This window comes from Pinus tabuliformis, chromosome 3_2, assembly GCF_031772625.1.
Source record: "Pinus tabuliformis cultivar Carrire ecotype Pingquan chromosome 3_2, CPIR1, whole genome shotgun sequence".
Classification (NCBI taxonomy): Eukaryota; Viridiplantae; Streptophyta; class Pinopsida; order Pinales; family Pinaceae; genus Pinus; species Pinus tabuliformis.
The window spans coordinates 1163393300-1163465388 of NC_142302.1; the positions used below are offsets into that span (position 1 = coordinate 1163393300).

Below are 72089 nucleotides of genomic sequence, written 5' to 3' on the forward strand. Positions count from 1 at the left end.
CTCAATGTACACCTCTTCCTCAATAACACCGTTGAGGAATATTTTCTTCACATCCATCTGATGTATCTTCCATCCCATTTGTGATGAAACTACTAGAGTAGATCTGATTGAAGATTACCTTGCTACTAGAGAAAATGTCTCCTCGTAATCAATTCCCTCCTCTTGAGAGAACCATATGGCCACAAATTTGGCCTTGTACTTCTCCACACTCTTGTTTGTTGCTTTCTTTACCTTATAAAGCTATCTGGAACTTGTTAGCACTCTATGAATCCTTTTAGGCTGAAGGAAAAGGGCCATAGAGGTAACCACATACCGCTTTTGGCTAGAAACTGGTCTTTTCTAGCCAGAGGGGGCTCCCTCACTCAAAAAAACCTAAAAATAGAGACTTTGAAAGCACATATAAGACAGAGACCAGATCTGAAGAGTGTTTTTAAATTTTAATTGGAAATTGGTGAAGGGTTCTGGAATAATTGATGCATGTGATCATAACATTACTGGCTCGTCATACCTATGCATTTACCAACCAATTACATGCACAAAGGCTTGTCTAGCACATACTTCGAATAGGAAAAACAGTTTGTAGTACAGTGGAACATGAACATAAAAACACTCATCCACAATAATAGAACAAATGAGACTTTTGTTACTGCATTTTCAATGAGTGAATATTAAGAGGGAAAGCAAAACATTTAAAGGCATAACACATTCCATTTGCAACTGAAACATTCGACACAACTAAACAAGAGCATACAAGATGAATTCTAATGTAGTTGTTCCATTATACCCTTAAAGAAGACTGAGAAGGAAAATAAATAAGATCACAAATACACTAGAGAAGAACAATTTCAAAGCATCATACTGCAAGTATCTCTGCAATGATAATTGGAATAACTTCAACATTAAGCATTATAATTAATAAAAGATCATAGCACAAATAGGTTTGAAATAATTCACAATGATATCCAACCCTTTCTAACTTCTATCATTTGGCATTATATAGCCTTACAACTTCAAAAAATATCATGCTTAGATACATCAAATGCATTCTCCATGAGATAGATCAAAAAGATCATAAAAGTAGAAAGGTTTCTATACATATCTTCAGATATTCTTAGTAGTAAAAAGACAAAAAACTAACTAAGCTCTTATTCTGCTATCTTATCAAGACCTCATTATAATCTTTGAGATTCTTGTCCTAGTCATAATACCATGCCTTTAGAAATAAAAATAAGAAACAACAAACCACTTCCAAATATGTATTGCACAACAGCTTTATAGTATGGCATGTTGGCATGATCTTTCACCTGGTTGATGATTAGGTGGTGAATAGGCTTGTGGCACAAAAAAACACTCTACCACTCCTCCAATTACACATTCATCTTAAAGAATCTACACAAAACTGTGCGTAGCATGTATACAACAGTTGTGCAACACTGCGTAGCACAACTTCAAATTTGTGCTTATATTTCCTTTTCCCACCTCAAAATTCAAAACACGACCTAGTTACATAATAAATGATTTCAGAATACCCATAACAACCTTCAGGATGAAAAAAATGACACCAACAACCTCTGCAAAAGCTGAAATAAATCTGTTGTGCAACACTGGCAATCTTTAACAATCATAAAATTTTTGGTACATTCAACAAAACATATTACCTCTTCTTTGTCTTGCTAGGTGAAGGTTTGCTGGAAGATGGCTTGAATTCAGTTCCTTTGGATGAAGCATTCTCTTCTTTTATCACTGATGGTTGAGGTCATTTTTATGTTGCTGCTTGTGGCTTGATCTTTGGTTTAGGTGTGTTTCCAGGTGCAGGCAACCCTCGTTGCTTCTTTATACCTCCTCACTAGCTTCCAAGATTTTTATAATTTATGTTTCATGATCCTCACCCTCCTCTTCAAAACCATGTTCCTTATGTAGTATTGTTTCACTTGCCTCCTCACAGGGAGAGCCCACTTGAGGAAATGTTTCTCTTTTAATTGCTTTACAATCTTGCAACACTTCCTTATCAACATCCATAATAAATTGACATACAACCTTCTTGAAATCATCATTATCTTGTGATATTTTCATCACCTGCATTTGGCATTCCTCAAGATCCTCTAAATACCTGTGATATTCCCTCCATTGATCAAAATCTGGTTTATCTAGAGATTGGGCTATTTGTTTCATTTGTTGCACCCACCCTTGCTTGAGTTTTGATGCTCTAGTCATAGGTCTTCTAGGCTTTACTTTGGGATCTTCTTCTAGCTCTACATCTATAACTTGTTTACTTTTATCCTGTGCAATAGGCTCAAGGGGTGGCTTTGACTCTTCTCTTACCAGGGCTTCTTGTGAAGCAATATGTTGAAACTCTTCATTTTTCCTCTTCAAAAAGGTCATCTTCAGTTGTACCTTTGCAAGAGCATCTTTCAGCCCGACAATTTTGTCATTCACTTCTTCCATTTGGACATCTGGCTCTTTATCTACATCTTGATCTCATTTATCTTCTGAAAAGTCATCCATTGGCTGAGAAGTTGGCATTTCTACTATATCTTCAACTAATTTCTTAATATCTTGTTTGGCTTTTGACCTAGTTCTAGGTCTCAACACAAACTAAGCAACTTCCTCTTCTTATTTTTCTTTTGGAGAAACTTCACTTGGTTGAGGAGTTGGCTCCTCAACAACCTGATTTTCCTTTGACTTGGTTCTAGGTCTCAAAATGAATTGTGCATCCTTAACTCTCTCCTTTGCTTTCAATTCTGTCAACTGGATCTTTGTTGCTAGACCTTCTGTTACCTAAACCTCTGAATTCTAAACCTTCATTTTCTCCTTTGTGCTTGACTTCTTTCTTGGTTTTTTGCTTTATCTCTCGCTCTAACTTGCTTCCTTTACTGTTGTCTCAGCTATTGATTCATCTTTATGCTATTCTTTATCTTTAGGAGTCCTTATGGGCGAAACATTTGTTTGAGGCAATAAACCAAGACTTGACAAAAAACATTTCCATGCAATCTTGTTTTTGTCAAGTTCATGCGTGACCAGAATCTTGATCAAAGAGAAATGAAATAAACTTGACTTATGATTTTATTTCTTAGCCTACACCTTTTCTTCCATTCTCACTAAACTTTTGGACAAATAATATGATAGGTTCATGGGCTTCTTTTTAGTGAAATGTATCAAAAGTCTGAGATGATACTGATAGATCTTACTAAACCTGCCCTCGCAAGTGAAATATCTCTGAATAACTTTAAGCAGTTGACCATGGTGATCCTGGAGGTATGTATTGGGAAAAGTGGTATCAAATTTATTTTTATACTGTGGTTTGACATATTCTTTGAAGAACGTAGCATCCAGGTCATCTCCCTTAAACCACTTCTCTCCATTGGTAGGTATGGATGTAGCATCAACAATCAACTTCTCATTGACAATCAGTTTGAGGTTCCCCAATTTCACCTTTCCCTCCTTAATACTTAAAGCAAATAAGCTAGCCAACTGTGTATAGCAACCTACATCTTGTATCTTTTCATGAAAAGGAATGCAACCCAAATTCTCAAAGGAAACCCTAATTACCGAACTAAAATTGACTATCGCTAAGGTTTCTGGCTCGACACGTACAATTTCACCTCCCTTTCTCACAATATAAGCCATTTTACTCTTATACACTAGGCAAAAAATAGACAAACTCCCTTATGACCCTCATGGCAGATGACGAAGATGACGACGATGAAGACTCCTGATATTTGGACAACAATGAACTTGACAAAAACAACCCTAAGCTCTGCGTATGACAAAAAAAACCATAGACTCTACAAATGACATGCTGTGCAAGGAAAAATGAAAGGTACTAATATTTAGGAAGACTATTGGAAAGTTTACAAAAACCCATGAACCTTTACTAAGTCGGCTCCACACATGCCAACTCTCCAAGCTTTAATTTTAATCATTGTCTGGTTGGTTGTTGATGGTGCTGGACCTGCCAACATTCAGGGGATCTCCCCGTTTTGAATTCCCAACTAGACCTCACACCATTTGGTGTAGGAGTCCCATATGGTTCGATGGCTCAGTTGCCATTATCTTAGAGATTTTCCTTAGCTCTTGCTATTCAACACATGAGAGTGTTATGCCTGTATCTTCAAAAAGCGAGGTGAGTATTCTTGGTGAGTGCATAATGTAACTTGTGTTCGGGTTCTCTTATTGTAAAGGGATTAAAGTAAGCCTATAGATGAGAGGTAATAGTACCACCCAGGGAGAGACACACGCGAACCAATAAGGGTATGTCCAGCGTCTAGCAGAGTAGTCCACAATGGATGCGGTAGTTGTTAAAACCAAAGTGTAAGGGAAAACACACACACCATCCAGTAGAGAAGTCCACATGGAGGTGATGATCGTTATAACCAATAAATAAGAATGATCTGTCTAATGTCAAGCGAAGTAGTCCACATAGACAAGACAACAATGATAAACAATACAACACATTTTCAACAATGTAAGTACTAAAATAACCAAAGTAGTTTAACTATATTAGTACAGGTTAAGAAAACATGCATTAGAAATGTTTAAAGAGTAGTCTTACAAAAATATACAAAACATGTGTGAAAACGTGTTGGCTCTAACAGTTTATGAATTAAGAAAAAGTCCCAAGACACATTTGTACACCATACATCACTAGCCCCAGGAGTGGGACATTGGAGCCTCTCCTTGCTCCTCAAAGAACAGACTACAGACTCTCAAAGCTATGTGCAAGGAGCCAAGGTGAAAAGTCCTTGCTCATACAATGGGAAGGGTATATATAGCCAAGGTTGATGCTTGGCCCTTGTGACTCTTTGACTACCCTCGTGACTGTTCAACTTCCAATGACTTTTCAATTGACATGACTCTTCAACTTCTTATGTGCATCCATTGGACTTCACTTTACATTACATTCAGTTACAACGGATATGGACCATAACACTGATGTGGCTGAGGAAACCCATGACACTGTGAAATGTGTTGGCTGACTGTGGTGTCCATGTCAAGTTGTTGTGTTGTTGAGTGATGGATGTACTCTTGGCATGCTTTGTCTTTTCATCTGCATGGCATAGTGTTATGGGGTCTTCAATGGCCTTGGTATTGCTTGATGCTTCAATTCATGTGTTCCTTTTGCTTGTTGCTTGATATGCTTGGTATGTCCGTCTAGCTACAAGCAAGTATTCTAGCATGTGCACTCCTTCTTCATCTCGTTCATCGTCTCAACATGATCTACCAATATACCTGTTCCTGCAATTCACTCATGATGGTATGACATAAAATCCAAAACCTCGTAGTCTAGCATGATGCATTGTTCTTGTGTTCCAGGTGACAGGGAGGGAGGACAACTCACTGAGATAGCACATAGCATAGCTCAGGCTGGAATGAGAAATTCCAGGAGGACAACCCGGCACTGTCAGGAAAAATTGCGCAATGACCACTCGGAGGAAAAATTGCGCAGTGAAAGTCACCAGTGTCATCTACAACATGGGACCTTGAGGGGGGCACCTCTGCGCAGTTTCTGGAGGGAAGACAGAGCGGGGCTGTAGAGGGACAATTGGACAGTTTAGCGCATTTTCCAGAGGGAAGATAGAGCGGGGCTACAGAGGGACAACTGGGTAGCTCTGCGTAGTTTCTAAGAGCAGTGCAAAATAGGGATGCAAGGGACATACTAAGGCATTATTGCGCAATTTCTCGGAACAATGTAAGACAGGCAATAGAGGGTCAGCTGGGCATATCTGCGTAGTTTTGGGGAATAGTGCAGAGCAAGGTAGTAGAGGACCAGCTAGGAAGTTCTGCGCAATTTCAGAGAACAGTGAAGACCTAGGTCTTAGAGAAGTGTAGGCTTCCAGCAGACAAGAAGGAGGCATGATGAATGTGCTTGAGAAATGCGCAGTTTAGTTTGGTCATTAAGGAACTCTCTGCACAATTTCGGGAGGAAAACATGCTTCTCACCTTTGGGATTGCATAGTGCAGCTGACCTAGAGGACAAACTCAAGTACTACGTAGTTTTGGACAACAGAGCAGGGTCACTAAGGGCTGAGATTATGCAGTGAAACTTAGTCGGGCTCCGGTGGAAGAGGGTTGTTTGGTCGGACAAATTTTCAGGAAAATGAATGTGTCAAAAGCAAGTGAACTTGACATTGTGATCATACACTTAGCATACTTGACGAAGAGACAACATAAACCACCATGAAAACAAGACAAAACATTCCCTCGGTGAGATTGTCTTAGAGCTGGGAGCAACAAGCACGAAACTTGTAATAGAACTATGGATGATCGTGATGACACTTGCGCGACAATGCTTACAAGTTTTTGTGTGAGTACGATGGGTGTTCACATAGCGAAGACAACCTAAACACACAAAGATAAACCTTCAAACTCTCCAGAATAAGAGCACAAGCATGAAAAAGCAATCAACATGCTGAAAGACGACCGCTGATCAAACATGCAAAATTTGAAAAAGACTTCACAAGAGCTCATGGGGTGAGCTCGATTGTTTGCAACCACCAAAGAAAAACCACTGAAGGCTTTGAAATTTGGACGCAAGCCAAAATTTTGGAGGGTGTTTTAGCCGCTACAACACTTGGTCACACATTGGTTGAATACCAGCTTCTCTGTTTTGGTTCATTTTCACCGCAGGGCCTTGGCCTTTCGGGCAGTATTGATTCATTGTGCAGATCACTTTGGCTTCCCCACTTACTCCATGGATATAAATGGTTCACCTTGTATCGACTCAATTGAACACAACACAAAATTTAGCGAGATCACAATGTTTCAAAGTAGGAAGGGTAATTTGGCTCGCGAGCTTAAGATTTTTAGAGTATAAGTTTTCATCTTTAGTGTTTCTCTACTGCCAGCAGGCATGGATAGTACCACGGTGAAGCCACACATGAACACAAACATTTTTCCACTACCAGTGAGCCTAGAAAGTACCCCGATGGAGTTTCTTTCTTCACCTCTCTGCGTAGGAACCCTTTCTCTTCTTTCGCCTTTGTTATTTTTTGAAAGAGGACTGTGCATAGGCACTTATTTATTTTTGGGGCAGAAGAGGGATCCTGACTTATTGAGAGAAAAAGAGGTTGTTCCTTCAAAGAAGCATGTAAGACCTCTGATTTAGGTTTGCTCGTTTAGATTTTCCCGTTCTCTGTTTCTACTAGTTGGATGATCTTAAACAGACAGAGTAGAAAACTGAGTATAGGCATGAGGTTTCCCAGACTGGACACGGGTTCATGGTTTGACCAAAACTTTCCTTACAAACAGATCATATTTTCCGTCAAGACTTCATCGGCCAAAAGTTACAACCAAGCACAAATAAGACATACACAAGACTGGCCAAGCGCTGTAGTGTCACAAGACTCTTTGAACTTTAGACACATGCACATTAGGAAGCCAGAACACAGTGCATGACATCACTTATTTACAAAAAAAAAAACTGAATAGAAAAGGAAAGCAAAGCAACAAAGCACAAAACAAAACGATAAATCAAAGAAAAATAGCAAAGCAAAGAACATAACAACAATGAAAGGATTATGTACACACTGCGGGTTGTGACCCCAAATCATTGAAAATAATATTTTTAAGTCTTCGCCATTGACAGGGAGAGTGTCGATCTTCCCGTCAAGTGATTGTAAACGATACGTGTGTTGTCCAAGCTTATCGTGAATGGTGAATGGGCCAATCCACAAAGATTGAAACTTCATGTGTTTGCCTTTGTCTTCATGGGTTTTATCCCACTCCAAGACTAAGTCACCTACAGTGAAGTTGGTACTCCCTGTAAACTTTATGTCAAACCATCTCTTGATATGGCTTTGGTGAAGTGTAAACTTTTCTTTTTCTTTCACCCTTTCTTCCTATAGCTTGTGTAATGTGTCCAATATACTATGCTAAAATAATAGACATAGCTTGCCTTGGGATTCTTGGGCCAACTGGAGAGCAGGAAAGTAGATATTCGGCAGGAGGATGGCTTCTTTTCTGTATACCAGGAAGTAGGGGGAGGTATTCAGAGAGGGTTTGGGTGTGACTCGGTCAACCCATAGAGCATTCACTAGAGTGGAGTGCCAGTTTCACTGTTCATAGTAAATGGTCCTTTTTATGATGTAGATAAGATTTTTGTTTGTGGACTTAGCAAGACCATTTCCCTGTAGGTAGTAGTTAGTAGAATGCTTTAACATAATACCATTTTTCAATGCAAAGTCATAAAGCTTTAACGGAGAAAAGTACTTTTCATTTAAAAAAAAGAAGTGATACAGGAATGCCAAACCTCGAGATGATGTTTTGCCTTTGGAAGTTGATGACTTCCTGGTCATTCACTTGTTTCAGCGGAACTGCTTATGTCCATCGCATAAAGTAATTTGTAGCAGTTAAGATGTAGCGGTGCTGCTTTGACGAATGTCGGAAAATATTCCTAATGATGTCTAAGCTCCACTATTGGAATGGTTCTTCCACTACAATAGGCTGCAACGGGGTAGTTGACCTTTGTTTTCTGCTGGGACATCTCTCACAGATCAGGAACTTGCGGGCATAGGCATGTGCATCTTTGAATAATGTAGGCCAGTAGAAACCAGCCCGCATGACCTTGTGCATTATTTTGTTTGCTGCAAAGTGACCCCCGACTGGTCCATCATGGAGATCATGTAACACCCTTTCTGAATCCTATGCCTCTAGGAATCTGAGAAAAACACCATTGTGATGTTTTTTGTAAAGCACTCCATGCACCAACTGGTAAGATAAATATTTCAGTCAGAGTGCCCTCTTCTGCCACATAGAGAAGTGAGAGGGCATGGTGCCATGCTCAAGGTACTGGTGCACGTTTGAGTATCAAGAGTTCCTGTGTGAGGTGGGGGGGGGGGGGTGCAGGCTCGCTCAACATTATACATTTCAATTTCTTACTCCCAACCAATTAGCTCTTCTTCTTCCTCTTGCACATGTACTACTTCCGTTGCTAGTCTACAAAGCCCGTGACCCTTAGTGGTGTGAACTATCTTGATGTCAAGGTCATACTCTTGCAATCATGTCATCCAGTTTTCCCTTCTCTCACCCAGCTCTTGCTGAACAAGTAGTGATCTGACTGTTGGGTGCAGCACAAAGACAATGCAATGATTATTCAAGAGGTAAGGTCTGAAGTGTTTAACTTCCTTTTATACTGTGTATGTATGTTTGTCCGTGACGAGATAGTTTAGTTTAGGTCCTTGCAATCTTGGGCTCATGAAAGAGATGGGTTGTTCATTATCCAACTCGTCTTTATGAGTGAGCACAAAAATGAGTGAAGTTTTGAAAGAAAATGTGTAGAGAAAGAAATATTTGTTGAAGTTTGGGTTATACAGTGTAGGGGCCTCTACTATAGATTTCTTAATCCAGGCAAACACTTCCTTTTCATTTTTTTCCCAACTGTACATTGCATCCTTGGTCATCTCTTGAATGGGTTTGACAATTTGCGCATAACTAGATATGCACTTTATGAGGAAGTCGTTCTTCCCCAGGAAGGACTACATAGCTTTCTTGTTCACAGGATAAGGAATTTGCGTCATGGTCCAAACTCTTATCGGATCTACCTTGATCCCACTCTTGGAAATGATGTGCCCAAGGAGGTTACCCTCAGACACTGTGAAGATGCTCTTCTTGGGATTCAAGGATATCTCGTACTTCCAACATCGCTTAAATATTTTCTTAAGATGGCATAAGTGGTCTGACCATTATCTAGATAAGGCTACCACGTTGTCAAGGTAGACCACTACGCTCTGTCCAATGAGCCCACATAAAGTGATTTCCATTGTGCTATAAAATGTAGCTCCTGCATTTACCAACCCAAACGACATTCTACAGTAAGCGAACATACCCCACTTGGTACGAAATGTTGTCTTCAGTTTGTCAGGCTCTGCTACCAGAACCTGATTGTATCCTGAGAAACTGTCTAGCAAAGAGAACATCTTTTCTCTAGATACTATCTACAATATGTGTTCCATAGATGACACTGGGTAGTTATCTTTGTTTGAGGCAAAGTTAAGATTTCGGAAATCGATGCACAGGCAGATCTCCCCGGACTTCTTTCTAACAGGGACTATATTTGAAACCCACGAGGAATGACGAACCTTGTAAATGATTCAAGCATCCAACAACTTAGCCAATTCTTTCTATATGAGGGGCTCAAGTGATGGATGTACTTTCCTTAGCTTTTGCTGAAATGGCTTGGCCCCTTCCTTGATTGGAATTACGTGATGGATTATTCGCATGTCATATGTTTTTAAGTCATCATACATCCATGTGAACACATCACGGTACTGTCTGAACAAGTGGTCAAAAGCTTGTTGCTCTTCTCGTGTGCAACATGTACTGAGATTCACAAACTTCAGATCTTTGTTTATTCCCAGATTGATCTGTTTGTACAACATTATGGAACTGTAGGTTTTGACATTCACGGGCCCTTGAAATTGGTTTTGCAGGTCATACAACTTTTCGAGTGATACCACACCCTTGGGATGAGGTTGCCTTTACTGTCATCAGATGGGCTCTGCAGAGACTACTTGTGCTTGTCTTCATCTATCGTTGTGTCCTTGAAGACGTTAGCATTAGCCATGAAATGTAGTATCTGTTGGTCATCATCAAAAACACATAAATTAGTGATTTTATTAGGGACAGATGGCTTATACAAAATTTCAACAGAAAATCTATCCCTCAATGATGTCATCCTAGTAGCTGCATTTTCCAAAGCATCTACAGCTGCGTTATGCATTCTTGGTACATAAATAATATTGAAAGCTTGGAAGTTAGAGATAAGTCACCATACCTCTTATTGATAACTCTTAAGATGGGGTGAAACATAGTGTATGGTGTTATGTACCTGACACACCACAATATCTGAGTCACCTACCACTTTTAGCACAACAACGTTGAGGTTGATGGCTTTCTATAAGCCCAAAATGAGTGCTTCATACTTGGCGATGTTGTTCGTTCACTCAAACTCCAAGCATCTAGAGACTAAATGTTTCCTTTGCAACGGGTTTGTCAAAATACAACTGGCTCAAGAGCCCTCCTGTTACTTGGATATGCCAAAGTATAAGGTCCACATATTATCTGTACAAGGATTGCTTTCTGCACTAGTACTACTATCTCTACTGCTATTACTGTTACAATCTACATTACAAGTTTCATTTTTGCCAATTGGGCAAGGAAGGAGACCCAACTTTGTGTCTGGTGGGGTGGGGGCTAGTTGTGCAAGATAACACCCCAGCTGTGTTTCTAGAAATCAATTGTTGAACATGAGTTCTACAAAAGCCAATGGTTCATTTTGACCATCTAAGGGAGTCACGTTGTGTTTCATGTATCTTTCTTACAACACCCGGATCTGGTTGTTTCTACCCTTGTTCAGAAGCCATAAGCGTGACCATTTCATAACAAAGTATCCTTGTAGATTGCTAGACCAATCTTTGCTGAGAAGTAAGTCATATGCTTCTAGGATGTCCACAATCACAATATTAATGCACCTATGAACTCGTCCATCAGACTATAATCAGATGATCACATCCCAGAGTTCACCAATGGCTGGCACACATGTTTTGTCAATTTGGATGATCTGCGCAGTTGTGCTACTCCATTTAGCATTGATCCGCTTAGCAATGGAGAGTGACATTACATTGACTGACGTGCTAGAGTCAACCAAACAGTTGTGAACATCGAAGTTGAATATTTCGAATGAAAACAAAAACGGTGGGTAGAGCGAGTTTGCTTCCTCCATACGGAGTGCATTGATCATGGATGTGAGTGAGTTGGGAGACTTGCTTGGTCCCTTGTTGGAAGAGGCAACACTGTTTGTGGAGGTTTTCCCCAATGCGCGCAAAAAGAATATCCCACTGACTTGTGATCTTGGTTAGCTCATACAGAGATATGTTCGCATGGGTTTTTCATGTCTTCAACAATGTTGTAGTCTAGAGTGGGAAGGCTCACCGAGATGTCTGGGGGTAGACTTGTGTTCGTGTTGTCCGGTGGGATGCTCTTGTCTTTGCTGCTCACAGATGTACCTATTTTGTAGCTTTCTTCTCGGACTTGCTTTGAGTTTTCTATGTTGAGTTGACTGGTAGATCAACTGCTCTGAGCAAATGTTGTCTTACTTTTTCTTTCGGTATCTCAAACACAGTGGGGCCCCCTGAACTTCTCAAGTTGTATTGATTGTTTTGCTTTGGGGCCAAAAGATCGCTTGGGGGCTCCTTCTCGGTGGTCATCTGCTGGGTAATGAGAGCGCATTGATACATGTTAATTACATGCCCAACACTTGGAGATTCATCAGATGAATAAGCTTCTTCTTCGTCTTCATCCTCAGGCCGAGCTTGCTCACTGGCCATGAATTGGTCGGTCAACTGTGTAGCCAAAGCACTCATTCCTTGGTTCCATCTTGGGAAAGTCTTCTCTGAATGTCATTCACTATGGAACTTGTAGTAATGATCTATCATGATCGCATCTAGGTTGAGCACAAGGTTAGAGCTCTATGTAGATTTGGCCGGGTGGTTACTGCTGCTGCCCGAAGTCATATTCTTCCTCTACGCAAACTTGGGAGGCCTACTGTTCACAGTTGTCTCGCTTATCTATTGTTTGAGTTTGGAAACTTCAGTTGTCAAGGATTTGACAAGATGAGTAAGGCTCTCAATTTCACTTGCTTCCTTTTCCTTTGCCTTACTCATAGTAGTCTAAGACCTCCTGCCCATGTATTTGGAGTCCTTAGCTGATTCGTCATCTACAATGACTCCAATAGAGCGTGTGTATTTCTCCACAACAATTGCCTCTTGGAAATTTTCCAATAGTGTTGGTTTTGCAGCTCGCTTGATGAACTGCACAATGTTGGTCGACAGTGCAGATGTGTAGTAGTCAATAGTGATGGAGTCATGAGGTTTGGTGTCTGTTGTGAACTTGTTCAAGATACGGTTAAACCTTTGGTTGAAATATTTGACTTTTTCTTTCTACTCCATCTTGAGACTACCCAACTCTTTTAGCAACATGGCGAGGGTTTTATCTTCAACAAAATTCTCAAGGAAAATTCTCTTAAACACCCCCTAGTTCTGAATGGAGTTCACAGGAAGGTTGTGGTACCATACAGCTGCTCTGCCATTCAAGGTACATGGAAACAGTCTACATGCAATGTCGTCATAACATACCTCTAGTGTTTGCAGATGTAGGTAGAACGTGTTCAAGTGGTATTCCGCCTTCATTGTCTTGTTAGGGTCATACTTTGTTAATAAATTCTTTGCATGACTTGGCATCTTGTGCAAGACACCTGGGAGTGCCAATGGGCCCTGGGTCATCCATTCCATATTTTGGTCAACCATGTTGTCCTCTTCTTTGTCCTCCTCCTCTTCTTCTGAATCTGACGATTCTACCTCTGAATCTATTGGTTCGTCTCCGCCTCTTCCTCCTTCGCTGCCTTCCCCTCCACCTCCTGTGCCGAAACCTGAGCCCAAGAGTAAGAGGTTGTCTTCTTCTCCCTCTTGAAATACTGGAGGTTCCTCTTCATTTTCAACATCTTCTTCCAGCTCTTCAAGAGTGGCGAGGATTGCTTCTTCCACATATGTGACTACCACTCCTGTGGGAGTAGTCTATTGCTTCTTTTGCAAATAGGGAAGACTTTGCACTCCTGGAACCAATCCAACAACTTTAGTAAATTGATAGGTGATGGGATAGATAGCGCGGATGTGATGATATGAAATTTCTTGTTTAGGTCTGGGAAGTGAGGAATAAACAACTTCAGAGTTGCGCGTAGGGGAGAGGGAGTGCGTGTTACTTCCTTGATCAAATGATAGATGAGTGGAGTTAGTAAGACATTCAACCATAAACTGTTGGTGGCCCTCCTTCTTGCACTAGAAATGTTGATGGTGTTGGACCTACCAACATTCAGGGGATCTCCCCTGTATGAAGTCCCAACTAGAACTCACACTCTTTGGTGTAAGAGTCCTATCCGGTATGATGGCCCGGTTTCCATTATCTTAGAGATTTTCCTTAGCTCTTGTTGTTTACCACATGAGAGTGTTATGTTTGTATCTTCAAAAATAAAGGTGAGTGTGCCTGGTGAGTGCGTAATGTAACTTGTGTTCAAGTTCTCTTACTATAAAGGGAGAGAGTAAAGTGAGCCTCTAGATGAGAGGTAATAGTACCACCCAGGGAGAGACACACGCAAACCAACAAGGTTCTGTCCAACATCCAACGGAGTAGTCCATAGTGGATGCAGCAGTCGTTAAAACCAAAGTGCAAAGGAAAACACATACACCATCCAGCAAAGTAATCCACACGGACGAGACAATAATGATAAACAATAAAACACATTTTCAACAATGTAAGTACTAAAATAACCAAAATAGTTCAACTATCTTAGTACATGTTAAGCAAACATGCATTACAAATGTTTAAAGAGTAGTCTTACAAACATCTACAAAACATGTGTGAAAACGTGCTGGCCTTAATAGGCTTTTGAATTAAGAAAAATTCCCAAGACACATCTGTACACCATACATCACTAGTCCCAGTAGTGGGACATTGGAGCCACTCCTCACTCCTCAAAGAACAAACTATAAACTCTCAAGGCTATGTGGGAGGAGCCAAGGTGAAAATTCCTTGCTCATACAATGGGAGGGGTATATATAGCCAAGGGTGATGCTTGACCCTTGTGACTCTTGGACTACCCTCATGATTGTTCAACTTCCCATGAATTTTCAATTGACATGACTCTTTGACTTCTTTTGTGTTCCCATTGGACTTCACTTTACATTACATTCAGTTACAATGGGTATGGACCATAATGGTGATGTTGGAGAGACATCTGATGACACAACTCAACATGACATTTCTGACATGTACTGGTTGACTGTGGTGTCCATGTCAAGCTGCTACGCTGCCGAGTGGTGGATGTACTCTTGGTGTGCTTTGTCTTTTTACTCCACATGGCATAGTGTTGCGGGGTCTTCGATGGTCTTGGGATTACTTGATGCTTCAATGCGTGTGTTCCTTTTGCTTGTTGCTTGATATTGTTGGTACGTCCATCCAACTGCAAGCAAGTCTTCTAGCATGCGTACTCCTTCTTCATCCTGTTCATCATCTCGCCATGATCTACCAGTATACCTGTTCTGAAATTCACTCATGACGAGATAATGTCAAATCCAAAACCTCCTAGTCTAGCATGATGCATTGTTATCATGTTTCGGGTGATGGAGGGAGGACAACTCATTGAGACAACGCAGGGTGCAGCTCAGGATGGAATGAGGAATTTCGGGAGGACACCCTGTACTGTTGAGAAAAAGTGCGCAGTGACCACTGGGAGGAAAAATTGTGTAGTGAAAGTTGCCAATGTCAGCTGCAAGGCGAGACCTTGAGGGGGAACACCTCTGCATAGTTTCCGGAGGGAAGACAGAGCAAGGATGCAGAGGGACAACTAGACAGTTCTACACAATTTCCAAAGTGAAGACAGAGTGGGGTTGCAGAGGGAAAACTCGATAGCTTTTCATAGTTTCTAAGAGCAGTGCATAACAGGGCTGCAAGGGACTTACTAAAACATGACTGCTCAATTTCTGGGAATGGTGCAGGACAAGCAACAGAGGGTCAGTTGGGCATGTTTGCGTAGTTTTGGGGAACAATGTAGAGCAAGGAAATAGAGGACCAACTGGGTAGTTATGCGCAATTTTGGAGAACAATACATACCCAGTTCTTAGAGAAGTGCAGGCCTCTGGTAGGTAAGAAGGAGGCATGGTGACTTTTCTTGATAAATGCGCAGTTTAGTTTGGTCATGGAGGCAATCTTTGTGCAACTCTGGGAGGCAGACAGGTTGTTCACCTCTGGGATTGTGCAGTGCAACTGACCCGGAGGAAAACCTCAAGCACTGCGCAGTTTCGGGTCGCAGAGCAGGGACACTGAGGGCTAAGACTGCGTAGTGCAGCTCAGTCGGGTTCCAATGGAAGAGGGTTGTTTAGTCGCACATATTTTCAGGAAAATGGCTAAGTTTCGAAAGAAAGTGAACTTGTGCGGACTTGACATTGTGATCATACACTTAGCATACTTGACGACGAGACAACATAAACCACCATGAAAATAAGACAAAACATGCCCTCGGTGAGAATGTCTTAGAACTAAGAGCGACAAGTGTGACACTTGTGATAAAACTTCAGATGACCATGACGATGCTTGCATGACAGTGCTTACAACTTTGTGTGTGAGGACAACAGGTGTTCACAAATTGAAGACAACCCAAACACATAAAGACAAACGTTTAAACTCGCCAGAATAAGATCACAAGCATGATAAAGAAATCAACATGCCGAAATATGACTGCTAGTCAAATAGGAAAAAGTTGAAAAAGACTTCACAAGAGCTCATGGGCTGAGCTCGAGTGTTTGCAAACACCAAAGGAAAAACCGAGGAAGGCTCCAAAATTTGGATTCGAGCCAAAATTTTGGAGGGTGTTGCAGCAGCTACAACACTAGAATAGTGTATACGCAACACTTGTGGAAAGAATAAATAGTCATGACTCTAATGACTTGGACTAAGGCTCATTAACATGAATTCAGGACAAAAATTAAGGCCTCCTACCTCAGAACCCGCAAAAAATGAAGAACCGAACTTGTTTGTGACTATGTAGCTCCCAGGAAATGTTGGGTAGCAATTGAGAAGTGTTATATGCATTGAACAATAAGCAATGTTTCCTGTGCAATGATGATTCCTAGTATGGTTGCAACTCTGTTATAGATGTCACTGTGCTCGCTGAAAACCGAACTTAGTCTATGCTTAGGTTCGATCAGTGAACTCCCAGTTTGATGATCTGCGCAACACGACCCATCATGAGAACACTTGATGAAAATTAGGTGGTCACTTGTCTAATTTTGGATTATCATTTAATTTAGCAGACAATTCCATGTAATAAGGCGCTCCAGTAGGGATGGCATGATGATTGGGGCATAAGAATCATTAGAACCTTAGGGAGTATATGTTGTTGGATAGTGGGGAAGGCATGGGTTGTTGGCGTGCATAGTGCGCAATTATGGTCTTTCAAGGGGATGGGTTTAGGATAGGATGGGGAAATGATTATTGAAAAGAGGATAGGGAAAGGGATTTATGAATGAGCAACAGGTAATTTGGGAGACATATGTTATTGGGATTTGGGAAGAAAGGGTAGATTAGAAAAAGAAAACGTCATAGGGTTTTCTGAAAAGTCCATCTTGTTTGAGTAGCAGAATTTCGACTGTGATGAACTTGAGAGAAATTTTCAAACAAAGACATAACTGACACATACCCCATGACTTGATTGTTTAAAACAATATGTAACTATGACTCCTAATGACTGAATGATGCTTCATAACTTTGACACTATCATTTGATGACTAGACTCATGGAGATGTCGGATGGTGATTGTCGAACTTATGACAACGACTGTGACTATAAGTTCAACTTATTCAAACTGAAAATTAATACTATTCGAAGACATTTGACACATAAAAAAACTGATGACCCTAAAATTGGCTCCATTGGGGATGGAAACCTCCCAGTGAGGTGCCAATAACAAAAATGCATACTAGTAGCCCTGTGCATTGGGAAACAGAGTCAAATGATAAACTGAAAATATAGCTATTAATAGACTGAAAAAAATGACTTCTGATTGACTGAACCTACTCAACTAACAAACTTATATATGGTATCATAAATGTTGCGTTCTTATGACCTTCACTTAGGGCTTCAAATCCCAACCTCGACTACCCACACTTGCAGTATTCAAAAGTAAAACGATATATACAATGAGATGATGAATCATCTGTAACATCAGACAAAAAAATGCTTTAACAGCTTGCCATTCACAAGCTCTGCTCCAACTTGATCATAAGACAAATCTTCAAGAAAATATGGATTTTCCCCCCGGAATGAAGCAATCTTAAAAGGCCCTTTCCACATATTTTTGAACTTTCCGTGCTTTCCATTCTCTTCATTTCTGGCATCCCACTTCAACACTAAATCTCCCATTTGAAAATCAACTGCTTTAGTCCTTCTATCATAAATTCTTTTAATTTAGTCTTGTATCAGTTGTGTGTTCTTGAACACCTCTTCTCTTGACTATTGAAGTTGGATCATTTGACTAATTCTTCGCTGCATATCATTAGGCTCTACCTCAGCTTCCTGCAATAATTTCATGACCGAAACTCCCAACGAGGAAGGAAAGATTGCATCTGCTCCATAAACTAACTGAAATGGAGACATGCCTATTGACTTTTTAGTACTCACCCGGTCTGCCCACAGTGCATGTACCAATTTCTTATGCCAACTTCTCTTTTTTCCTACAACATTTTCTTAATAATGTTGACCAAGCTCTTATTGGATGATTCAGCCAAACCATTACCTTGAGGATAATAGGCTATGGAGTGGCCTAAAATAATGTTGTACTTATGACATAAATCTATCATTTTCTTTGATCTAAAGGCAACGACATTATCTGTAATAATTTTTTGCGGACAACCAAATCTGGACAAAATATTTCCTTCCAAGAATTGAACAATCACTGTATCTATAGCTTGTCTAGTGGGAACTGCCTCAATCCACTTGGTGAAATAATCTGTCACCGTCAGTATCCATTTGTGTTGCCCAGATGAAGTGGGATGAATCTCATCGATAAAATCGAGTCCCCATTGTTGAAATGGTGACTCAATTGCTATAGGTTTCAGGGGCAGTGGGAGCAATTTCTTTCTTCCTTCAAATATTTGACATTCCCGACATGTAGCAACATTTTTATACACATCAGCAAACAAGGTCGGCCAATAAAATCCAGCCCTTAGAATTTTGTTTGTTGTGGTCTTCCAAAATAAGCGTTCACCACAATCCCCTTTGTGAAATTCCTCCATCATTCTTTGAGCTTCATCTTCCAACAGACAATTCAACAACATCCCGTCGGGATCCTTCCAGTACAAAAACTGATCTATAATGCAAAATTTTACTGCTTTCAACTTGAGAAAATGAGCTTTGGTTTTGGGCAACTCTAGAGGTGCTTGTAGATGTTGCAATACATACAGAATATCAACATACCACTCGGAGGCAACAAACTATTGCGGAACGGATTCAGAATATCAACATACCACTCGGAGGCAACAAACTATTGCGGAACGGATTAAGTTGAACTTGAGTCATCTTATTTTGCTAGGATAACCAAGAAATTAATTTGAAGTGATCGCAGATTTGATTCAGCCATCATTATAGCCAGTCCTTGTCCTTTAATCAGCCTTGCGGGTTTAATTTCGAGATCATATTCGAGTATGTATGCAATCCACTTACCCCTCCTCCCATATGGATCATTTTAAGTCAAAATATCTTTGACTACTGCACTTGGTACATAAGCAATAATATGTGAATGTAGAACATAAATTCGAAAATATTTCAGAGCTTTCACGAGAGCGAAGGCCTATTTTTCCATAATATCATATTTAAGAGAAACATCTCTAAGAGTTCTGCTAAAAAATGAAATTGGTTGTTCCACTCCTTGCTGATTTTTCTGCATTAAAACAACAACAACACTGTGCTCTAAAGCAAAAGAAAAGATGATAAACTCATGTGTGTAATCCAAACTGACAAGTGTAGGAGCACGAGACAATGCAGATTTAACTTCATCAAAATATTTTCTACTTTCTTCATTCCATTTCACTTTGTTTTCCTTCTTTAACATGTCTGTAATTTTCCTTAAAATTTCTGTTAGATTGGGAATAAACCTCCTTAAAATTTTTATCCTACCAATAAAAGATTGAATCTCCTTCTTACTTCTAGGAATATCCATTTTTTGAATGGCTGAAATTCTTCTTGGATCAATCTTGATTCCATCTCTCGAAATTATATGGCCTAACATATTACCTTCCTCCATCCCAAACAAAGTTTTTTGGGATTTATTGAAATGCCTTTTTTCTGCACTTTTCGAGAACTGCCCTCGAGTGCTGCAAATGGTCCTTATCTGAAAGTGAATAGATAGTGACATCATCAAGATATATTTCTAAAACTGTGTCCTTATCCTCCGCGAAATCTATGTCCATAGCTCACTGAAATGTTGCTCTCGCGTCCATCAAACCAAACAACATCTTGGCAAATTTGAAGGTCTTCCATGGTGTAGTAAATGTAGTCTTATCTTGGTCTTCCGAATGAACCAAAATCTGGTTATACCCTGAAAAACCATCCAGTAGTGACATTCTCCTTGCACCCACCACTTTGTGAAGGATGTGATCCATTTTTGGTAATGGATAGTTGTCCTTGAGTGATACCCTATTCAAGTTTCTAAAATCCATGCATAATCTGATTTCTCCTGTCTTTTTTCTGACTGGTACCAAGTTAGATAACCAATTAGAAAATCTGAGAGGTACTATAATTCCAACATCAAATCATTTTCTTACCTCCTTCTTGATCAAAGGCAACACAACAACTTTTTCCTTTGCAACTTCTCTTTATGGCCTTTGATTCTCTTTGATTGGTATTATGTGTTGGATGATGTCTTTATCATACACTTTCAGGTCCTCATATCCCCAAGCAAATACATCAGAAAATTCACTCAACAAGTCCAAATATTTCTGCTTCATCTCTGGACTCAAAGTCTTAGACAACTTAATCATCTTTGGGTTATCTGTTGTGCCTATGTTGCATTCTTCCACTCCATCCCCAGTAGGCACCAACTTTGGCCTCTTGGCCACATCATTTTGATCAAACAACTCTTCCAAAGGTACTAGCCCTCTTGGAATGACATTATCTTTTAGCTACAACACTTTCAATTCAGCCCCTTGCTTGTCCAATTCTTCTTTTATCTAATTTATAAAGCTCTCCTTATCAACATCTTCCCATCTGCAGTCCTTTTCCAACCTCATTTTAGAAAATTCCTCCTTCATTAACAAGAAATTTTCCAACTGCTTGTCATTTTCAAAGACTTGCCAATACTTCATGTTATCCGGGACAATGGGTCTGTATTTTACTTCCACTTTGTACTTGCCTCTCATACTGCTGGAAATATCAAAATCTGAGGCTAATGTAGCCAATGCATCTGCAACTGCATTCTCTCTTCTAGGAATAACTGAAAAATTATATTCATAAAAATTTTGCAAGTAATCTAGGATAGCATTCCGATAAGCACACATACAGGGATGTTTTGTTTGATACTCACCTTTAACTTGCTTAACGACTAACTCTGAATCCTCGTAGACAACTATCCTTCTGGTTCTTGATTTCTTCAAAACTTGCAGACCCAAAAGGAGAGCTTCATAGTCCACCACATTGTTGGTACAATAAAAACTAATTTGTATGAACAAAGCTTGGTCTTTCCAACTTCTGAGCTGATTATCCATACACCTAGTCCAACACCATCTCTGCTTGTTGCCCCATCAAAATGCATGGTCCAAATGTGCTACTTACTCTCATCTCTTTCACTTATTTCAACCTTCAAACTTTCAATTTTTTTCATGGACTATTTTGTTGTCCTATTCTTCAATTTGTTCGCTGATTTGTTTCACATTTTCCTCCTCTTTTATTCCTAAATCAGTCTCCTCTTCATCAAGATAGCCATAATTAAATAAAACAAAAGAATCTAAATCAGAATGAACAACATATACCAGATGATTTGCAGGTTGCTCTTTTTTTTCTGATCATGTATTGCATGAGTGGTTCTCTATACAGTTACCTTGTCTAACCACCAAAAATGAGACAATGATGTAAGACATATCAGTCTGCATCGCACTGTGTAGATTTTCCATCCACAATCTAGAAAGAAGTATGCCAAATTTGGGAGGTATGTCCGCTACAACAATGTCCATCAACATACATTTGGAAGGAATATGAGTTAATGATACCACTAAATCCTTGATCAATCTCAGGCACTTCACTTTGCTGGAATCAAATGAGTATAATTCCTTGTAAGGTCTGGTTATGTCGAGCCCTAGTCTCTCCATAATCACTTTCGGCATCAAATTGTGTGATGCCCTTGAATCCAACATAACATTGTGTAATATTTGATCATGCACATTCAAACTAACATAAAAAGGAGGCACATCCCCATCCTGCCCTTTATCATTGATTTTTGGCCCAAAAATAATAGTTGGATGATCATCAACTATATTAACAGTATCAAAAGTTTTTTCCACTCTCAGCGCCTTTAAAATTTGAGTTCTATATTGATCATTCTTGAGCAATTCACCAAGGGGAATGGAGATTTTCAACTTGGCAACTTCAGCCTCAAGATTAAAGGGACTTGGTGTTTTTTTTGTTTCCTTATGAACAACATCTTTCTTTTCTACAGTGTCCTTAGAAGGATCCTCTCTCCTTTGCAAAATGGTGACGGGAGTCTATTTCTTTTGGCCACTAGTACTTGGGATATCTTTCTTTACATTACTAGTTGCCACCTCTTTCTTTGCTTCTACCTCTTTCATTGCTACATTGTTGTTCAATACTTCCTTCTTTGCTGCATTGTTGTTCACTACTTCCTTATTTGTTGCATTGTTGTTCACTACTTCCCTCTTTGCTATCCAAATTTATGTTCCTTAGATTATACTATCTTTGAACTTGCATGATGGAATTTTGGTACCCTTTCCTGTACTCTTCAGATTCGATCATCAACATGTCATTTTGGGATTGAGAAAGAAACAATTCTTCCTCTTCTGATACAAAATTCTTGAACTGCTCTTGTTCTTGATCTTCTTTGGTCAAATACATTTTGTTGCCCATCACCAAAGAAAAGAATTTGATCCTCTGGTAATTTCTCATCCTCCTCATCTTGTTCTTGGGAATAATTTTGCTGAAAAGGTGGTCTTACTTGCTGTTGTGACTGCTCTGGACCCTTCTTCTCTCTTGGCTTGTTTGGCACTTGTGGTTGCCTTCAAAAATTTGGATTTCGAATTTGTGGACCCACCTGAGGTTCTCTAACACCAGCTCGATTAGTCAACACCATATTTTCCATCATATTTTCCATTGTCTTGACCAAAGTGTCCAACTTTGCATCATAGGAAGTGGCATACTCCTTTTTTATGGTGACTCTTCTCTCTATCTTCATTTTGGATTTCTTCACCAACAAATTGGCCTCCACATTGACTGCATTGTTTTGCATGTCTTTGAGTGTTGCTAGATTTCTTTCCCTATGTTGATAGGCCACCTTAGGGTCAAAACCATCGAGATAATGAAGTAAATAAAGTCCAGGAGAAGGATTTATTTTTGCAGTGATGGAATTATACACTTTATTAAATCTTACAGAAAAATCTTGGACAGATTCACCAGGATGCCTTTTGAGGCTATCACACTCATCAAGGATTTGTAAGGGATTGTTTTTCTCGCCCCATCTTGCAAGAAAATCATCCTCCAATTCTTGATAGTTGGCAAAATATCTGGGACGAGCACTCCTAAACCACTTCTTAACGTCACTGGAAAAACTTTGAGAAAACAGTCTAACTTTAACATCCTCATGGTCCACTTCCTCTAAATCCACAAAATCACTGACCTTATCCACATGTTGCTTAGCTGTAACCTCCCCTATACCATCGTATTGGGTGTTGGATTAAGGGGCTTGGACCCAGGTTCAAAGCGTACTGCACACCACAAAAACCCTCAACCACTGGCCCTTTCGGCAATGACCTACAAGTAGATCACGGTCTCACCCGAAGCAGTTATGGGAGGTTGCGGAACCAGGTTTCTGTAGCCAGAGGGATACTGTGTTGTGGCACCCGTGTGTTTTCTTATATTTTATATTGACATGCAATTTCGCATACATAAAATACTTCGCACTGATACTTTACTTCACATACTTTCACTTATTATATAAAAATATCAGAGAACAATATAACACATATTCTTTCACATAAATAAGTAAAAAGCAAGCATAATAGTACATATGAACACAGATTATGCATATAGATACAAAAGACTTGGCAAAAACTTCTTCTTCTTTATTAAGACATATATTTCAGTACATACAACTTCTCGACCTCTGCACCCAGTTGCATGTGGCCTACGCACTCAGCTGCAGAGCCTTCCCTTTAAGGCCCAAAATACAAATTAATGATAGAAAGTGTGATCAATTCATCTATGTCTCTCTATCCTTGACAAAGCATTACTTGTCCTTAAATACATTACATTGATACAAAAACCATGGTCCACATACCATGGAGTCAACAAAACAATGAACTAAAACCTTGATACCCGTTACAAAATGAGGGACTTTGACCCACCCTGAAGCCGCTAGATATTGCGCGGTGAATAGAACTTCATGGAATGCGCACACTCCACTCCTCAAAATGTGGAGTATTTAACCAAAACTAGACCAAGTTGGGCTGTGCCCAACAGTCCCCCAACACTCACATGTGACTCGTCCCGAGTCACTCAGCTACGGTGCCCTTGATTTTCGTTGCGATGCCATTGTAGATAAAATTGTACTACTAGACTATTTCTGCTACCTGATTTTCCTCTCAGCGCACTTCTTCCAGCAATGCCTCCGTGGTTGGTCCGACAATCTTATGCATCACTTCTTTCTCCCTTTGTCGTAGCTCCCCGAGCCTTTCATCTATTGCTTGTGAAAGCTAGAGGGCCTCATCTTTCCTTTGAAGATCTTCAATCTCTTTATGGAGATTCTTTCCTTTAGTGATGCTAGTGAGCCTTTGCGAGACTGGTAGCGTCTTCGCAGTTTCTAGGATCTCTTCCCATCGTTTCTGATTTTCCTGTAGCTCCTATTCAATCCTCTCAATGTTTGGATCCTCCTGTAGTGAGGTCCAAATCTGCATAGCCTCATCTGGTACCTTCCCACAATCCGCCACTATGTCAGAGATTCCTTTCAATGCAAATTTTGCATTTTATGTTAGACACACACATGGCAACAACAGAAGATGAAATATAAACATGAGAGTACATTTTTTATTAACAAATGATATACATTTATAGTACATGGTTTGACCGTTGGGTTCCACATCCCAAGGTCTCTTGGACTTCGTTTGTCTATTTGGCTTCCACACTAACCCATAGAGGATTAGGTGTCCAACATTCCCCCCTTAATCCGAAGGGTTATGTATGAGTCCAAGAAGATAGCTATAATAAAAAATCTACAAAAAATGCATTGCGGCACTAGGCTGAATGTGCTCTCTGAAATGTTGGTATAAAGGGTGGTGGTTTAAGGATGACCACCAACACTGGAACGCTTAGTGCAGTTCCCAGAACTCTTCCAAGTCTAGCATGAAGCTCAAGTCTTCTGCTAGAGGAAGTGCTCCTGATGTTTTGAAGAGGGAAACCTTCAACCATGAAAGGGAGGTTTCACCCCGCATAAAAGGGAGAACTTCAACCTGAAAAGGGAAGTCTCAACCTGTGATGGTTTAAGGATGACCAACAACTCTAGAATGCTTAATGCAATTCTTGGAACTCTTTCGAAACTGGAAAGAAGCTGAAGTCTTTTGCTAGAGGAAGTGTCCCCAATTTTGTTCCTGGAATTCTTCTGAAACTGGCAAGAAGCTAAAGTCTTCTACTAGAGGAAGTGTCCAAGATTCTTTGAAGAGGCATTACCAAATGAAGGCATGCTTAGGGGCATCTTTGTCTCTGGCTACAACTCTGAAACTGGTGTGGCAGGTTGTGGCTCAAGCTCGCTTGATGTGACTTTGAAGCTTGTAGATGACCATCATTTCCCCCCCTGTCAGATACAAGGTGAGATGATGGAGAAAACTCAACTGAAAGACTGTTCAATACTCTGGAACAAGTTCGGACATATGACTGAAATATCTTCTTGGTTGTTGATGCCCATTGCCAAGAAGCGATCCATCCAAGATGAATCTTTGTTCTTGTAGGAGGTTTGTTTCTGAAGCATCTGTTTGAAGAATGAGTGGTTTTATGACAGTGCTTACATGGATGAAGATCAAAACAATGATCTTTTAGATGGCCAACTCGGTCACAGTGTTGACATTTCACAATCTGTTGTTGTTGCTGTTGAAGAGGGGCAGAATTTGGAACCGTTGGAGGTGAAACGTCATGAAGGAATCTAGCACTCTGAAACTGAATGGGCTTTGAGTAGTCTGGAATATGAAAGGACAAGTCCTTGTCATATCCAAGACCAATTCTGTGCTTGTTGTGGACAAGTTCTTCCCAAGGTCTCATGACGGGCTTGGGAAGTGAAAGCTGAACTTCTGCATCTGCATGTAACCTTACTGCTTTATGGGAGTCTATTTCAATCTTCTAAATGGAAACAGGTTTAGAATGACTCCTCTGTTTTAATTCTTCTTGTTGTAGCGGAGATTCAAGCTACAAAAAATCAATTTTCTCTTGTGCATTTTGTAGACAGACCTGAATGTCTGTGAGAGAAACTTTGCTGACTTTTAATGTATCATGAGTAGTAGACAATATCAGAGTTTTGAGGAACTCTAATACTTCATTGATTCTGGCCATTTTCTCCAATGTTAAACTTACACTTTAAACCAACTATGAACCAATGTCACTACAAGGTATTCTCAAAATTTGTTCTCCCATAAAACTACAACAATCAAGTGATATTATTCCTTGAGGAATGAACCAAAAGAAAGATTTTAACTCTACAATTATTCTCCAAATCCACACACAACGATGGTTGGTTGCATTCATATACAAGGAAAGTATATTGTGCATTCCCAAACAACGAGACTCAAATGCTACAACAAATAAAATACTTGTTTCTCCATTATGAATACTCAAAAATATATATCAGCAAGGATGCAAGCTTTACACAGTCATCTATTCAAGAAATACAGTGCACAAATTGAAAAGGAACCTGACCTAGCCACTTGTATAACAAATTCAACTTCTAGAGAGTCTGCTATAGCCCTAGGATTGCCTGCTATGCCAAGGGAATGATAGTAAACTTCATAAAATTGTCCACTGTTAAGTCTGCACCAGAACTTGATAAATTTCGTCCCACTGATTTGAAGGTTTAATAATAGAAATCAGCAGCCCATTCATTTGAGAATTATCTTCATGAAGAATTGTCCCCGCATTAGAGTTGAACTCGCCCCCTTTTTTTTATATATATATAGGAGACAATCTGGGTGCAAGAGGAAGGAAGACCCTGCTATTCTTTTCACAGCCGCCAAAGTTCCAGCTCGAGGGGACTTTTCTGGAATCACAACTATGGCAACTTCTCTAGAATCACAACTTAAAGCTATTGCCTCCACCCATGTGCAAGTTGAGGATTTGAAAAAGAGGCCTTTCACGCGGCCATCAATTCTTTTCGATCCCACTGAAGCAACAAACGTTAGTTTGGAAAGCGTTTATGATATTTCTCTCAGAGGGTTTGATGAACTCTCCACGATTGAGAGATCCTTTGCTGCATTTAAGAAGAATTTGTTCAATTCAGAAGCCTACAGATAGACCGGGAGCTTCAGAATAGAGAATATAATGCAAAACTAGATAAATCTATTGCCACATTCTTGCATTTACTGTCTGGATATCTGCTTCTTGCACATTCTCACAAGATGCTGGAGTACTTGATTCGGCGATACAAGATATATGCATACAATGTAGATGATGTGATACTCTGTGCTCTTCCCTACCATGAAACAAGCTTATTTGTGCGAATTGTACAACTGCTAAACTCGGAAAAAAATCAGCGGCATTTTCTAGAGGGAGTGAAGAAGTCAGGTGCACCTCCACCAAAAGCAGTCCTGGTTAAACAATGCACCTGTGTAACAACAGTTTTGGAGACAATATGTGAATATAATATGCCAGTGATCAAAAGCCGAGCATGCCCCAAATCATCCTTCTGGCTTGGGGTGCGATAGCAGGAGTCAGGACAGATGCCCTTGCGTCCATTAAAATGGAGGTGAACATCATATCAACCATAGGCCATGGAGCGTATCAACCCGGATCAGCCATGAAATGAACACTAGTCCACTTAGGCGTGCATTTTCCCACTCAGTGTTCACCTTACAGAGGTCGTTCTCCTTCTTCCTGCTACTGGGATATGCAGTGATGGCGCTGTGTTTAATTGTTTACCACTATGGATAGAATAGGCAAAGTGGTATATCGTTCAACCAACCCAAAAAAGGACCAATGCACCAGGAGTTCAACGCATTCTTCAAGACTATTCAACACTGCTTCAATGCATTACTTAGAACAACAATCGACTTTCAAAGAAATAAGACACAATTTCTAGATTTTATAGGAGAAGTTTCATCACACAGAGATGAGTACGGGCCAACACACGCAGAACTCAAGGCGGTATGGCAATCGGTGGAGAGAGCTCAGACCAGGACGCATATACAAAAGGACAGAGAATCAATTAAACTGGAATTTATTGCACGAAAGCTAAAAATGGCTCTGGACAACAGCAGCATATCAATTTAATGGGCTGATGGTTCAATTCTCATACCGCAATGGCTTGTAACGCCTCGACCCAAATGGAGGTGGAGGACACGCGCTATGGAGATAGGACTTTTTTATGTGCTCTTGAATGTGAATGTGTTCATAACCAGAAGTTCAGTTTGAGGATAGATTGTTCACATTACAGATATGGGATCCCACCAGGTGTGCCAATGGTTATTCGGATCTGCTGAAGTAGGTATCAGAACGAATCTAATCTAGAATGGATCATATCCATCAATGACAACAAAAAGTGGCATTTTGATGAACCTTAAGAGATATTGTGGAAAGTAACACTGGCATTTTATATCATCACACATTGTAAGGATATGCGTTTAGAAAAAGCCATCATAATGCAATGTCAAATTAAAGAAACTTTTGAACTTCATAGTTACCAATACTACTGGCCAGGAAAGATTTCAGAGTCTTGGTGTTGCCTTATACCATGGTGCTGAATGCTGCGTTCTTGTTTACGATGTTAATGTCCTAAAATCATTTGATAACATAAATAATTGGCGCGATGAATTTCTAATTCAGGCAAGCCCTTCTAATCCGGAGAATTTTCATTTGTTGTGCTTGGAAATAAAATTGACGTGGATGGTGGGAACAACAACGTATTTTAAAACGCATAAGACAGAGGGTGAAAATTTTAAAATGCATATGATACTGTATGGAGCAGGCTTCAGACAACTGACACCAGTACATAGACTTTGACAGGCCGCAGGTAGGAATACATTGCCTACCAACACAACCGCTAATTTGGGACGTTGCAGGTCTAATGTGCTCAGCTTCAATGTTTCAGGTTGTCAGGCGTGTTAGGTAGTCAGGAAAGTTACAGGTAATGAAGACCAGGCCAGCGCTATTCAAGGCAGCTCAGACCAGCTGCGCAGGGAATAACAACATGTCATTTTTTTTAACCTAAGGGATAAACTGTGAGGAAGAAAACTACACAGGCCACACATCACGGCTTTGATACCATGTTAGACACACACATGGCAGCAATGGAAGATGAAAGATAAACATGAGAGTACATTTTTTATTAACAAATGATATAAATTTATAGTACATGGTTTGACCGTTGGGTTCCACATCCAAAGGTCTCTTGGACTTCGTTTGTCTATTCAGCTTCCAAACTAACCCATAGAGGATTAGGTGTCCAACATTTTAAATCCTTCTCCCTCTACTCACCTATTTCTGGTGGCGTGACTAGCTGCAGCCTCATTTTTAGCTCAGTAATCTTGACTTCATACTCAAACTTCATCTTCGTGAGCTTATTCTTTGAGTCCCTTATTGCGAGGGCAAGCTTCGTGGCCTTCTCTGCTAGTGATTCCTCTTCGTGGACCTTCACATCTAGAACTGTGCTACAAGTTTCTGCGATGACTTTTTCTAGATGTTGTTACTGCTGGCGTGATGTGTCCCTTTCCTTGATCAATTGATCAAGCTCCTTCTTTAGCGAAGCTCTCTCCTTTTCCACCTCAATGCTTAACAACAAAGTGCATTGTTCTCACTCCATTAGTTCATCTATAATACTTTGATGGAACTCGAGTAATACCTGAATCGACAGTGCGGAAATGTAAATCTTAACATTGTCCCAGGATTTTTCTCATTCTCTATCCTCTGATGGTTCAAACTGCAATGCTCCAGCTGGTACCTTCAAAATCCTTACTTCGAACATTGTTTCAATTCATTTCTTTGGCTGTTATAGTTGACCTATCTATGGTGGTTGTCTAGCTATCTGCGCCAGTACCTTTAACTCCGTAATGCCTTGCTGCACATATGTTAAGATCATTTTGTAGCAATTATCGACCTTGTTCCAAGTCTTTGTTGGTACTTCCTGGACCTTTTCTCCAGTCTCTTCGATGTCCCCCTTAGTGAGGGCAAGCTGTATTGTGCCCTCAGATTTGCTTGCGATCTGTTTCTTTCTTGCACCCGACATAGTTACTGTAGGTACCCTATTTTTGATGATGAATGGTGATTCCTCTGTTATATCTACATCGCTGAGAGGGTGTTGGATATCGTGTTCTATCTCTGGTTCTGTCTTTGGCTCTAGTTCCTTTGCTTCTTTTTCTTTATCTATCCCACTTAGACCCGCATGTTGTGCAGTGCCCCCCACTGCTTCAGTGTCGTCTATGATTGGGGTCATCCATTCAACTGACCATTGTTGTATTATTGTGAGCAAGTCATCTTCAGTGACCAAATATGGAAGAGGGTGTCATGTCTCCATTGGATCCTTCCGAGACTTGATGTATACTCTGTGAAAATCTGCCTTGAATGTTGTGATGTTGCAATGCTGCTCATACAAAATAGGTGATAACCTGGGATACTGGTTCACCACCATATGCAAATCCATGCTCAATAGCACAAAACAAATTATATTCTCCTGCACATGCAACAACTCCTTAATATGCCACAGTGAGGCATACCACGTGGCTTCACATACATCTGTTTCAACAGGAGGAAATTGTGAGTCCTCTAGCTCCTTCCATGTGATCAACACGATGATCAAGATCAACCATGCGTAATGAAATTTTTTCCCTTCCTCCTGTGCTTCTCAAAAATCCTCCAAAAACTCCTTGCATAAGTACCCAGCCCAGTTGAATTGAACCCCATAACTGAATTGTGCAGCCAAAGAAACCACAACTGTGGGGACTTCATTCACTATGCATTTCCTCATTATTTCCCCTGCTAACATGTGTGCGGCGAAGCACACCCCTTGATCACTGTTAGAGTTGATATCGTAACTGTGTGACTTCTTGATAATCCCGAACTTATCCTTCATGGTCTATGCCATTGCTTTGTCTTGATTCTTACTGAAAAATTCTTTGGCAGGGTCCTTTCCTTGGTGAGGCAGTCCTATAATCCTCTGTATTAACATTTCATCGATCAGGATCCTCATCCCCAACCAGAGGTTTCCGTCATGCACCAATGCTAGTAACTGTCGCACACAGGCTGTGTTGGATGTGCTTCTACCGAAGTGTGGCACATATAGCATGTTTAACAAGCGCGATCTCTGCAATCCTACAACCCACCGGTGTGGCTCCAACCTTGTAACTCTGCTTTCTGGATAATAGACCTAGTGTAGGTACTTGCTTGGCTTGAACTGCGAATATTTACTTCTGTCATTAAAGTCCCAATCCTCCATTTCTAATTGCAGGATTTTCCCCAACACTTCGCCTTCAAATGACACTTTCTCTGGTAGAAACGATGTGAAAGTGCCAAACTTCGCATCTTTCAGATCTTTGACCGACTTGGTGTGAAAATTCTATTGCTGCAGCAATTGATTTATTTTTCCTACTTATTCTTCAATAATTTATTTACAAAATCGCTTTAGTAAATATTAAAATAAACTCTACTGCATATATCACACCATAGAACAGAGACAAATACATGCACAAAAACCGAACACATCAACAAATTTATTTTTGGAAAAATGTCCCTGTAAAAACCCAATGCGGGAAAACTAGTGCAACAGAGGAGGATTTTATTAACCAACTATTATTGAGTACAACTAGGTGCCAAACTGGCTTACCCAACAGAGATAATTTCTCTAGCACCTCCTCGAAAATCAGCGTAAAAATTGATGGCCTCTATGTAACTCCCAGACCCTCCGCGTCTGCTCCTGCCTCTCTGTGTCAGCACTGGGCCTCTCTGCATCACCCACGTAGGCCCTCCAGTGACTATGCAGTCCTGCTGCCTTTGCGCCTACCTCTCTGATCTCTGCGCTGATCTTCTGGTACCGTTCCTTCTTCTTTGTTCCATACTCGCTACCTCTTGCTACAATCCATACCTCTAGTTTGAATTTCTCAGCAAACCCCGCTCTAGAAATCGAACTGACTGGTCTCCCTCATTATATCTCCAACTGACCCTCAAGCATTCTCTTATATTTTTACTGTTGATGAATCAACAACCAAGATTATGTCCCTAATCAACAACTAATATTAAAATAGACTTGATCTTCATCTCCTAGAAGCTTCTCATCCTTATATTTATTAATACCCATTAATTTTTTTATTTTCCTAAGTTTAGACTTAGGACCTCATTAAAAATATTATTATTTTAATAACTTTTCATCTGGATAGAATTTTCCAAAACGATTTCTGGGTCTTGGAGATCTCATGCTCTTTAGTCTCTCTGCCTATTTTCATGGCTAGAGAACATCCGATGCCTTCCCAAATCAACACTCCCTATTAGCAAGGAATGTGCTCTTGTAATACTCCACTTTGAGCATCACTCTAATTATATGGCACTGGTACCTGTGCAGATGCTAGGCCTCCCTGCCCAACATCCTCTGCACTGCTACATCCTGTACTGCTGCCCATGGCTCTATCACTGTCACTGCTACATTTGTACTGCAGCTCGCTCTGCATCCGTGCTGCTATTGGTCCTTCTTCCCAACACTGCATCTGCACTACAACTCCCTCTGCATCTGTGCTGCTGCTGGTCCTTCTTCCCAACACTGCATCTGCACTACAATGGATTCTTTATCATCCCCATATTCTTCTTGAAATAATCAAACTTGGTTCTTCCAGGGGTCTTGGTAAGGATGTCTACCACCTGTTCTCCTGTAGGAGTGTAGCTCAATTGTTCAGCTCCTCGTTGGACACAGTCTCTAACAAAGTGACACCGAATATGAATGTGCTTTGACCGATTGTGAAATACTTGATTCTCAGAGAGGTTGATGCAACTCTAATTATCACACATGATCCTGGTCACCTCCATCTTTCTTCTGAATAGGTTCACAAGCAGTTTTCTAAGCCATATGGCTTCGCATGAAGCTGTGCTTGTAGTTATATTCTGCTTTAGCTGAGCTCAGAGCTATGGATTTATGTTTCCTACTGCACAATGAGGTCATTCCCGATCCAATGGTTAAATAGTACCCAAAGGTACTTTTCTGATCCACTGAACTTCCAGCCCAATTTGCATCGGTAAATCCACTCAATATGATATCCTTACTCCTAGTGTACAAGAGTCCATAATCGACTGTTCTCTGTATATATTTGAGAACATGTTTGGCTGCTTCCCAGTATGCCCTCTTTGGTTCCACCATGAATTGACTGAGGGTGTTGACAGCATAACAAATTTCTGGCCTGGTATTGACTAGATACATCAGGGACCCTATGAGCTGCTTGTATAAGGTGGGATCAACATCCTTGTCTTCTGATGCATCAATTTTCTTCCAGTTGGTGATCATTGAAGTAGCCATGGGTCTACAATCCTGCATCCTGAATCTCTTCAGAATTTTTGTAGCATATCTCCCTTGTCCAAGGAAGATCTCCCCATTTTTCTTCCAAACCTCCAACCCCAGGAAATAGTGCATCTGTCCCAAATCCTTCATGTCAAATTCTATGGCTAGATTCTTCTTGTAGTCCCCAATGAGCTTGGATGATCCTGTCAGGAAGAGATCATCCACATATAATACTAGGATTAGAGGCTCATTCTCTACAACCAGATAATGGAGATTTGGATCTGCGTCACTCTTGACAAACCCCATCTTCTGCAAGTAGCCATCAATTCGACCATACCATGCTCTAGGTGCCTATTTCAGCCCATACAAGGCTTTCTTCAATTTGCATACATGAGGCTTCTTCTTATGTGTCTCAAAGCCTTTTGGTTGTTCAATGTATACCTCCTCTTCTATCACCATGTTTAGGAATGTTGTTTTGACATCCATATGATGAATATCCCATCCCATCTGTGTTGCAAGAGATATCACGGTTCTAAAAGATGTATACCTGGATACTAGGGCGAAGGTATCTTTGTAGTCAATTCCTTCCTTCTGAGCATACCCCTTAGCCATAAACATTTTTTATTTTTCCACACTGCCATCTGCAGTGTATTTAATCTTGTAGATCCATCTCGAACCTACCATTGATCTGTCTTGAGGTATCGACACTACCTCCCAGACATCGTTCACCATTATAGAGTTGTATTCCTCTACCATCACATCCAACCAAACTTGATGTTGAGCAGCCTCCTTCAAACTGGCAGGCTCCTCATCTTGAGCTACTAATGCTTGATATCTATCTAACTATTTTCACTCCCTTTTATTGTTTCTTGGTGCACCAATGAAATCCTCTGCATCTCGCAGAATCTATCAAAGTTCCCTGCTCGTTCTTCCTCTGGTAGTAGGTGCTTCTGTTAGCTCCTCCTCCTCCTGTGATTCTTCCTGATTCGGGGAAGAATTCTTGACTTCCGTTGGTTGAAGTGGTTTGGTCAACGACTCATCTTTTGACTGTTCCTTGGAAGGCATTTCTCGATATTTTCTGAAGGTCCTATCCTCCATGAACTTCACATTTCGTCAAACTACTACCTTCCTGCTCCCTGAAAGATAGATTTTGTATGCCTTAGCGTTCTCGCTATATCCCACTAGATATCCTTTCTCTATAGTTTGATCTAGCTTCTTCCTCTTTTCCTTGGGTATGTGGCAATATGCTAAGCTCCCAAATATCCTAAAATGGCTGACTTCAGGTGTCTTCCCTATGAATACTTTCTCTGGAGTAATCTTGCCCAATGCTCGAAGAGGATTTCTATTTTGAACATAGACTGTCGTGTTACATGCTTCTGCCCACAGGAAATTTGGCATATCTTGATCATACATCATGGTCTTGGCTGCTTCCACGATAATTTGGTTCTTCCTTTCTGCTACTCCATTCTACTCCGGCTTGTATGGAGTTGTCCACTCTCTTCTGATGCCCTCCCTAGCGCAAAATTCTATGAAGTCCTCGTCGACATATTCTCCACCATTATCTGAGCGCAAAACTTTTATTTTCTTTCTAGTCAGATTCTCCACCAGAGCCTTGAACTCTTTGAATCGACAGAAAACATCATCATTAGTTTTCAAAAAATAAATCCAAGTTTTCCTGGAGTGGTAATCGATGAAGGTGACGAAGTATTTGGCACCACTAAGATATTTAGTGAACATTGGTCTGCAAATGTCTGAGTGTATCAATCCTAGTACACTCTTGGCCTTGTTTTTACTTCTAGGATATGTTTCTTTGGCATACTTGCCCAGAGCACATCCTCTGCATACATCATCTCTTTCTGTACTAAGATCTGGAACTCCTATTATAGTTTTCTTGAGGATTCTCAGAGCCCCATGGTGCAAATTTCCCATTCATCTATGCCATAGTTCATTCAAATCCTTGTCCCCATGACTACCTATCAGTGCCATTGGTGATTCTAGCTGTAACCTATACAACCTGTTACTCTTGATTCCGATATGCACTTTCTTTTTCCAGCTTGGGTGTTTGATGTACACTTTCTCCTTGATGAAGAAAATGTCATAGCCCTTGCTTTGAAGTTGTGATACAGATAGTAAGTTCATCCCCAGTCCTGGCACATGCAACACATTGGTGGCTCGGAACCACTCTCCCGTTTCTGTTTGAAACACTATGGTCCCCTTTCCTACTGGAGTACACTTTGCCTTATTCCCCATGGTGATCTGAAAATTCATCCTTTCCTCTTGATACTCAGAGAAACATTCCCGGATTCCTGTCATATGCTAGGAGTCTCCACTGTCTATATATCATACCTCAGATGATGCCAAGCTTGTCACACAAGCAACTTCTTCTTCCAATCTGGAATCCAACATAGAGAAATAAAGATTTCTATCCCCTGTGCAATTTTCTAAAAATCTGCATGAGTCTCCTGATGTTGATGCTTCTGCATCATGTTCTCGACCCATAATTGATTTTCCCTTCATGTATCTGATTCTTTCCTTTGATACCATGTGAAAATTATATTATTGTAGCAACTGATTTATTTTTCCTACTTATTCTTCAATAAGTTATTTATGAAATCGCTTCAGTAAATATTAAAATAAACTCTACTACAAATATCACACCATAGAACAGAGACAAGTACATGCACAAAACCAAACACATCAACATAGTTATTTTTTGACAAATGTCCCTGGAAAAACCCAATGCGGGAAAACAGGTGCAATAGAGGAGGATTTTATTAATCAACTATTCTTGAGTACAACTAGGTGCCAAACTGGCTTACCCAATAGAGATAAATTCTCCAACACCTCCCCTAGACTCAGCGTCAGACTTGTCGGCCTCTGCACAACTCCCAGACCCTCCACATCATCTCCTACCTCTCTGCGTCAGCACTAGGCCTCTCTGCATCACCCACGTAGGCCCTCTAGTGACTGTGCAGTCCTGCTGCCTCTGCATCTACCTCTCTCATCTCTGCGATGATCTTTTGGAATTTTTCCTACCGCTCTGTTCCATACTCACTACCTCTTGCTGCAATCCAGACCTCTAGTTCAAATTTCTCAGCAAACCCCACTCCAAAAGTTGAACTGACTGGTCTCCCTTAGTATATCTCCAACTGACCCTCAATCCTTCTCTTATACTTTTGTTGTTGATGGATCAATGACTGAGATTAAGTCCCTAACCAATGGCTAAGATTAAAATAGACTTGATCTTCGTCTCTTAGAAGTTTCTCATCCTTATCTTTATTAGTACCCATTAATATTTTTATTTTCCTAAGTTTAGACTTAGGACCTCATTAAAAATATTAATTTTTTTAATAACTTTCCATTTGGATGGAATTTTCCAAAACTATTTCTCAGTCTTGGAGATCTCATGCTCTTTAGTCCCTCCACCAATTTTTATTGCTAGAGCACATCTGATGCTACCCCAAATCAACACTTGTTATCCGGTTTCCTCGATGGAAAATATGGTGGCAACACAGAGGAAATTTTGGGGCCCTTTGTCTCCATCTGAGGCATCTCGACTTCCTCCTCACTGTCATTGATTTCCTCTAGTTCTTCCTATTGTACTGTCTTCTTCGCCTTCTCCTTAGGTTTCTTATCTTTCTCGGGCTTCGTCTGCTGCTCTTTTGTTGTCTTCTTCCTTTGGGATGTTCTTAGCTCTACTCCAGAGGCTTCAGCAGGCCTCTGTTCAAGTCTTTTCTTAGGTTTTTCTTCTGTAACTACTTGTTTCCACAGTGACCTTGTGTGCCTTGGGGGCAGGAGTGCATTCGGTGCTTCAGATTGACCAATTCGGGCTTCCATGACTCCTGCTAACCCTTTCTTTGCAAATGCTATAGAAATTTCCTCAAAGCTTCTCTCAGACATACAATGACTCACTTCTCTCACACTTAGTTGCAATTTCACAAACGAAATTCTCTAGACAACAAAGTGTAAAATGTGGCATGGGACATGGCCTTTATAGCAAATTTGAATTTCGAACCTCATGATTAGCTTAGGTCTTGTTCATTGAATGCAGGTATGGCGCTAGATTCAGTCAGTTGTCCTTCGTAAATGCATTTCTCTTGCGCCTTTTAATGGAAACTTTATTTTAACAGTAGCTTTTTCCTTCCCAGAGTCATATTTTTCTTGTTATCTTCGACAATCGCGCAGTAATCTACCTTCCATCACGGTTCTTTTGAACTTAGACATACTTCTGAATGTCACGCAGTTCTTTCTGACTTAAGGGGCTTGGACCCAGGTTCAAAGTGTATTGCGCACCAACAAAACCCTCAACCACTAGCCCTTTTGGCAACGACCTACAAGTAGATCGTAGTCTCACCCTAAGTGGTTATGGGAGGTTGCAGAACTAGGTTTCTAGAACCATAGGGATACTGCGTTGTGGCACCCATGTGTTTTCTTATGTTTTATACTTATCTACAACTTTGCATACATAAAAAACTTCACGCTGATGCTTTACGTCGCAGATTTGCACTTATTAAATAAACATATCAGAGAATAATATAACACATATTCTTTCGCATAAATAAGTAAATCAAGCATAACAGTACATATGAACACAAATTATGAATATAGATACAAAAGACTTCGCCAAAACTTCTTCCTCTTCATTAAGATAGATATTTTAGTACATACAACTCCTCGACTTGCGTACACAACTACAGGTGGTCTGTGCACTCAGCTGCAGACTCTTCCCAGGCCTCTGCGCACTTAGTTGTGAAGCCTTTCCTTAAGAACAAAAGACTCAATCACTTGTTCTCTCTATAGATGATATAATGGTTCTATGTATGATCTTTGACATACCCCTGAATATCGTGCAATAGACTTCTTCAGTGAAGTCCCCTTCTATAGAGTGGTTTATAGTCCAGTGCCCACTTTCAACTGTAAGTAGCACTAAGGCTCTTCTCCTTTCGTTTTTCAGTGTGAATATCCAGGGACAAATTTGTCCCATATACCTTCAATCTACTACCATTTACTCATCCTGGAATGAGCTGACCGTTTAACTTCGCAAGCTAAACTGCACCACCATCAGAGCCATGTTTGATGATATATTGTCCTAGCCAATGTGTCTTAAATTTTCTTGGGAACTTCACGAATTTTCTATCATATAAGAGTACAATATCTCCTTCCCGGAATATCTTTTGCTTGATGTGCTTTTCATGCCAGGATTTCTCCCTTGCTTTCTGTACTTGTTGATGAAAACCTGATATAAACTTGTCTTCTTCCAATGCAAGCAATTGCGCCATCCTCTCCTCCATAACGTCAGAGTCTGCCATATTTGTGATAGCTGCATTTCTCAAACTTGGCACAATGTACTCCATATGCATGGCTTCTTCTTGTCCATATACCAACCTAAAAGGTGTATGTCCTATCATTTTATTGCATGTTGTCCTATATGCCCACAACACCACTGGAATTCTTAGATCCCAGTCATTCATGTTCACATTACACACCTTTGTGAGTGCATTCTCTATAATTTTGTTGAAAGCTTCGATTGTCCCATTTGCTTGAGGGTGATATGGGGTACTTTTCTGATGGTGTACTTGAAACTCTTCAGTCAGTGCCTCAATAGTCTGATTCAAGAAATGTGAGCCTTGGTCACTCATTAATATCTTCGGACACCCAAATTAGGACAGAATGTATTAAAAAATGAACTTCACGGCAATATGTGTGTTGCATTCCTTCACCAATTGTGCCTTGACCCACCCCGTCAAATAATCAATTGTAATAATTATGTATCTTGTGTTGGCCTTCTTTCCTGGTGGGTTAATAGGTCCAACAAAGTCAATAGCCCACTTGTCAAATGCTTGCAACGTCACCTGTGGATTTAATGGCATTTCGTCTCTTCTAGATGGCCTTCCTGTTCTTTGACATATATCACATGCACGACAAAATTCTTTTGCATCCTTATGTATTGTGGGCCACCATAACCTAGCTCTCAAGATTTTCTGTGTAGTGGCCTTTCCCACATAATGTCCTCTTGCAACTCCTCCATGAGCTTCTGCTAGAATAACCTGTCTTTCAGGTTTAGGGATGTATCTGTGTAGTATTTCATCCGGTCCCATTTTGTACAAGTGCCCTGCAATCAATGTGAAATTAGTTTCTTTTATCACCAACTCCTTCTGTTGTGTATTGTACTCCGTGGGTGCCATTCCTGTGGCCAAAAACTGAATAATATCCACGAAGTGATCATCCACGACCTTGATTGCAAATAACTACGCATCAGGTAGGTTATCTTCGATACTGGTGGGTTCTTCTCCTGTCTCCACTCTCGATATATGATCGGAACAGACATTCAATCTTCCCAGCTTGACTACAACCTCAAAATCATACTCTTGGAACAACAATAACCATTGACATATTTTTCCTCCAGGCTTATTCACCAAATATTTTAGCGTGGAGTGATCAGTGAACATCTTGAAATGTGCTCCCAACAAGTAGTGCCTGAACTTTTGTAACACATAAACCATAGCTAACCCTTCTCTTTCTATTGTAGTATAGTTCTTTTCCGCCTTGGACAATTTTCTACTTGCAAAATCTATGGGGTGATCAATTTCACCTGCTCCTGCTTGTACTGACACTATACCCAATGCTATGCAAGATGCATTGAAATGTACATGAAATTCCTTATTCCAGTCTGGAAATACTAAGGTCGGCGCAATTACCATCTTCTCCTTTAGTATATCTAGACTCTTTTGACATTCTTCGTCCCATTTAAAAGTGACATCTTTCTTCAATAATTTCTCCATTGGCGCAGCTATTTGCGCATACCCCTTTATAAACTTTCTATAATAGCAGTGTGTCCAAGTGTCATGCGCAGTTGTCTCACTGTTTTCGATGCTGGAAAATTTACTATGATTGCTAGCTTTTCGGGATCCACCAACAAACCCTGTTTGCACACAATATGCCCTAAGAGTATGCCACAAAATATACACTTATTCAAGTTAAGTGAAATATGATGTTTCCTACATGTATCTAGCATAGGCCTTAAGTCCCCAATATGCTTCTTTAATAACCCAAAGATTGTCCAACCATGTAAACTTCCAAGAATTTGTGTATGTACTCCTTAAATGTTGCGACTACAACTCTAGAAAATATGGCAGGCACATTCTTCAAGCCAAAAGGCATCACCGTGTACTAAAATGAGCCCCACTCTGTTGCAAAAGTTGTCTTATGTCTATCTTCTGGCGCAATTCTAATATGATGGTAACCCAAAAAGCCATCTATGAAAGAATAGGCCTCGTGACCTCCTACATTGTCCAATACTTCGTTTGTAAATGGTGTAGGGAAAGGGTCATGCACACATGCATCATTTAGTTTCCTCAAGTCAACACAAATTTTGATCTCTCCTTTAGTCTTCTTTTCCTAAACTATCATGAGACTTATCCATTTAGACTCTTCGATAGGTTCGATGATCCTTGTTGCTAGCATTTTTTCTAGTTCTTCCTTCACTTTTTCCTTGTATTTCAGATTCAACCTATAAGGTCTTTTCTTCACAGGCTTCGCATCAGGTTTCAGAGGGATCCTCATAACTCCTAGGTCCCCTAATATGCCCTTCATTTCTGAAAACTTCGTAGGGAATAGCTCCTAGTATTCATGTAGTAGCTCTGTGATTTTACTAAATGTATATGTGTCCCAATAGTCTCCAATCATCGCAAACTTCGGGTCTTCCTTTGTACCAATGTTCACTTTCTATGTTTTTACTAGCTGCGTTATATCCAATAGTTTTGGTTCTAGTCCAACAACTTCGCGATGCCCTTCCGATTCTAGTACATCAATATTGTGTGGATCTTCATCTTCTTCGGCAGTGATATTATAACATTCTAATTCATTTTGTAACTGCGCAACCCAATCATGCTTCCAAGTTAATGGATCTTCATTCTCAAAAAAATTTGCTCCAATTTCCTAAAGATCCGAATCTATACACGAGCAATCATCTTCAAAATTGAATCTTAGCATGAACCGTTCAACCATATATGTCCAGGTCACAGTTCCATGTCGTAGTTTTGTTTCAAGATACCAATTCATAGGAATCGTTTCTAGTGTGTGGATAAACCCATGTACCCACTCTTGTTCTGGAATTTCTTTCCAAACCGAAGTGCAGCGATGAATATGGTCTCAGAGATCAACCTTACCATCATACTTTACTTCTATTTCCATGTCGACTGAGCCAAATCTGATCCACATTAAACTTTGACACTACTGCTAATCTGCTATATTTCTTTTATGAGTACCCCACCATCTAGCAGGTATTTACCTTAGGGCTACATCCAAATCTTGCAACCTCTGTTCTTATGGTATTTCTCTTTCATATTCATAAAGAAATAGGCTTACATCTCTGATCCCATCATAATAAGGTAGATCACATACCTCAGAAGTTATGCAGTGAAGTGATTTTGTGGTAGAAACTTCATATAACCTATTCTGTCAATTTTCTAGTTCTTCCTCGAAATATGAAGTACAAGAACTGTCATGTTCCCAGCCCAATTTTCCATTTGCAATAGGATTAATACAATATTCCTCCTTCGATGTTATCTGATAAATGTTGTCAACATCTGCATCATAGTACTCATCCCAAACAGGCTTTGTATAACACACTCCTTCTGAGGGGTCTAGACAGAAAATGACCCTCATATCGTCTTTTTCAAACACCATTTGTATCTTCTTCAAATTGATTATCATGAAATTATTGAAATCCCATTCCAATCCAACCAGCGCTGGATAGGGGTTGCTATCATCTACAATTTCAATCACTTCAAAGTTTGCAATGGTTCAGACTCCTTCGATGTCTACTATGATGCTGGGTAACCTTCCCATAGGGACGATCTTTTGTTGGTTAACCATCCTCAACTGTATTGGCAACCATTGCAACTTTAGTCTTCCCATTGACTCCCAAGTTTTCTTAGGTAACATGTTGGCATTAGATCCTAAATCTAAGATTACTTGATCCATATCATATTCCCCGATTTGCGCAGTTAATCTCATTTCCTTCCCCAATCTCTTCTTGTGTTGATGTAATTTTTTCGAAGCGCACAGATTGCTTCACGGTATCTCTTTATTAGCATAGGAGTCTATCAACTCCTGGAGTCCTTCGACAACCCTCTGATTCCTTAATAACTTCATGCAAGTATGTAAAAATGACTTCAAAATTCTTGGATCTAATTCTTGCGTTAGAGTAGACACTTTGTCATAGTCCTTCTTTGGAATTAACTTCAGTTGCACACTAGATGTTGAAGCCCCAACATCCATGAAGCTTCGCTTCACTCCCATGAACGTTTCTTTTTCCTTTTGGATACTAAACCCAGGGGCCTTTTCTATGGTCTTTCTTACCCATGTCTCTTCTACTTTCTTCTTACCTTTATCATCTCCCATCGCAGATCCACTCCTTGTTACAATTTGATGCGTGATTCATATTCCCTTGGCTCAGTGGTCATCATTTGAATATTTGATGCGGGTTGTTAGTTCCTTTTCTCCTGCATATTCATCATAAGGGCAAGACATTCCTCTATTACGTGATCAAAATATTTGCAGTAGCTGCAGGTTGTAGTAGGGTTCTGACAGTCTCTTGTTAAGTGTCTTGCCTGTCCACAGTTATAATAGATAATCTAGCTACGTCGTCGACCAACTCCTCATCGTCGTCCTTAGAAGTCTCCTCAACTAGCATGTTGGCCTGGCTCCTCATGTGTATGTCAGTCGACTTGTAGTCTATAAGCATCAACAGTGTGCTCCATCATCAAGTCATAACTTCGACAATTTCTCTCATCATGGCCCTTCTGATTTACAAAAGTTGAAAAATAGTTGCTTTGGGGTCTTCACATACTTATGCAATAAATAGCAATCTTCAAAGCGATGTTGGCCTCTCATTATAAAAATCTCTCACCACAAACTTGAGCCCGTGTTTACTGGATTAGGTGCTCCACTTGCCAACTAATCTTTGAACATAGGGAATTGATCCTTATAATGTCCCTCCACTTTGCATTTTGTACACCATACTTCTGATCTGGTTTCTTTACCTTTCTTGAGATCTTGCAATTCCAAGGTCAAATTTGCTAGCTGACTCTGAATTTGTTGTACTCTTGCATGAGTATCTCTGATCGATGAGGCTTCCAACTTCATTGCAATATCCAATGATTCGGCTTGAGTTGCTATCTTTTGATGTGTTAAGGGTAACCTTATATGTGGCAACAACCCAACTATAAACCATTCTTTATGATGTTATGGGGGTATGTTAAAGCTTACTTGTCCCATTAATACCTTAAATCGTCGATCCAATTCCCACACAGACTTAGTAACATCCTGCTTGATTTCCTTAAGCTCCATAATGTAATGTGATTCTGATTTCAGCTTCTTGAATTATGATACCAACGCTTTCTTAATATCAGCCAACGAAGAAGCCTGATTAGTCGCAGAAAACTTCATGTACCATGTTAGTGCTCTTTCTCGTAGTGTCATGATGGGTTGTGACTTCTTTACATCTTCGTAAGTGATCTATTTTTCTTTCCATACTACATCAGCTACAAACCAAAACTACTCAGTATCCTCTGATCTAATTTCTCTAAATATAGGCAGCTTAATGTCGTCACCTATTTTTCTTCTCGGGGGGTTAGGGGGAGGGGGAAGGGGGCTAAGGGGAGTATATGGATGGGGAATCCCAAATATGCCCTAATTTTTCTCAACCCCTAACTTCGATGCACCTTTAGGATAGGAGGGGGAATATCGTGGGGTTGGCGGGTTACTTCCTTCTTCTTCACTCTCAGACCCACCTAACAAGGGGCTATAGTTAGTCTCAATAAAGTTCTTTGGTTCGCTATCTACTCTATATCGCTTTCCACTTTGTGTAGACCCCGGTCCTAGGTCAGACTTATTCCCTCTTCATCCAAACATTAATCTGACTGCATTCATAGTATGCCATTTTCACACAACAACATTTTAATCCAAAACTTCAAATAAATTAGGTACTTACCTTGCCGACCCTTGAAAAATCTCGCTCAGCTTCGCTGTAAGATACAATCGTGTCTATTGCGAAATCAATAATAAATCCTGCCAGGATACTATCAATCCAAAAATCTACTGCTCTTGAGATCCTATTGTTAGTATTCTTGAGTCGTTGTATCAATTCAGGGCTCCAAGCAGTAGGCTCGTCATTTTTTAAACAAGTCATATGCTCGGTCAACTTTGATACCCCTTCATATTGTTCATTAGCAAATGTCATGAAGAAGATCTCATTCTATTCTATAAAGAGATACTTCTGCAACCTAGCTTCAGTCGACAATAACGAATTTCTGTTTTCCTAAACTACGAATTCTCGCTCTTTTTGTTCAACCCACTCCTGGATTTCCTTCTTCGACGGATGCCAAAACATATTTCTCAAACAAATCTCGATCCTGGCAACAAAAGAATTTGTTGGCTCAAGGGGCTTGGACCCAGGTTCAAAGCATACTACGCACCAACAATGTTGATCAATGGTTGTCATTGATGTCAACCCAAGCAGCACCAGGGGCTACCCTGATCTTGCATGGGAATTTTGACTTGACAACTCATCCTTTTCTAAGTCAAGGATCTTCTAGATGGATTCTACTCGTCGAGATGTTTCCATTTATATATTGTACGCATCCTAGTTCTTCACGGTTTACAAGTTATTTGCGTTTGAATTCGGAAACCCCATTAGTGGGCTAAAACCCCAGGGGTAGAGACATGACACCTTATTCACCAACGGTTGTCAATATATGACATGAATTCTCACTGTAATCTCACCTCATATAAGTTGAGTAACTTGAAAATCCAAAGACAATAAATCAATCATTGACTTAATACACTCATGTGTCACCTACAAAACACACCAAAAAGGGTTAGTGTACAAATTCCTTAGAGCTTAAACAATCAATTTATCAATAACTATTAAATTAAATTAATTTTATTAAAAAAAATAGAAAAATAGATTGTGTCCTCTCCAACATTCACTTAATGAAACCATCTCCAAAACACTATAACACATTCTAAATACAGTCAACATGTAATTCGTTTGCTTAAGGCTTAAGGTGATATATTATTTAATTAAATAAATAATTTATTTTTTTTAACTCCAACGTAAAAATTAAAACATCAAGTTCATTTGTCCTCCAACGGTCATTATTGAAAGCCTGCTCTATTCATAGAGATTATTTATAAAAGGAAACTTTGATATATCCTAATGTATGGAAGGTAACAAATGATCTTGTGAAAAGGGCTCTCAAAATCTTCATCCAACCCTTCGGTGGTCAACGCAAAAAATTCAGAGGGTTAGGGATCAATTTTATTTGTGTTTGGTGATTTTTTGGGCAAGCGTATCACTGTTCTTTTGCAGCATATGACTTATATTACAGCGTGAAAAATTCTGGGAATATAAAGCATTGGTAGCATGATATTTATGGCAGTGTGAGGGTTTCCTAGGCCCTGTGGCAATGTATTGTTTCTGAGGCCCCCCGAGGCCTAGTTTGTGGCAAAACGTGGAGTTAAAACGAGCGAGTGAAGAGTTATCTAGAGCTGATTTTATAGAGATTGTTTGGGGTCCAAATTTAGCCGTGTCTTAGGGCACTATTATTGGGCAGGAGTGCAAGGTCAAGACGACAAAATAGTACTATGTTTGAAGGCTATTTGGGTTGATTTGAGGGAGGCCAAGAGCTGGAGTTGTTTCCATGACAACACTAAGGTAACATTGCAATATCTTAGGCTTATTTCATTTAAGATTCAGATTTGTATTTATACCTTGTGTTCATAACTGGTTAGGGCTCGTTTCAGATTAGTGGATAAGGCATATCATCAAGGTAAGTAGTAAGGCTTGCAATAGTTTTTAGGGCACAACTTGTAGGCTTTTAAGAGCCAGTTTTAGGACTGTATAATATCTAGCTCATGTCAGGGATAGTGTCATCAAAGGGGTCAAGTGTAGGTTTGTCTAGTGTCTAGCAAAAGTTTTAGGATCACCCAAGAAGAGTGAAGTCTGAGCATCATTAAGATTTCAGTGCCATCAAGAAAAGAGACATGTATGTATTGTTATATTTCTTTTGTTGCATTTCTATTTCTGCTAACATAAATTTTAGTATGTTTATTACTATTGTACTAATTTTCTTTGTAGGCAGAGGTAAGTTTTGTTAAAGGGGTGTTGTGTTTATTTGTTTTTCTTTGGGACTGGGTTTCGTTTGGAAATTTACGTGCAACCTGCAGGTAGAAGATGACTCAATGGCAACATCAAGCGAGCATTCAAGAGATGAAGTATCAAATCAAAGGAAGCATTGTAGCGGGACATCCTTTGAAGACATGACAACCATCCATATATTATGAAGAAGTGTTAAGGCCAAGAGTCATCATTTTAAAGTTGTAAAAGAGTCATTTGTAAAAGTGACATCATTGGAAGAGTCATTATTGTAAAAGAGTCAATCTGCCTAGAGTCAAAAAGGCATTATTGGGAGGTATAGGAGTATTTGTTGGGATGATGTCATGGTTGGGTTGCAGGTCATAGTGTGATTTGGTGTTCGGTCAAAATCATTGTAAATCATATTGCATCGTGGATTGTTGTCCCTGGTATGGGAATCCACACTCTTGTCTCATTTCAGTCATTATAGGGTGGCAGGGAGGTGCATGAAGTCGCCTATAGGTTGGATCTTGTGAACACTTTAGGGTGGTAGGTTGGTCTAGGGTGTTGGGGCATCCATTTAGTTGACTACTAAAGAAACCAAGGTGTTGGGGCATCCTTCTAGTGGGAGCTGGAGAAGAATGCTTTTCTAGAATTCTAGGAAGTTGTTGCTTTCATTTCAGTTGGGGCTGAAGATTAAAGAATTTATTAGAAAAGCGTTCGGTGGTTTTTGACCCGGAGGGGGTTTTCCACCTAAATTTTTTGTGCCTACTGTGTTCTTTTATTTACTGTTATTACTACATAAACATTAATAATAATTGAAGATTAACTAATGCTCTGAAAATATTTAAAAGTGTTAATTGCTAAGAAATACTGATTCACCCCCCCCTCAGTATTTTCCAACAATTGGTTTCAGAGATTGGTTCCTTCAATAGTAGTCTAACAACTGGAAGGAGATCATGGAGTATACTAAGAATAGAGTTCCTTTGTTCAATGGAAATAACTATGCACTTTGGAGTGGAAGAATGCAGGTTCATTTGTTGGCGCAAGGATATGAAGTATGGGAAATCATTGACAAAGGCTTCACATCGACCCAGGATGAACAAGGTAAGAAAAATATGGTATATGATGCAAAGGCTAAAGATCTTATTATCAGTGGGCTTATCAAATCTGTTTATCTTAAGGTATTGAGTTGAAAAACTGCTAAAGAGGTATGGGGCAAGCTTGAAAATATATATGCAGGTGACTCAAAGGTGAAAGAAGCAAAGCTTCAAAATTTCAGGTCAAAATTTGAGCAACTCAAAGTGAGGGAAGATGAATATATTGTTGCATACTTTCAACGTGTTGACGAAACAAAAAATACATTGGAAGGTTTGGGAGAACCTGTTGAAACAAAAGTTGTTGTCCGAAATATCCTTAGAACCTTTCCAGCAAGATTTAACCTTAAGGTATTTGTATTGGAAGATAGATCGAATCTGACCAATCTCAACATAGATGAATTTCATGGAATTCTTACGGCATATGAAACGATAATTGAAGAAGAGGATGACACATCTCACTTAGAAACATCATTTGCCGCATCGAAGAAGAATAGTAAGGACAAGCAGACTTTGAAAGAAAAAACTTGCAATTGTAAGGATGATGAAAAGGAAGAGGATGAAGAAAAATTCTCAAATAAATAGTTGTCCTACTTCACGCGGAAAATGAGAACAAGTACAGGAAAATTCAAAGGTAAAATTCCATTAATATGTTTTGATTGTGGTGAGGTTGGGCATTTTGCAGCCAATTTTCCTCACAAAAATGAGGTCGTTATGAAAGGAAATAAAAGTCCTAGGAAGTTCAACAAGCAAGGAAAGAAGAAATGGTTTAAGAAAATTTTCTTCTCCAAAGAAGATAGCTCCTCATCTGAAGAAGAAAATGATAATGAAGAAGAATTCAACGGAAGAGTATTGTTTATGGCCAAGCACAATAAGCAAGAGGCACCTCACAAAGAAGGAGACGAAGAAGAAGAAATGACTAAGGTTGAGTTTCAAAATGAAGTAATCAGGGTTATCAAAGAGCTCAAGGACGAGAAGAAGCATGTCAAAACTCTTGAAGACGAATTAAAGACAGAAAGGGAATAGGTTCTAAATCTTAAAATCAAGGTTGAAGAATACAAACGAATTGAAGAATCACTCATGAAAGAATTAAAGGAAAGCAACAAGGAAAGAGAAGCATTGGAAGCTGAAATCGTTTCTTTACGAAAGGAAGTAAAAAATGGAAAAACTCTTTAAAACTACGCCAACGACTCGAAGACTTGGATGAACTCATCAGCAACCAGTGATCATGTAGCGACAAGATTGGTCTTGGTTACAAGGAAAATTCGAAAAGGAGTCGAGTCCTTCTATGACAACTAAAGAAGATGGATATGCAAAATCTACTAAGCAGGTAGATCTCCCAACTAGATCAAGAGATCAAGACTCGCAGGAATAACCTTGGAAGACAATTCCTCGAAAAATATTTCCTCCCAGGTATCAACCTATCTTTTATGGTCATTGTTATTCATGTGGAAAGTTTGGACATAGAGCTGCAAAATGTCGCATGTATGTTTGGAATGAATATAATTCCAGGAGATCTCTCAGAAATGGATATTCCAGAACTCAGTAGAATATCAACAGATTTGATCATTTGAGAGATGATGTCGAATGTTACAAATGTAAAAATTTTGGACACCTGGCCAAAGATTGCAGACTTGGAAGCTCTTCAAAGGAATTCTCGCAAAATCAGAATGAACAAGTATGGAAAAGGAAGACTGAAAGGTGTGCTCTCGCTCTCAAGGCTCAAAGCAACATAAACGTATGGTATGTTGACAAGTGGTTGCTCAACGCATATGACTGGAGATAGAAATAAGTTCATATCCTTGAAAGGAAAGAAGGATGGAACAATGTCTTTTGGAAATGATGGGTTTTCGATTGCCATAGGAGCAGGTACGATCACTCTTGGAAGCAAGGATGCATTAGCAAAGGATGTGTTGCTGGTTGAAAATATGAATCACAATTTGCTCAGTGTTGGACAGATGTGCGATCAAGGACACACAATGTTATTCAACTCGAAGAAATGTGAAATTAGGAAAGGCAAGTTTGGTAAAATTGTGGCTACAACAAGCAGAGCTCCAAACAACATATATATTTTGGATGAGACACCTAAAGGGTGTTTCTTGGAAAAAGAAGACAAGAGCTGGTTATGGCACAAACGAATGGGACATATAAATTTCGACAATTTGGTCAAGATCAACAAAAAGGAAGCAGTTAGAGAAATGCCAAAAATATCAAAACCTACCAATGGCAGAGAATTCATGTCCAAAGCATTTCAGCAATACTGTGACGAACATGGGATAAAAAGGCAATTCTCAATAGCCAGAACACCACAGCAGAATGGAGTAGTTGAAAGAAAAAGCATAACCATACAGGAAATGGCTAGAACCATGTTAAAAGACTCAAACTTAGACGATAAATTATGGGTTCAAGAAATTGATATTGTCGTATTCATTATAAACAGAGGCATGCTCAGGAACAATTGTAACATGACTTTGTACGAACTATGGAAAGGAAGACCAGCCAATGTCAAATACTTCAAAATATTTGGAAGTAAATGATACATCAAAAGAGAAGACCAAAAATTAGGCAAGTTCTATTCCCATGTTGATGAAGGTATTTTTGTTGGTTATTCACCAAAATAAAGGCTTATAGATGCTACAATCTGAGGCAAAAACAAATAGTTGAAACTATAAATATTACTTTTGATGAAGACTATGTTCTAAAGGATAACAATGAGATCGTCTCTTCAAGAAAATCTGAGGGGCTTGAGGTAGAATCTGTGAAGGATGAAGAAGAAGTTCGAGAACAAGACCAATCAAATAAGGAAACATTAGACAACCAAGAAGAAATAAGAAATGATCAGCAGGATGTACAAGAAGTTTCTCCAAAAGGTTGAAAATAATGGTATCAAAAGAATCATCCTTCAAATCAGATCATTCAAATAAGATCATCGGCAACATAAATGAAGGAATTTGAACCAGAAGAAGTCGACAACTTCATTCATCACATCAAGCCCATCTTGCCCTTTTAGCGACTTTTGAGCCTAGAAATTTTGAGGAAGCTAGTCAAAATGAACACTGGGTAGCAGTTATGAATGAAGAACTAGATCAAATTGAGAAGAACGATGCTTGGGAATTAGTTCCACAACCAAAGGATAAAAATGTTATTGGAACTAAATGGGTCTTCAGAAACAAATTGAATGAGGATGGACAGGTTACCAGGAATAAAGCAAGATTAGTCTACAAAGGATATGCACAAGTTGAGGGAATCGATTTTGAAGAAACATTTTCTCCCGTTGCCGAATGGAAGTTATCAGGATGTTTCTTGCTTATGCATGCTGGAGAAAAACCAAGGTCTACCAAATGGATGTTAAGTCAGCCTTTCTAAATGGTGAATTGGAAGAAGAAGTTTACATTGAACAACCCGGAGGTTTTCTGCTCACTGACAAAGAAAACTATGTTTTCAGATTAAAGAAGGCACTATATGGTCTCAAGCAAGCTCCTAGGGCTTGGTATGATCGTCTTGATAGGTATCTACATCAACAAGAAATCAAGAAAGGAAGCGCCGATAACAATCTCTATGTGAAAGTGGATCAAGATAACCTAACGATTATCAAGCTATATGTGGATGATATAATCTTTGGAAGCAATGATGACAGATTAAGTAAAGACTTTGCCACAAAAATCAAAGTGAGTTTGAAATGTCTATGCTTGGCGAGCTGACATACTTTTTGGGGCTTCAAATTTCTCAGTAGGATAAAGGAATATTCATATATCAAACCAAGTACATCAAGGAAATGCTCAAAAAATTTCAGATGGAAGATTTCATGCCAGTCCTTACCCCCATGATAACAGGTTGCAAGTTAAGCTTAGAAGATTCATCAAAGGATGTGGACCAAAGGTTGTATAGATCCATGATTGGTAGTCTCCTATATGTGACAGCCTCTCGGCCTGATGTGATGCAGGTAGTTGGACAAGTAGCAAGATTCCAAGCAGCACCAAAAGAATCTCTTATTATTGCAGTCAAAAGAATTCTTCGATATCTTAAGGGCACATCGGAATATGGTCTATGGTATCCCAAAGGAAATGATCTGGTAATCCAAGCTTATACAGATGCATATTGGGTAGGAAGTGTTGATGATCGTAAGAGTACCAGTGGAGCAACATTCTATCTAGGTGTTTGTCTTGTTTCATGGTTAAGTAAAAAGAAGTCTTCAATCTTGTTATCCATAGTAGAAGCAGAATATGTCACGACAACAGCATGTTGTACTCAAGTTCTCTAGATGAAGCAAACTTTGCAAGATCTTCAGGTCAAGTTTGATGAGCCTATTTCCATATTTTGCGATAACACTAGCGCCATCAGTATCTCCAAGAATCCTGTGATGCATTCCAAAACGAAGCACATTCTGATTAAATATCATTTCATTAGAGAGTGGGTCGCCAAAAAGGAAATCAAGCTTGAATATGTTGGCACAAAGGAACAAATCGCTGACATATTTACCAAACCATTAACTCGTGAAGCATTTGAGTATCTTTTCCAAAAGCTTGGGATTATCCCAAATTTTCATTAGATTATTTCTCTTATCTACTTGAGTAGAAAGGGGGAGTGGAGGTGTGTAGAGGTCTGGAGGATGACTGTTTTTCAGGGGGAGTTACCCTTTTCCATTGATGACAAAGGGGGAGAGAAGGTAGTAGGAAGAGGTGTCATGATCGCAGGGGAAGTACCTGTGTTGCCATCAATGCCAAGGGGGAGACTATTGATCAGTGGTTGTCATTGATGTCAACCCAAGCAACACTAGGGGCTACCTTGATCTTGCATGGGCATTTTTACTTGAAAAATCATCCTGTTCTAAGTCAAGGGTCTTCTAGATGGATTCTACTCGTCGATATGTTTCCATTGATATATGGTACGCCTCCTAGTTCTTCACGGTTTAAGAGTTATTTGTGTTTGAAGTCGGAAACCCCATTAGTGGGCTAAAACCCCAAGGGTAGAGACATGACACCTTATTCACCAACGGTTGTCAATATATGATAAGGATTCTCACTGTAATCTCACCTCATATAAGTTGAATAACTTGAAAATCCAAAGACAATAAATCAATCATTGACTTAATACACTCATGTGTCACCTACAAAACACACCAAAGAGGGTTAGTGTACAAATTCCTTAGAGCTTAAACAAACAATTTATCAATAACTATTAAATTAAATTAATTTTATTAAAAAAATAGAAAATTAAAATGTGTCCTCTCCAACATTCACTTAATGAAGCCATCTCCAAAACACTATAACACATTCTAAATATCGTCAACACGTAATTCGTTTACTTAAGGCTTAAGGTGATATATTATTATTATTATTATTTTTTTAACTCCAATGTAAAAATTAAAACATCAAGTTCATTTGTCCTCCAATGGTCATTATTGAAAGCCCCCTCTATTCATAGAAATTATTTATAAAAGGAAACTTTGATATATCCTAATGTATGGAATGTAACAAATGATATTGTGAAAAGGGCTCTCAAAATCTTCATACAATCCTTCAGTGGTCAACGAAGAAAATTCAGAGGGTTAGGGATCAATTTTATTTGTGTTTGTTGATTCGTTGGGCAAGCATATGGTTGTTCTTTTGCAGCATATGACTTATATTACAGCGTGAAAAATTCTGGGCATATAAAGCACTGGTAGCATGAGATTTATGGCAGTGTGAGGGTTTCCTAGACGCTATGGTAGCATATTATTTCTAAGGCCTAGTTTGTGGAAAAACGTGGAGTTAAAATGATCCAGCAAAGAGTTATCTAGAGCTGAGTTTACAGAGACTATTTTGTGTCCAAAGTTAGCTTTGTCTTAGGCCAATATTATTGGGCGGGAGTCCAAGGTCAAGATGACAAAATAGGACTTTGTTTGAAGGCTGTTTGGGTTGATTTGAGGGGGGCCGAGAGCTGGAGTTGTTTCCATGGCAGCACTAAGGTAACATTGCAATATCTTAGGCTTATTTCATTTAAGATTCAGATCTGTATTTATACCTTGTGTTCAGAACTGGTTAGGGCTCGTTTCAGATTAGTGGATAAGGCATATCATCAAGGTAAGTAGTAAGGCTTGCAGTAGTTGTTAGGGCACAGCTTGTAGGCTTTTAAGAGCCAGTTTTAGGACTGTAGAACATCTAGCTCATGTCATGGATAGTGTCATCAAAGGGGTCAAGTGTAGGTCAGCCTAGTGTCTAGCAAAAGTTTTAGGATCACCCAAGAAGAGTGAAGTCTGAGCATCATTAAGATTTTAGTGCCATCAAGAAAAAATACATGTATGTATTGTTATATTTTTTTTTGTTGCATTTCTATTTCTACTAACATAAATTTTAGTATGTTTATTACTATTGTACTAATTCTCTTTGCAGGCAGAGGTAAGTTTTGTTAAAGGGGTGTTGTGCTTATTTGTTTTGCTTTGGGATTGGGTGTCGTTGGGAAATTTGCATGCAGCCTACAAGTAGAAGAAGACTCAATGATAGCATCAAGCGAGCATTCAAGAGCTGAAGTATCAAATCAAAGGAAGCATTGCAGTGGGATATCCTTTGAAGACATGACAACCATCCATATATTGTGAAGAAGTTTCAAGGCTAAGAGTCATCATTGTAAAGTTGTAAAAGAGTCATTTGTAAAAATGTCATCATTGGAAGAGTCATTATTGTAAAAGAGTCAATCTACCTAGAGTCAAAAAGGCATTATTGGGAGGTATAGGAGTCTTTGTTGGGATGATGTCATGGTTGGGTTGTAGGTCATAGTGTGATTGGGTGTTCGGTCAAAATCATTTTAAATCATATTGTATTGTGGATCATTGTCCCTAGTACAGGAATCCACACTCTTGTCTCATTTCAGTCATTATAGGGTGGCAGGGAGGTGCTAGGCAGGTGCATGAATTTGTCTACAGGTTGGAGCCTGTGAACACTTCAGGGTGGTAGGTTGGTCTAGGGTGTTGGGGCATCCATTCAATTGATTATTGAATAAACCAGGGCATTGGGGTGTCCTTCTAGTGGGAGCTGGAGAAGAATGCTTTTATAGAATTCTAGGAATTTGTTGCTTTCACTTCAGTTGGCGCTGAATATTAAAGAATTTATTAGAAAGGTGTTCTGTGGTTTTTGACTCAAAGGGGGTTTTCCACCTAAATTTTTTGTGCCTATTGTGTTATTTTATTTATTGTTATTACTGCATAAACATTAATAATAATTGAAGATTAACTAATGTTGTGAAAAGTTTTAAAAGTGCTAATTCCTAAGAAATACTGATTCACCCCCCCTCAGTATTTTCCAATAAACAAAACCATCAACCATTGGCCCTTTCGGCAATGACCTACAAGCAGATCACAGTCTCACCTGAAGCGGTTATGGGAGGTTTCAGAACCAGGTTTTGCAACTAGAGGGATACTGCGTTGTGACACCCATGTGTTTTCGTATATTTTATATTGATCTACAACTTCACATACATAAAAGACTTCGCACTGATGCTTTACTTCACATATTTGCACTTATTATATAAACATATCAAATAATAATATAACGCGTATTTTTTCACATAAATAAGTAAAAAGAAAGAATAACAGTACATATGAACACAGACTATGTATACAAATACAAAAGACTTTGCCAAAACTTCTTCTTCTTTATTAAGACAGATCTTTTAGTACATACAACTTCTCAACCTACACACCCGGTTGCTGGTGGTCTACGCACTCAGCTGCAAACTCTTCCAAGACCTTTGCGCGCTCAACTGCGGAGCCTTCCCGTTAATGTCCAAAATACAAATTAACGACATGAAGTATGATCAATTCATCTATGTCTCTCTATCCTTTACAAAGCATTACATGTCCTTAAATACATTACATTGCTACAAAAACCATGGTCCACATGCCATGGACTCAACAAAATAATGAACTAAAACCTCGATACCCATTACAAAATGAGGGGCTTTGACCCAGCCTGAAGCCCCTACATATTGCATGGTGAATATAACTTCACAGACTCCATGCACTTCGCTCCTCAAAATACGGAGTCTTTGACCAAAACTGGACCAAGTTGGGTCGTGCCCAACATTGGGGAAGTCTTTGGCCATAGTTTTGAGGTAGATCATGTAGTTGTTGGAAGAAGCAAAGGAGCATATGTAGCTGCCATTGGTATTGTCTAAGAAAAGGCTGAACTAGCTGTGGTACTGGGAACAGAAGAAGGTAAAACAGTGGTCTTGACAGCTGCTGTAATAGGAGATGTATGGGAAGAAAACAAAGTAGAAGTTGTTTTAACAAATGGGCTTATAGGAGGTGCGAAAAATGAGGCAATAGATGTTGAGACATCATGGGAAAAATGATCAGTAGTTGAAACAGGACTAGCAGGCTGGGAATTCTTTGATTTTTCAATAGTACACTACAATAGATCTACCAGACTTTGAAATTTTTGAGACTGAACTAATGCACTTTTATCAAGCTCATCGAGATTAGGTTTTACCGGAACGATAAATGGTTTTAACACATATTCATCTATCACAATCTCAGAAACAAAGGTTTCAAATTTGGTCTTGAATAAAGAACTTTCGAAAATCAAATCGAACTCAAGATCTTCTACGGAGAATAAACCCTTAGGCAAATAACATGATCTGCCAAGAGGGATGCTGGTGGTTTGAGTTTCTTTAGTGATCTTCTTCTTTCTAAGGAGATTTTCAGGATTACTGACAATCTTTGGAGGATTAGGGTCTGGGTTTTGTCTGGTATGCCTCTTAGAAGCCATATTTCCTTGCACAAGTTTGCATGCAGCTGGTTTCACTACCAGTCAAGGTGACTTTACGAGTTTCAACCTATGACGTAACTCTCAAAATGAAACATCTTCCTGGGAAAAATTAGAATCTCACGTTCCCCGACAATGGCGCCACTATGTTAGCAATCTATGAATCCTTTTAGGCTGAAGGAAAAGGGCCACATAGGTAACCACAAATCGCTTTTGGCTAGAAACTGGTTTTTTCTAGCCAAAGGGGGCTCCCTCACTCGAAAAAACCTAAAATTAGAGACTTTGAAAGCACATGTAAGACAAATACCATATCTGAAGAGTGTTTTTTAATTTTAATTGGGATTTGGTGAAGGGTTCTGGAATAATTGATGCATGTGATCATAACATTACTGGCTCGTCATACCTATGCATTTACCAACCAATTACATGCACAAAGGCTTGTCTAGAAAATACTTTGAATAGAAAAAATAGTTTGTAGTACAGTGGAACATGAACATAAAAACACTCATCCACAATAACAGAACAAATGAGACTTTTGTTATTGCAATTTCAATGAATGAATATTAAGAGGGAAAGCATAACATTTAAAGACATAACACATTCCATTTGCAATTGAAACATTCGGCACATCTAAACAAGAGCACACAAGATGAATTCTAATGTAGTCATTCCATTATACCCTTAAATAAGACCGAGAAGGGAAATAAATAAGATCAAAAATACACTAGAGAAAAAAAAATTCGAAGCATCCTATTACAAGTATCTTTGCAATGATAATTGGAATAACTTCAACATTAAGCATTATCATTAATAAAAGATCACAACAAAAATATGTCTGAAATAGTTCACAATAATATCCAACCCTTTCTAACTTCTATCATTTGGCATTATATAGCCTTACAACTTCAAAAAATATCATGTTTAGATACAACGAATGCATTCTCCATGAGACAGATCAAAAAGATCATAAAAGTAGCAAGTTTTGTCTACATATCTTCAGCTTTTATTAGTAGTAAAAAGAAAAAAAACTAAGTAAGCTCTTATCCTGCTACCCTTTCGAGACCCCATTCTAATCTCTCAGATTCTTGTCCTAGTCATAGTACCATGCCTTTAGAAATAAAAATAAGAAACAATAAACTGCTTCCAAATATGTATTTCACATCAACTTTGTAGTATGCCATGTTGGCATGATCTTCCACCTAGCTGATGATTAGGTGGTGAATAGGCTTGTGACGCAACAAAACACTCTACCACTCCTCCCTTGACACATGGCATCTTTAATAATCTACAAAAACCTGTGCGTAGCATGTATATAGCAGTTGCGCAACACTACATAGCACGACTTCAAATTTGTGCTTATGTTTCCTTTTCCTGCCTCAAATTTCAAAACACGATCCAGTTACATAATCAATGCTTTTAGAACACCCATAATAGACTTTAGGATGACAAAAAATGACACCAATGACCTTGGCAAAAACTGAAATAAATATGTTGCGCAACACTAGCAATCTTCAACAATCATCAAAATTTTGATACATTCAACAAAACATATTACCTCTTCTTTCTCTTGCTAGATGAAGGTTTTATGGAAGATGGCATGACTTCAGTTCATCTGGAAGGAGCATTCTATTCTTTGACCATTCATGGTTGAGGTTGTTTTGGTGTTGTTTCTCATGGCTTGATCTTTAGTTTAGGTGTGCTTCCAAGTGCAGGAAACCTATTGCTTCTTTATACCTCCTCACTAGCTTCTAAGATTTTGATAATTTATGTTTCATGATCCTCACCCTCCTCTTCAGAACTAGGTTCCTTATGTAATATTGTTTCACTTGCCTCCTTACAGGGAGAGCCCACTTGAGGAAATGCTTCAGTCTTTTAATCAATTTACAAGATTACAACACTTCCTTATCAGTGTCCATAATCAATTAACTGACAACATTATTGAAATCATCATTATCTTGTGATATTTGCATCACCTGTATTTGGAATTGCTCAAGCTCCTCTAAATACCCGTGATATTCCCTCCATTGATCAAAATCTGGTTTATCTAAAGATTGGGATATTTGTTTCATTTGCTGCACCCACCCTTGCTTGAGTTTTGATGCTCTGGTCATGGGTCTTCTAAGCTTCACTTTGGGCTCTTCTTCCATCTCTACATCTATAAATTGTTTACCCTTATCCTGTGCAGTAGGCTTAAGCGGTGGCTTTGGCTCTTCTTTCACCTAGGCTGCTTGTGAAGCAGTATGTTGAAACTCTTCATTTTGCCTCTTCAAAAGGGTCATCTTCAGTTGTACCCTTGCAAGAGCATATTTCAGCGTGACAATTTTGTCATTCACTTCTTTCATCTGGACATCTAACTATTTCTGTACATCTTGATCTCATTTATCTTCTGAAATGTCAGCCATTGGTTGAGAAGTTGGAATTTCTACTATATCTTCAACTAATTTCTTACTATCTTGTTTGGATTTTGACCTAGTTCTAGGTCTCAACAAAAACTAAGCAAATTTCTCTTCTTGTTTTTCTTCTGGAGCAACTTCACTTGGTTGAGGAGTTGGCTCATCAACAACCTGCTTACCCTTTGACCTAGTTCTAGGTCTCAAAATGAATTGTGCATCCTTAACTATCTTCTCTGCTTTCAATTTTGTCAACTGGATCTTTGCTACTAGACCTTTAGTTACCTGAAACTCTGATGTCTAAACCTTTATTTTCTCCTTTTTGCTTGACTTCTTGCTTGGTTTTTTTTCTTTGTCTCTCGCTATGACTTGATTCCTTTACTGTTGTCTCAAATATCAGTTATTTAGGTTGTTCTTTATCTTCATGAGTCTTTATGGGCAAAATATATGTTTGAGGCAATAAACCAAGACTTGACAATTTTTTTTTCCACGAAATCTTCTTTTTGTCAAGTTCATGCGTGACTAGAATCTTGATCAAAGAGAAATGAAATAAACTTGACTTATGATTTTCTTTCTTAGCCTTCACCTTTTTTGTCATTCTTACTAAACTTTTGGAAAAATAATATGATAGGTTCATGGGATTCTTTTCAATGAAATGTATCAAAAGTATGAGATGATACTAATAGATCTTACTAAACCTACCCTTGCAAGTGAAATATCTCTGAATAAATTTAAGAAGTTGACCATGGTGATCTTGGAGGTAAGTACTGGGAAAAATGGTATCAAATTTATTTTTATACTGTGGTTTGACATATTCTTGGAAGAACGTAGCATCCAGGTCATCTCCCTTAAACCACTTCTATCCATTTGTAGGTATGGATGTAGCATGAACAATCAGCTTCTCAGTGACAATCAGTTCCAGGTTCCCCAATTTCATCTTTCCCTCCTTAATATTTAAAGAAAATAAGCTAGCCAACTATGTATGGTGACCTACAACTTGTATCTTTTCACAAAAAGGAATGCAACCCGAATTCTCAAAGGCAACCCTAATTGCTAGACTGGAATTGACTAGTGCTAGGGTTTTTGGCTTGACACGTATAATTTCACCTCCCTTTCTCACAATAGGAGCCATTTTACTCTTATACACCAGTCAATAGATAGACAAGCTTCCTTATGACCCTCATGGTAGATGACGAAGATGACAGCGATGAAGACTCCTGATATTTGGACAATAATGAACTGGACAACAACGGCCCTAAGCTCTGCGTACAACAAAAACAACCACAGACTCTACAAATGACACGCTGCACAAGGCGAAATGAAAGGTACTGATATTTAGAAAGACTATTGACAAGTTTACCAAAACCCACAAACCTTTACTAAGCCAACTCCACACGACGACTCTCCAAGCATTGACTTTAATCACTGTCTGGCTTGCACAAAGTATACGCAACGCTTGTCAAGAAAATGAATAGTCACGACTCTAATGACCTGGACTAAGTCTCATTAACATGGATTCAGGACAAAAATCAAGGCATCCTACCTCAGAACCCGTAAGGGAAAATTTTAAGAACCCCCCCTAAATTTACATGTATAATAAATGGGCGAATCTCCATGGTATATAGGAAAAATGGAAGGCGATTTTATCAATAATATGATATGTATATATAATTTTTTGGCGAATTTCTCACCAGGAATGGCGAATATTTTACTCAATTATAAAATCTTGTGTTTATTGAATACACAAATGAGATCATTGCATTTCTTTAAAATATCTTTTGAAATCAAAATTACCGAAATTACATATCGATAACCTAGTGGGTGTAGGATAAAATTCACCTGTGCCATTCATAGAAAGCATGAGAAAAAACCTAATACTATATATAAAACCAAGAAAAATTCAAATTCATCACTTCTAGGGACCTCGTAACCACCCTGCCAATACACAAGTATGTTCCTGTTTGCAATTAGAAAAATTACCCAAATTACAATCTGTTTACTCCACTTCTAGGGACCTCGTAACCACGCTGCCAATACACAAGTATGTTCCCGTTTGCAATTAGAAAAATTACCAAATTACAATCTGTTTACTCCAGCATATGTTGGAAAGTTATAGAAGGATGACTAGTGCAATCAATCCATTCCTTTTAGCCCTTCACCTTAAGATGTTTTTACAATATAATTTCCTAAGTCTATTTAATATCTTCATTATCATAAAAACCAACCTATATCCATCTTAACTCCACATCTACCACTCTTAGGGGGATGAAATCTATTTATCCCTCTGAGCACTTGGTAGACCCATAATTAAGATGGATCTAAGATAGAATTTCCCCTTTAAATAGTCTATGCTCACATGAACACCATGGGTCAATACCATGGGTTATCATAAACCTGGAGCTTAAAAATTACTATTAGTAATTTATAAAAATTAATAGTTGATTTTTATTTTATTTTTATTTTAACCAAGCTAAAATGTTTAACATACATTAAATTACAACATCCATTTTAACTCTTGATCGGATCAAATATTTTTTCACTCTATGCTAGTTTGCATATCACAATATTTGATACCTCTCAGGGGTTAGTAGATCCAGAGTAAAGATGGATCTATGCTGGTTTAATTCCCCCATTTAAATAGGCTACATTCCAAGTGAATACCATGGGTCAATACCATGTGCCATTTTTATTTTTATTAATACTAATATTAGGGTTAATAATTTTTTTTGCATGGTATTAATAACAATCTAGTCCATGGTATTTGTCCCATAGTATAAATATAAGGTGACTTATGGAGTAAATATAAAAAAATGTTTTATTTGTTTACCATACCTCTCGTTTATTTATATTTTTATTAATTTACCATACCATTCATAAATACAAGGTCACTTATGGAGTAAATATAAAAAAATGTTTTATTTGTTTACCATACCTCTCGCTTATTTATATTTTTATTAATTTACCATACCTCTTTTACAAATATGGTATTTGGCCCATAGGATTCACTTAAATAAAACCTCTTTCTTGAGCCTTCATAAATAGAATGAGGGTTATGGACTAAATATAAAAAGAGGTTTTATTTATTTACCATGCATCTAGTTTATTTATATTTTTATTTATTTACCATACCTTTTGAGTAAGTATAAAAAAACGTTTTATTTATTTACCATATCTCCACTTTACTTATATTTTTATTTGTTTACACCCTTGCATGTATATAAGGTGACTTATGGAGTAAATATAAAAAATGCTTTATTTATTTACCATATCTCTCAATTATTTATATTTTTATTAATTTACCATACCTCTTTTATAAATATGGTATTTGGGCCTTTGGCCCATAGGATTCACTTAAATAAAACCTATTCTTGAAAATGGGCGAATGGATTCACTTAAATAAAACCTATTCTTAAAAATGGGCGAATGGAAGGTTGTAACTCCTAATTTCAATGGCTAAATTTACCTTTTTTACGCTCTCCCTTAAAATAAGGTGGGCTATTTGAGGTGATTTGTAAAAATGTACTATGATACAAAATATTCGCCCACTAAAAATTTAAAACCCCTTAATTTCGCCAAAGGGCGAACATTCGCCCCTAAAATCACCCCTAGAACCCGTAGAATATGAAGAACCAAACTATTTTGTGACTATGTAGCACCGAAGAAACATTGCGTACCAATTGAGCAGCGTTTTATGCAGTGAATAGTGACCAACGTTGCTTGTGCAACAATAATTCCAATTATGGTTGCAACTCCATTCTAGATGTCATTATGCTCATTGAAAAATGAAATTTGTCTCTGCTTAGGTTCGATTAGTGAACTCCCAGTTTGATGATCTACGCAACACGACTCAGTATGAGAACACTTGATGAAAATTATGTGGTCACTTGTCTAATTTTGAATTATCATTTAATTTAGCAGACATCGCCATGTAATAAGGCACTCCATTGGGGATGGCACAATGATTTGCATAAGAATCATTAGAACCTTAGGGAGTATATGTTGTTGGATAGTGGGGAAGGCATGGGTTTTTGGAATGCATAGTGTGAAATTATGGTCTTTCAAGGGGATGGGTTTAGGATAGGATGGGGAAATGATTAATGAAAAGAGGACAGGGAAAGGGATTTACAAATGAGAAATGGGTAATTTGGGAGATATAGGTTATTGGAATTAGGGAAGCAAGGGTAGATTAGAAAACAAAAACATAATGGGATTTTCTAAAAATTCCATCTTGTTTGAGTAGCAGAATGTCGAATGTGATGAACTTGAGAGAAATTTTCAAAAAAAGACATAATTGACACATGCCCCATGACTTGAATGTTTAAAACAATATGTAACTGTGACTCTTAATGAATCATTGATGCTTCATGAATTTTACTAGATCGTTTGATGACTAGACTCATGGCGATGTCAGATGGTGACTATCAAACTTATAATAGTGATTGTGACTATAAGTTCAAATTATTCAAACTGAAAATTAAGACTATTCGAAGACATTTGACAAATAAAAAAACTACTGACCCTAACAAAACTCACCACTGACTTATCTGCTGGTCTTGGGACCTCTCCCAAACATTGTTTCTGATAATTGAGTCATACTCCTTAACCATGGAATCAATCCATATTGGTTTCTGCACTGCTTCCTCGAATGAGGATGGCTCAATCTATGCACTCTCACTCATCAGAGCCATGTAGCCAGTGTATCGATCAGGTGACCTCCTCTGCCTGCGCTGAGATGTGGGTGCCCCCACATTCTCTCTAGCATCATGCATCGATTTGTCAGCCTCTTTGATGTGCTTCCTTCCATCTCTGGAAGTCTTTGCATGAGTGGGTGCTTCCACTCTTTGCTTCTCTGCATGTGGCTGCTCCAAATCATCTTGAGGTTCTTCCTTTGGAGCTAAAAGCCCTCTTCTCCATGAAACTGAAACTCCCTCTAAAGGGAACATCTCATGGCCTTCTCTTCATCAAACTTCACATATCTACAAACCATTTTCATCCTGTGAGATAGCAGGTACACCCGATAGTTGTGAGGTGTATCAGTGTACCCCAAAAATATGCCCAACTCAGTTGTTGGTTCTAGCTTTTTCCTTGCATCCATGGTAACATGATAGTAAACTAACGAACCAAAGATCCTGATGTGTGCCAAATCTGGTTTCTTACCAGAAAAAGCTTCTTCTAGTATAGTCATCCAAAGAATCTGATGAGGACTCATGTTCTGCACATATATAATTGTGTTGCATGCTTCAGCCCATAAGTGAAATGATAGGCCCTGATCATGTAACATCGCCCGTGCAACTCCCAAAATACTTTTTTTTCTTCGTTTCAACCACCCCATGTTGTTGTGGGTTATGGGGTGATATTAATTCTCGTCGAATGCCTTCTGATGCACATGAGTTCTTGAATTCATTCGACACATATTATCCATCATTATCGCTCCTAAGATCTTTAACTTTATTGGTAGTGTCTTTTTCAACGAGTACTTTAAATTCACAAAATTTAGTGAATGTCTTATCTTTCTTTTGCATGAAGAAAATCTAACATTTACATGAGAGATCATCTACAAATATTACATAATACCTGTTCTTGGCTGTGAAGGCTATCGAGAATGGTCCACACACATATGAGTGAGCTCTTTCAAGGATATCTTACGCTCGACTGTCCTTATCATGAAAGGCATATTTAGTGTACTTCCCCATTGTACACCCTTTTCATGTGTCTCTCTACTCTAGTGTACCCTTGGGAGGTCCTGTATAAATTTGTTGCATGATCTTCAAAGCTCTGTGGTGCAAGTGACCCAATATTTTATGCCACAACTCATCGATGTCTTAGCTTTGCACCTTCTTTGCTTTTGTGCTCAAAGAAACACAATATTCTACATCCAATTTGTAGAGGTTCTTCACCCGAACCCTGATCCACTTCACTTGTCTTAAGGTTATGTGATGAAGGAAATCCTTTCCCTTGCTAAATATCACATCGTAGCCACGGTCCTCCAACATGGCAACTGAAACCAAATTATTCTTCAAACCTAGAACATGCATGACATATTTTAATGTGAGAGGAGAACTAGACTCCCTCTAAAAGTTAACATTGTTGATGTTGGTCACCTTATACCTCCTATCATCTCCCATTTTGATGTGCATCTGGAGGTCCTTCTCCTCCAAGTCATTAAAGAATTCTTTGTTGTCGGTCATATGGAATGAGGCTCCACTGTCCAGATACCACATACTACCCATGATTGATGTCACCATGCAAGCGATGAGGGTGAAATCCGGCTTGAATTGTGATGCAAGAGCTTCACCTTCGGCTCCTCCTGAGGGCTTCTTGTCAGCCTTATTGTGAGGACACTTCATGGAATAGTGTCCTAGCTCATGGCAGTGAAAACATTTAATCGTCGACATGTAATTCTTCTTCCCACCCTGACTGGAATCTGATTTGGAATGGGATGGATTCCCTTTCCCTTTATTTTATTTTTTAGCTAAGGCACAATTCTCCTCATCATCATGCTTGGATGAGGATCCATCTCTGGTGTTCCTCTGAATCTCTTCTTGCACCAAGTCAGACCACAAACACTCCCACTCTAGTAGCTTCTCCCTCCCATTTACTGAGTCCTGGTAGTTGTGTCAGCTCTTGGGAAGGCCTAGAAGTGCTAGGATGACCAGATCATCTTCAGCAACTGTAACACCAATACTTCCAAGCTCATCCTGACATTGGGTGAACTTGGTCAAGTACTTTGGTATTGTGTCACCCTTCTATGTCTTGATTTTTCTGAGATTGTCCTTTAGTGCCACCTTCTTGTGGTCACTGTTTCTTTGAAATGGTTCTGTCAAGGACTTCCACATTGCATACGCAGTCTCCTTACCATGGAGGTTCAAGATAATTTGATCTCGAACTCCTTCTAGGATAATCGTTCTCACATTTGCAACACACTCCACTCTACCAGATATTGAGAATTAGTTGCTAGAGGCTTAGGAATATCTTTGTCTATGAATTCATTAAGATTGTTGTCCTCCAACAATACCTCCATCCCTCCCTTCCAAGCAATATAATTTCAAACTACCCTCAAGGGGATACTCTAGTCTCAATCCGTAGAACGACATCCTACTGGCTCTGAAATATGATACTGAAAATTGGATTTCACCTGCAAAAGACAAACTCGTATTCTCCTCTTCTAGAGTGATTTCTACTCTGATACCATGTAGAAATTCCTTGTAGATTCAAAATTCTAATTGTAATATTCTAAAACAATATACTTGAATCTACTCTACTCATCAATGGAAACAATTAAACGATCGTGAAATCACGAAGCATACAAGAGAAAGAATTCAATCAACACATTACATAATGATTTCCTAGGGAAAGCCACAACTAAAATGTAGGAATTTACAAGGTAAGTTCCTCAGACAAAACACCAAAGGACACCACTCACAAACAGATCACAGATCAATACACCAGTATTTTGACGTGGTTAAAACCCTCAAAGAGGGAAACAGTCCACGGCCTGAGCCAACGCGGCCACTTCAGGCAATTTATTAATAAAAGAATGAAAATTTACATATGCTTCTCTCATAGACGGATTACCCTACAAATGACCCTCCATGTGCTTTAAATAGAAATCATGGACCAATCGGGTGTTAAGCCACGGATCAAGTGTCGGTAATACCGAGGAGAGAATGAACCGTCGGATCACTACATATCATGACCGTCGGATTGTAAGTTACAAAATGTACAAGGTAAAGAAACACACTTTACCTAACTCTATACCTAACTCTATACTAGACCAAGTTGTACTTAACTATTTCCTATGTGTCGGAATATCCTAACATCCCCCCTTAAGAACAACTTGGGATAGGATTGAAGGATTTACAAATATGACACAATAGGAGAAGGAAGGAGGCACTAGAGCCTATCCTCCCTTAGTGACAACTTCTTGAACTCCAACCATAAATCGAAGTTTAGTGAACTTCGCCTCTGTGAGAGCCTTTGTAAAGATGTCTGCAACTTGTTCATCTATTGAACAATATTGCACTTCAAGAACATGGTCATGAATGAGCTTTCTGATGAAGTGCATGTGCAGTTCAATGTGTTTGCTGTGCTGATGTTGGACTAGATCTTTGCATAGCTGAATGGAACTTTTATTATCACACCAAAGTGTAGTCGGATGCTGCTGCTGAAAGCCAAACTCTGACAGGATCTGACGAAGCCACAAGGCTTCCTTACTAGCTTCTGCGGCACCACGATATTCTGCTTCTGCTGAAGAAAGAGAAATGGCACCTTGTTTCTTGCAATCCCATGGAATAGGTCCTGAACCAAGAGTGAACACATAACCTGCAGTAGAATTCCGATCATCAGGGTCACCAGCCCAATCGGAATCAGTGAAACCAACCAATAGAGGAGATGCTTCGGCACTGTAATGAATCCCAAACTGAACTGTACCTCGAACATAACGAAGTATTCTTTTAGCTGCTTTCCGATGACTTTCACGTGGGTTTTGCATAAACCGAGCAACAAGGCCAACAACAAAGGAAAGGTCAGGACGAGTATGGGTTAGATACAAAAGTTTTCCTACAAGTTGACGGTATAAGGTAGCATCAACTTTAGGAGAAGTACAAGTGATTGAAAGTTTGACTCCAGACTGAAACGGAGAAGGGGCTGGCTTACAGTCTTCCATGTGAAAGTGGCGTAGAATATCACAGGCATACTTGGACTGAGAAAGGGAAATACCTTCCTTGGATTGCAAGACTTGAAGACCGAGAAAATAATGTAAGTGTCCTAAGTCTGTCATTTCAAACTTCCTTTTAAGGCTAGACTTCACATGGTTTATAAGGTTGGTATCACTACCAGTCAGGATAAGATCATCAACATAAAGAACAAGAATGATAAGAGAATTGCCCACTTTCTTGGTGTAGACAGTATTGTTAGAATGACACCTATAGAAGCCAGATTCTAAAAGAAAGTTATCCATTTTGGCATACCAAGCTCGAGGAGCTTGCTTGAGACCATAAAGGGATTTCTTAAGCCGACATACAAGGCTAGAGTCTATTTGTATAAAGCTAATAGGTTGTTCCATATAGAATTCTTCATGCAAGTCCCCATGCAAGAAGGCGGATTTAACATCCATCTGATGGACTTCCCATTTGAAAGAGGCAGCAAGGGAAGAAGACTGATAGACATTGCAACTTTTGTAATCGAGATGGCCACTTAGAATCCAAATGCTTTAAGAAGATGGAAGCCTTGGAAGCAGCAATGAAGAAGCATAACATCCCTTTGGAGCAATCTTCAACTTCAACTTCATCTTCAGGAATGGCACTTTCTGCATGTGGTTGTCAAGCATCTCGGTCTGGCTATGCACTAAATGCATCTTCTTCTTCTCATTCTCATGAGTGGCTCATTGATTCTGGATCTTCTTATCACATGGCCAAAAACAAAGCCATGTTTTCTTCTTTAAATGATTGTAACACCAAAAATATATATGTTGGTGATGATAGATCTCTTAGTGTTGTAGGGACTGGAACTGTTCATCTAGACAATGGTCAGTTTAATGATGTATTATGTGTTCCAACCTTATCCTGCAACCTTCTATCTGTATATCAGATAACCCATTCAGGTGAAGGTAAAATCGTTGAATTTTCACCTCACGATGTTGTAATTAAGGACCTAAGAGATCCTAGACAGATTTTAGCTACTGGCATTGCTGATGATTCTACAAGGTTGTATAAGTTTCACAACTTTGGGTCATCAAATCTTCCCTCAGTATTTGTTGCTCATAATGATGAAGTGAGCAAACTTTGGCATGAGCGATTTGGTCACTTAAACTATCGCTCTCTTCAGAATCTATGTAAAGAAAATATGGTGATAGGTCTTCCCATGGTATCTTGCAGAGATGGTGTTTGTTCCGGATGTGTACTCGGAAAACATCATCGGGACAGTTTTGAAAAACGTGCCTCTTGGCACGCCTCAGCCCCTTTGCAGCTCATGCATAGTGATTTATGTGGTCCACTTCCAGTTGCTTCATTCTCTGGCTACCACTTGTGACCTTGAGACCTTTGGCTCTAATACCACTTGTTGGAGGCACAATTGCTGTTACACCAAAACCCGCAGGTGTTGGTAAACGTAACAAACAGTGACTAGGATCCCCAGGGTGGAAATTACGGATTCTATAGAGGTGCGGTGATTCTTCCAACACCCCCCCTCAAATGCAACTCAGGGGAATCGAACCTGGGTCCAAGCTCTGATACCATGTAGGAATTTACAGGGTAAGTTCCTCAGACAGAACACCAAAGGACACCGCTCACAAACATATCACAGATCAATACACCAGTATTTTGACGTGGTTAAAACCCTCAAAGAGGGAAACAGTCCACGGCCTGAGCCAACACGGCCACTTCAGGCAATTTATTAATAAAAGAATGAAAATTTACATATGCTTCTCTCATAGACGGATTACCCTACAAATGACCCTCCATGCGCTTTAAATAGAAATCATGGACCAATCGGGTGTTAAGCCACGGATCAAGTGTCGGTAATACCGAGGAGAGAATGAACCGTCGGATCACTACATATCGTGACCGTTGGATTGTAAGTTACAAAATGTACAAGGTAAAGAAACACACTTTACCTAACTCTATACCTAACTCTATACTAGACCAAGTTGTACTTAACTATTTCCTATGTGTCGGAATATCCTAACATAAAACCCCTGCTATTTGTATATTGCATTGGTCAGAAAATATGAGAAGATTACAATTATTTGCTCAAGCCAGAGCAACCTATGCACTCTCTATCTGTCTCACTGCTTCCTAGACAACCTCGGGCCAATACTAAACCAAATTTCAGCTTGCCCAAGTCCCTATTTCCTTGCACTATTTCCTTGGGAATTATCCCCCTTTTAATTATGGAAATTCCGCAATTGGAATTGTGCAATCCTCATAGGCCTTCCTTCGACTGCATGCACCACCTGTACAATTCAGATGGTTATACAATTGATAGTACATTGTCCCTGAACTCCAATATCAACATTGTAACTCTTAGATTGACATGCATGAGTTATTTATGAGTGAATCATCAGTTTACTGGTATATCATTGCAAGCAACAACACACTACACTGCAAACAACACCAAACTACTAGACCTCCCACTAGTTCCTCCAACAGTTGGAACTAGTTTAACTGACTTTAACTTAGTTAATCTGAATTAATTAATTACAATTCAAAATAAACTCAACCAGACCTCCTATAATGTAGGAGACACTCTACATGACTCAAGTTGGACCCTAAACTTGAATTAACTCATGCAGCTAAGTCAAATTAACTTAGTTAACTAATACAAGTTGTCATGAGATGTGGAATTACAATTTTATTCCCAATTTAATTCAAGGACAAAATTAAATTAGGATTTTCTTGTTGCATTTTCAACATGTAGTTGAAGGCCCCTTTTAGTTTTTTTTCTCCCTTCATTGAGTTTGTCGTATTGCTATTTTCTACTCCTTGTGACCCTTTTCTTGAAGCCCTTATATCTCTCCTTTCAATAGATCTTCAGTCTACCTTTTTCCTTCTTCACCTTAGCTCTGATACCTTGTGAAATTAGAAAGGAAACAATATTTTCTTATGTAGATAATTACTTGTAATATCTTTGAGTTCTTATTAACTTTCTCATGTTATATTTTAATCTTTGTTTCATTAATAAATGATAAAAAACAAAACACAAAGATCAAAGAAACCAGATGTAGGCACTCTGCCAAGGCTAAAAACCCCTATGTAGGGGAAAACCTAGTCAAACTCTTCCACTAGAAAATTCAAGTTGAGATAGACCAAGACCCTAGACCAAAATAACTTCCTCCTCCACCAAGCCAGCCTTCAAATACGATTAAGAAAAATTCAGAAGTCTCTAGTAGCTTTAGCCTAGAAACAACCCAAAATTTTGGCCCCCAGCAAATCCAGAATTTCAGCCTAGATATATTGCTGCATCTTTGAACCTTCCAACAGCTCAACAACTTCACACATGAGAGAGAGAAAGAGAGATAGAGAGTTTTGACTTTTGTTGTTAGGATATCCCAACACATAGGAAATGGTAAAGTATAACTTGGTCTATTGTAGAGTTAGGTAAAGTGTGTTTCTTTACTATGTACTTTTGTAACTTACAATTGGACAGTCACGATATGTTCTAGACATGAAGTGATCCAACTATTCATTCTCTCCTTGGTATTACCGACACTTGATCCATGGCTTAACACCCGATTGGTCCATGATCTCTATTTAAAGAGTTGGAGGGTCATTTCATGAGAGAGGCTTATGTAAATTTTCTTTCTTTTACATTAATAAATTTCCTGAAGTGGCCGCTTTGGCTTAGGCTGTGGACTGTTTCCCTCTTTGAGGGTTTTAACTATGTCAAGAAAATTGGTGTATTGATCTGTGATTTGTTTGTGAGCGGTGTCCTTTGGTGTTTTATCTGAGGAACTTACCCTATAAATTCCTACATGGCATCAGAGCTATTTGAGGGCTGCATCTGTTGGTGATCCAAATCCAAAGCCGGCACAACTGCACCCGATTGTCGTTTCTTATATCTACTGTTTCTGACCGCTTTCAAGTCGTGCGGACTGCTCTATTGTGTTAGGAGCATATGTTCCAGTGAGGAACCCCTTTTGTTTCATGCGAAAAGGTTTCTGGTAGCCCTAGCTACATCATTTTTAAGATCTGTAGGTATATAGTCTTTATTTGCAGTTTTAGTTATTTATCTCTCTGTTTATTTCGGTTTATTTATCTCTCTGTTTTTTATTATCAGATCTATACCTTTCATTTCTTCATATGCTTTTTGCCCCATGTCTTTGTGCGATCTCGGAAAATTAGAAAAATAAAGGAAAGATTTTTCTCATGCATATGCTCTTTTCTGCCATGCCTTAATGTGATCTCGGAAAATCAGAAACATTGAGGAAAATATTTAGTTTCTGGCGAAAGCTAACTTCAAGCCATAAGGTTTGTTTTTTTTTGCGTGTCCGTGTTGGGTTATGTGGTTTTTTTGTTTTGTAGGCAAAAATGACTTTTTCAAGTAAGCACGCACCCCAAAGTTTCAGTGACACCAAAAAAAAAAAAAAAACCTTCCTCTTTTCCAAAAATTACTAACCTTTTAAACTAGCTCACTTGGTCCAAAGTTACTTTATGAGAATAGAGATCCTGAGTTCAAGCCTTTCTTTTTGTTGAGTTACTTTTTCAAAAAGCACATGTAGCTTATGTTTTAAAA

The 72089-nt window shown here is 39.1% G+C and overlaps 2 protein-coding genes across 2 annotated transcripts; one reads left to right on the forward strand and one right to left on the reverse strand.

The window, feature by feature from the left end:
• Nucleotides 1–27075: 27075 nt before the first annotated feature.
• On the forward strand, nucleotides 27076–27725 carry LOC149184849 (uncharacterized protein At3g06530-like). The gene is made up of 2 exons (XM_089415460.1): nucleotides 27076–27198; nucleotides 27312–27725. Exons 1-2 carry the CDS (start codon nucleotides 27076–27078, stop codon nucleotides 27723–27725), a joined length of 537 nt encoding a protein of 178 aa, XP_089271586.1.
• Nucleotides 27726–38535: 10810 nt separating this feature from the next.
• Nucleotides 38536–38961, reverse strand: LOC149184850 (uncharacterized). Its single transcript, XM_089415461.1, has one exon. The coding sequence runs from the start codon at nucleotides 38959–38961 to the stop codon at nucleotides 38536–38538; it is 426 nt and encodes a 141-aa protein (XP_089271587.1).
• Nucleotides 38962–72089: the final 33128 nt, after the last annotated feature.

Bases quoted from the DNA above. Each gene is read 5' to 3' on its own strand.
- LOC149184849 (XM_089415460.1), top strand. From the start codon at position 27,076: ATGGCAACTTCTCTAGAATCACAACTTAAAGCTATTGCCTCCACCCAT. The intron at 27,199-27,311 runs GTTAGTTTGGAA...AGAAGCCTACAG, and splicing joins ATCCCACTGAAGCAACAAAC to ATAGACCGGGAGCTTCAGAA.
- LOC149184850 (XM_089415461.1), bottom strand. From the start codon at position 38,961: ATGAATGACTGGGATCTAAGAATTCCAGTGGTGTTGTGGGCATATAGG.